The sequence below is a fragment of the Astyanax mexicanus genome, chromosome 3 (genome assembly GCF_023375975.1).
Source record: "Astyanax mexicanus isolate ESR-SI-001 chromosome 3, AstMex3_surface, whole genome shotgun sequence".
NCBI classification, from domain to species: domain Eukaryota; kingdom Metazoa; phylum Chordata; class Actinopteri; order Characiformes; family Acestrorhamphidae; genus Astyanax; species Astyanax mexicanus.
Genome location: NC_064410.1, coordinates 10,230,264 through 10,291,211, shown reverse-complemented (window position 1 = coordinate 10,291,211; position 60,948 = coordinate 10,230,264). Strand labels below are relative to the sequence as shown.

The 60,948-nt window shown below is 37.1% G+C and overlaps 2 protein-coding genes across 2 annotated transcripts; both read left to right on the top strand.

Annotated features, from left to right (window-relative positions):
- The first annotated feature begins 15,429 nt into the window (after positions 1-15,429).
- LOC111188494 (interferon-induced very large GTPase 1-like) lies at positions 15,430-25,975 on the top strand. Its single transcript, XM_049475690.1, has 3 exons — positions 15,430-15,444; positions 19,379-20,467; positions 22,334-25,975. Exons 1-3 carry the CDS (start codon positions 15,430-15,432, stop codon positions 25,958-25,960), a joined length of 4,731 nt encoding a protein of 1,576 aa, XP_049331647.1. The 3' UTR covers positions 25,961-25,975.
- Positions 25,976-40,228: 14,253 nt separating this feature from the next.
- LOC111191918 (interferon-induced very large GTPase 1-like) lies at positions 40,229-57,655 on the top strand. The gene is made up of 3 exons (XM_049475770.1): positions 40,229-40,411; positions 42,035-42,127; positions 52,227-57,655. The coding sequence occupies exons 1-3, from the start codon at positions 40,334-40,336 to the stop codon at positions 57,018-57,020; spliced, it is 4,965 nt and encodes a 1,654-aa protein (XP_049331727.1). The 5' UTR covers positions 40,229-40,333; the 3' UTR covers positions 57,021-57,655.
- Positions 57,656-60,948: the final 3,293 nt, after the last annotated feature.

Below are 60,948 nucleotides of genomic sequence, written 5' to 3'. Positions count from 1 at the left end.
TTATCCTAACGTTACTAATGTTACCTCCATCACCTCAAAGTCCCTGTGTTATCCTAACGTTACTAACGTTACCCCATCACCTCAAAGTCCCTGTGTTATCCTAACGTTACTAACGTTACTACCTGCTTACATGCTACACTTTCCCGCTCAGTCTGTCCCTCGGTTTTGTAGCGGGCTCAGTGGTCTAATACCTGGTGCTAATTGAGATGTTGAAATATTTTTAATTGGGCGCCAGTTATTAATTAATTAATTAATTAATTAATTAATTAATACATCTCAGGGTGTGGCTTCTACAGGTGACAGGAATTCTCATAACCAAGTTATCCAGAAAACACACTGAAATTACAGGTTTAGTAATATAAAAGTATTTTATTAAATCACACAGATAAGAGTAAATATTTCATTAAAATGTCATAAATGTAGCCATTAGATATCAAATCAAAGTGTATAATAATAAATGAGAAATAAAAGAACAAACACGTTATAATACTTGTATGAAAGGAATAAAGATTAATAGAACTACCAAGTGAGGATTTCTAAATAAGGGTCTAAATGTAATGAGATCAAAACGATCAAATGAGAACACTAAAATATGTAGATAATTAAGATATTTTAGGACCTACAAAGATCATCCTTTTCGCCAAATAACTAAAAATGAATCTATACTAAGAAAAGAGTTAAGGACAATAACCAAACTAGACTTGACCAACCAAAACACCAATTACTGAGAGAAATACCCAAACTGCCTTACTCTGAGATGTCCACAAAGGGGGTCCCCATCGGTTCCGTCCGCTGTTTAAACCTCTTGTCCGGCTGACATCCTGCACCCCTAGAAGGTCCAATGTGGACCCATCCGCAGGGTAAAGATGGTGCTCTGTGGGCCAGCGGTGCACCTGGTCGACACCCACTTCTAGTCTCTGCACAGGGAAAGCCTTCCCTGGAGTACCCTTTTGGTGATCTGTCGGTTGGTCTAGTTGGTTTACTGTAGGGCTGGGGCGACGCGTCGACATAATTGACGTCATCGATTACAAAAATACATCGATTTGCATAACGTGCGTCGGCGCGTCGTAAACATGGCGGCGCCTGTGGAGAGCATTAGAGGTTAGATCGGGCCCAAAAATTCCAACTGGCTGTTTTCGGGCTGTTTTAATGAGCGAAATATGATCAGAATTATGTTAATTAACACGGTAACATAGAAGCATAGAACTATTATTTAATTAAAATGATTTTTAAGAACAGCTAAACACAGTTCTGCAAGTCAAACGCGGAGGAGTTCACGTGCGAGAGACACAGAGAGAGAGAGAGAGAGAGAGAGAGAGAGAGACACAGAGAGAGAGAGAGAGAGAGATTTGCTTGTTCTACTCACAGGTGAAGGTTCTCTTTGATCTCCTCGTGCTCATATTCTAGTCCCATTCATAATTCTGCAGCTCCCTCAGTGTTTTCTGCCGTATTTTGCGGCTAGCGCGAGCGCTTACAACTGACACCGCGGACCGCGAGGTGCCGCCGCGTTTGTGCCGAATCCGACTCTCTGCTGAATCTGACTCCCGCTTCGCGGACAGAATCGGCACAACACCCCCGCTGTAGAACTGCGGTAGTGAAAACAGCGCTTATAAATAAATTAGTTTAGTTTCACTTTCAGTTTTCGTTATTTTTTTTTTTTATAAAAATATAATTAAAAAACAGACGCCCACATCTCGGACTATTTTCTGGAGCCCGGGTCGGATTTCCGGTCGGGCCTCGGGTCATGTCGGGTTCGGGCAGAGAATCTAAGCTCTAAAGAGCTTGGACTCCGGAGAGCAATCTCCAGCTACAAAAAAACGCCAGCGGGCATCTAAAGTTTGGGAGCATTTCACGCAAAAGGGCAACAATGTGGTCCTCTGCCATACGTGCAAAAGGAGCACTTGAAGCGCAAACATCCAGGAGCACTATGTCAACAGGGTCACACAGTAAGTTACCGTTTACATCAGGGTCTCCGCGGGTGTCCTTAAAAAGACTTAAGACTGTCTACCAAAGGTTTTAAACCTGCCACAGGCAGAAATTATACATTTTTGGTTTATATTTGTGCATGGCATTTCGCAGTTTCCAGAAACAGTAGCATTATTCATAAGTTCAGGTGTTTAGCTAAGCTAGCTGCCTTAAGTTATTTTAGCTAGCGCCGTCGGCGCTGCGGTGTCACACCGTTTTCTGTCACCGTCGGAATTTTGTGACCAGTGCTCACGGTTATGAGCGTTCATTGGCAAAACGGAAGCTTTCTATACCTACACCTTACCCTCAGCCCTAAACTGAACCGTTTTGGCCAGTCGGGGTAAACATTAGAAACGAACAGGTTTCGAATCGGCCAGTGCACCGGTCTGCTGAGAACTACTTGCCAGTGGTCACAAAATCTAGCGGTCACAGAAAACAGTGCAACACACGGTTGTGGTGTATGGGAGCTTATCCATTTTTAGCGTTATAGATCTAAACAACGTGCTGTACATGTAAGTGATTATAAGTGTGGGGTTTGGTTTAGTAGGCTTGTGTTGTTGTTGTTGTTGTTGTTGTTATTATATATAAATATAGTAATTTATCGTTTGCTTTAAAACGTAAAATAATTATTTAAATATGTTTCTCAATGAATAGATTAGTCGACTAATCGAAAAAAATAATCGTTAGAATAATCGTTTAAAAAATAATCGTTAGGGACAGCCCTAGTTTACTGAATTAACAATCTTGGCGAGTAGAAGAACTCTGTAGATCATAATATAGCTTAGTTTTTAGACTAGAATAACTAATACCATTATGCTTGAAGAAGGTTAAATGAGTTATACTAAGAATGCTAAACTAAGCTGACTAAACTAAACTAGCCTAAAGAAGCTAGACTCCAAACTCCTCTCTGTCTGTCCTTCCTCCATCTCTGGGCTCCCTCAAACTGAACTGTCTTCCCCGAGCTCCTGACTGCAACTCCCACTCCTCTCTACCTCCTCTCAACTGAACTGCACAGAATGTCTCTTTGGCTTTTTTTTGGCTCTTGAGCTACGATTGGCTCTGTGTCCCAAGTGTCTGTGTTTTGATTGGCCTGGGAGTAATTTCAAACTTTGGCGGGAAGGATAGTGTGTTAACAAAGGGCCATAAAAACACCCCACATTCACCATGCTTCGGCTTGTGAGAGATTCCTTATTTTTCTAATAGACCAAACCAAAAGAAAACTCAATTAAACAGTGGATCAAAATACATTCTTCAGCATACCAGTTTGTGAGGATAAATTCAGGAAACAACAATCTTACAATTAAATCACAATAAATGTAATATATATATTTTGCCCACAAACGGTTTTGTAATATTCAAGATAATCTTAGAAATACAACAATGGATGGTACCTTGTCAAAAAGAGATCAAAAGTCATGTTATTATTTAAACCCAATTAAATCACTTAAAAGATAATACATGGTTAAACCACTGATAACCAAATAAAGCTAAATTATCAAATGCTAGTTAAACCTTGTTGATTCAGCCTTGACTGTGTAGGAAAATTTAACCAGGACACATCCAAACACACATACCAGAAGTGGCACGTTATTTAGTAAATATTCTGTAAAACACCTTTTTTTATATAGTCAATATATATAGTTTAAGTAATACTTCTTAGTGAGAAATCCTATTCCTTCTGCTGAGTGTTTATAGAAGGCTGCTGGTCCTTGCCTGTCGGAATTTACGACGGTGGGGGAAGAGAGTTCCTCCAGAATTCGAGCCTGCAATGTTGAAAATGGAATCCCAAGCTTAGAACATTTCTTTTAACTTCATGAATCTTATTTCTTAGTGCTTTGCAGAAATAACTAAGCATAAACCTTTAACTTGGTGGATTTACAATTTTTGTGTGGAATTAAGTTTTAAAAGCCATATTCGTAGTCCCGTCTTTGTCCTGGTGATGGTGCTGTTGGCAAAACCACAATTGTGCACAGTTCCAGATGTTTAAACATTAACGGTCCTAAATCCAGGTTTACGACTGACAGCGTCTGAAGGAATGTCAAATAGTCAGGAAATGTCATTTTGAAATATATGGTTGCTTGGCTAGAGATTAGAGCATCCTGGAGGTGATTGTGAAGTTAGAAAATTCCTTTTAGACCATAAGATGGGGCTAGTGTGTGTGTCCAAGCGATGAAGAAAACCTGCTCTCCCTGTCTGCAATTTCTTCACGCGTAGGTTTTCTGCACCTCCTTTCTGCCTCTACTTTAACATACACGCTCAACACTGAACGTAGCGGAAATTACAGTGGACCACACAGAGAGAGGGTGGGGCCGCTTTCGTCCTGTATCCTGATTGGTTCAGTCCACTGTCTATATTGAAGATGGGCCAATTGACCCCCCCTCTCTAAATTGTGGGCCGGCCTCTTCGAAAAAAAGTGTAGAAATAATAATCCAACAGCATCGGCCCTTAAGGACTGTCGGCGTACCGGGCGTACCAGTCCAGCCCCTGCTGTCACACTGTTCATATGTCACATAAATATCAATATTATGCATCAAATATATTTTTGTCAGGTGACAGACAGTGGTGTTGGTGAAGGAGGTACAGGAGGAGATGCTGGAGGAGGTAGAGCAGGAGTGACTGAAGGAGATGGAGGAGCAGAGACAGGAGGAGGTAGAGCAGGAGAGACTGAAGGAGATGGAGGAGCAGAGACAGGAGGAGGCAGACCAGGAGAGGCTGGAGGCTCACAGGTGAGAAAGAATAAAGATATGTTAGACATGAGATTGAGCATTGTGAAAAATGTCAGGGTTATGAAAATCTGTATAACAATCATATTTAACAAAAATCCAGCCACAAGACGGCAAAACCAACAGTACGTTCTACAAACATGTATGGCTTACATATAACAAGCCTTATTTTTTTTTATTAGTCCATTTATATTTATATTTATACAACTGTATTAGTCAAACCAATCCATTAAACTCGTTTATCAATGAATCTACTTTGTCATGTACAGATATATAATCCTTGCATATTACAAGGCTTATTTTTTCATTGGTCGGTTCATTTATTTTATATATATTTTTATAGTTAATTAAATGCATTAAAGTCAATGACCATTAGAAGTAATCATTTAAAAAAAAATTTGTCAAGTACAGATATACACTGCTCAAAACAATAAAGGGAACACTCAAATAACACATCCTAGATCTGAATGAATGAAATATTCTCATTGAATACTTTGTTCTGTACAAAGTTGAATGTGCTGACAACAAAATCACACAAAAATCATCAATGGAAATCAAATTTATTAACCAATGGAGGCCTGGATTTGGAGCCACACACAAAATTAAAGTGAAAAAACACACTACAGGCTGATCCAACTTTAATGTAATGTCCTTAAAACAAGTCAAAATGAGGCTCAGTATTGTGTGTGGCCTACACGTGCCTGTATGACCTCCCTACAACGCCTGGGCATGCTCCTGATGAGGTGGCGGATGGTCTCCTGAGGGATCTCCTCCCAGACCTGGACTAAAGCATCCGCCAACTCCTGGACAGTCTGTGGTGCAACGTGACGTTGGTGGATGGAGCGAGACATGATGTCCCAGATGTGCTCAATCGGATTCAGGTCTGGGGAACGGGCGGGCCAGTCCATAGCTTCAATGCCTTCATCTTACAGGAACTGCTGACACACTCCAGCCACATGAGGTCTAGCATTGTCCTGCATTAGGAGGAACCCAGGGCCAACCGCACCAGCATATGGTCTCACAAGGGGTCTGAGGATCTCATCTCGGTACCTAATGGCAGTCAGGCTACCTCTGGTGAGCACATGGAGGGCTGTGCGGCCCTCCAAAGAAATGCCACCCCACACCATTACTGACCCACTGCCAAACCGGTCATGCTGAAGGATGTTGCAGGCAGCAGACCGCTCTCCACGGTATCTCCAGACTCTGTCACGTCTGTCATGTGCTCAGTGTGAACCTGCTTTCATCTGTGAAGAGCACAAGGCGCCAGTGGCGAATTTGCCAATCGTGGTGTTCTCTGGCAAATGCCAAGCGTCCTGCACGGTGTTGGGCTGTGAGCACAACCCCCATCTGTGGACGCCCAGCAGTGCTCCTCCTGTTCCTTCTTGCACAAAGGCGGAGGTAGCGGTCCTGCTGCTGGGTTGTTGCCCTCCTACGGCCTCCTCCACGTCTCCTGGTGTACTGGCCTGTCCCCTGGTAGCGCCTCCAGCCTCTGGACACTACGCTGACAGACACAGCAAACCTTCTTGCCACAGCTCGCATTGATGTGCCATCCTGGATGAGCTGCACTACCTGAGCCACTTGTGTGGGTTGTAGAGTCCGTCTCATGCTACCACGAGTGTGAAAGCACCACCAACATTCAAAACTGACCAAAACATCAGCCAAACAGCATAGGTTCTGAGAAGTGGTCTGTGGTCCCCACCTGCAGAACCACTCCTTTATTGAGTGTGTCTTGCTAATTGCCAATAATTTCCACCTGTTGTATATTCCATTTGCACAACAGCAGGTGAAATTGATTGTCAATCAGTGTTGCTTCCTAAGTGGACAGTTTAATTTCACAGAAGTTTGATTTACTTGGAGTTATATTGTGTTATTTGAGTGTTCCCTTTATTTTTTTGAGCAGTGTATATTCCTTACCTATTACAAGGTATATTTTTAATTAATCAGTTTATTTATTTTATAATAAGTTTTATAGTTAAATAAATGCATTAAACTACAAAATGTTCATTAGATGTAATATTTTGAAACCAAATTTATTATAGTCAGTTTCGTTATTTATTAATACATTGTATAGTCAAATAATAAAAAAACTAAAATTTTAGTTTTTTTGTGTTTTCTATTTATTTAGTTTTATTTATTTATTTATTTGGAGAGAGTGCTCAGTGTGAAGCTCGCTTGACCATATAAGAATCATCTTGGTGCCAGGAATCTTTTAGGAAATCCACTCCTGACTAGTGTTTTAATATAATCTCATCAGCACCTTTTAATTTTCAAATGTACCCCTTTATTTTTGTATTGTAAACTGTATGTAATAGTAAAAGTCAAAAAAGTTTTTTTTGTTATTGTTGCCAACTTTAACATTTAAATAAAGGTTTTTTAAATAACACTTTGCATTCTGGGAAGTTTTTGTCATATTTTAATACAATTAATTGATTTAGTAGTGTTTTTCTTTTAAACCAAGAGATGTTTAACTCTTTAAATACATGCCTACATTTTATGTAAGTAATTAGGGTGAAATTATTGTATTTGTTTACTATATGTATTATTGAATGTTTCAAAAGACACATTTAGTGCGTCAAACTGAACATTGTTTTATACTGACAAAATTGTTCCCAAATTTCAAACGCAAATATTGTCATTTAGAGCATTTAAATGCAGAAACTGAGAAATGGTCAAATAATTAAAAAAGATGCAGATCTATCAAACCTCAAATAATGCAAAAACAATAGTTTTTTCAAGTTTTAAGAGTTTAGAAATCAATATTTGGTGCAATAACCCTGATTTATTTTGAAATGTACTCATGAGGAAGCTGGAGGGAGTCAACCCATCAAACAAAGCTGAATTGCTTGAATGTTCACACTAGGGTTGCAGCGGTAACCGGTTTCACGGTATACCATGGTATTAAAATGCACGGTTACCATACCGTGTGTGTTTGCTTATTACCGGTAAAACGCAAGCCAGCGGAGAAACTCACCCGCGCATGCGCAACTCTGCTCCGCTTCAGCTGCTCAGCACACAGCGGTGAGAACAGCAGAAAGTGCATCAGACTAAACAAATCTCCGTCCGCCTACAAAAAGGCTAAACTAAAATCAGCAGTGTGGGACTATTTCAGAGACCCGCCGAACGCACCCGAGGATGGTTATCCGATTTATAATCAATGTGGCCGTAAAGTCACAGCTAAAGGTGGACATACGTCAAACCTGTTCTCCCATCTCCAAGAACACCACCCCGCCGTGCAGCGCAAAGTATGTGTTCAGTTTATAATTTTAATCTGAACATAAATAAAACCTCTTTGTAGTCGTGCACAACCCATGCGGTAAGCGCCCGCAAAAGCGCTGAGTTATCCGAAATTTGGGCACGCAGGTACAGGCGTGAAGTGCGTGCTTGGACGGATTCACGTGTCCGTGTAAAGGTCCTGGCCGGACTGGATGTGAAAGATGCCATTCATTTACATGCGTTAATTTTCAAATTCTGACGTGCCTGTTTTTCATATGTTAAAACCAGACTCGGTGTGAAAGCCTTAAAATAGAAATCTCTATTTTAGAGATTTGAGGATCATGTCAGAAATAAATCCCCTCTTTCTGCAGTATCTGGTTATATACCAACTTGGCAGTAAAACGGACGTTTACAACAGTTGTTGATCAGACACTGACCCAGGCTCAGTTTATCAGATATTAAATAATTTAAACTTAAATAATTGTACTGAATATTTTAAACACAGGATCTTTACTTCTTAGAGGACATGTAATGTGTGACATGTGTGTGTGTGTGTATATATATATATATATATATATTTTTTTTTTATATACACCCTTAATGCCCTTAAGAGTAGTGGAAAAACCTGGTTTCCTTCACCTAATGGTGTATAGTTTATTTTTTTTAAGGAGACATTATCTATATAGTTGTTCCAGGTTTCTACAATAAATAGTTAATTGAACAAAAACCTTTGTTGTAATTTCTTTAAGGGTCAGTTTAATAATATATGTAACAAACTGTGATACCGTGATAACCGTGATACCGCGGTATTTTCTGAGACGGTTATCATACCGTGAAAATCTCATACCGTTGCAACCCTAGTTCACACCAGGGGTGGCATAAGGTCACCTGAAAGCAGTGTGAAAGACTAGTGGAGGAGAGCATGCCAAGAAAATACTATTCCATGCCATTTCAAGCCATGAAAGCTGTGATTAAAAATCAGGATGGTTCCATTATATATTGATTTCTGAACTCTTAAAACTTTATTTTGACCATTTCTCATTTTCTGCATTTAAATGCTCTAATTAAGCAATAGAACACGAGAGGGAGTGTGTTATCGATGTGATGTTATCGTGATAACACACGACCTCGAGTGTTCTATTGCTTTTATACAACAGTTTATTTTTTACAAAATGAATAAAGAAAATAAATCAAAGAACTTTAAGAAATTCAGTTTGAATATGCTTTAATATGGACTGTGCCTTCCGCCAAAAAGTAGTTCCACCACAACTTAACTACATACAGTGTATGGTTCAGGCAGACTAACACCACGAAAGTTAGCTTGAAAGCAAACTTTGGAATAAGCGAAGATGGTAACGTTAGGAGCGTGAAATAACACTAATACTCTCCTCTCCTGCTCTGTGGAGTCGTCTTCAGGTGAACGCTGCACATTTTTTGAGCATTTCTGTTTGTTTTGCTGGGTGGTGTTGGTTAGCTTGCCGGTGTGGCTGTACTGTGGGTAGGTGACCAGAGTCAAGCTATCCGCGCTTCAGAAATTCCCAGTCAGCGTAGCTTGCTTTAGCTCAGCATTAATTTAGTTTAGCCTAGCCTGGCTGGTTAAGTTATCGTTCTGGCTGCTTTTTCCACGAGTCAGCGCTGCGGGCAAGTGTGCCGTGGCTGAGCGCTAGCCTGTGCTAAGCTAACGCTGCTGTTGTGCCGGTGGAGGCGATGATTCAAAACTGTACTGTGTATATACACCGTTACTCGGCAACGCGTCGGCGGAGTGATACACGTTTAGTGTGAGAAGGCCGTGATGTTATCACGAAATATCATCACGGCTAGAACACTTCTCAACCAATCAGATTGTGAGGTCGGAACTAATTGTTGTATAAATGAAAATATTTTTATTTGGATATTTGGAAAAATTTTGTCGTTCATAAACAATGTTCATTTTACTCAAACATAAACTTATAACTAGTAAAACCAGAGAAACTGATCATTTTGAAGTGGTTTCTTAATCTATATTTTTAACTAAAGCTATATCTCTGAAAACATTTTGTCCTTTGAGTTTTAGAGCTGTAAAATTGACTGGGGGGGCTCACATAACATTCATTCATATTAGAGACCCCGAATATGCATTTTAAAATGAATGAAAAAATGATGGAATGAGACCTTTTTAAATTAAATATTTTGAAAGGTCAGTTCGACAGAACATATTAGTAAATGGGGAAGAAGCTGCTGGTCTGTGATTGGTGGAAAAGGATGGTATGAGAGGCCCAAATCTATGTATAAATGCTTTTACAGACCACCAGTGAATAACCTGGGCAGTAGACCTGCAAGCTGGTACTTGGTACTGAAATTCACCTTTTGATCAAACAAAGTTGTTTACTATTTCTGAAGTATTATAGGTGTCTTTTGATACATACAATAATATAATAATTTCACCCTAATTACATAAAATGTAGGTATATATTTAAAGAGTTAAACAGCTCATGGCCAAAAATAAAAACACTACTAAATCAATGAATTGTAATAAAATATGACAAAAAAAATCCCAGAATGCAAAGTGTTATTTAAAACCTTTATTTAAATGTGAATGTTGGCAACAATAACAGAGGAAATCTTTTTTTGACTTTTACTATTACATACAATTCACAATACAAAAATAAAAGGGTACATTCGAAAATAAAAAGGTGCTGATGAGATTAAAATACTAGCCAGGAGTGGATTTCCTAAGAAATCCTAAGATTCCTGGCACCAAAATGATTCTTATATGGTCAAGTGAGCTTCACGCTGAGCACTCTCTCCAAATAAATAAATGAATAAAACTAAATAAATAGAAAATACATCAATTAAAAAATAGTTTTTTATTATTTGACTATAAAATGTATTATCAAATACAGAAACTGACTAACATAAATTTGGTTTCAAAATAATCTAATGACAATTTAGTAATTTAATGCATTTATTTACCTATAAAACTTATTATAAATACTAATTAAAAAATAAACCTTGTCATATGTAAGGATTATATATCTGTACATCACAAAGTTGATTTGAGACTATTACAAATTACTCTGTAGATTTTTTAAATTAATATTTTATTGCACAAAATGCTACTGTAATACACTGACATGAAATATAGATAAAAATCACTTTGGTCTTTAGAGACACATCTGATGAACAAACCAACTTTTTGTTTTGAAAAAATCATAAAAATCAGTCAATTTTTTCAAAACGAAAAGTTGTATGTCCATTAGGTGTATCTCTAAAGACTACAAGTGATTTTTATATTTATATTTCATATGATCTTGTTCAGCAATTTCTTACAGTTAAAAATTAATAAAAAATCAACCGAGACAAATCTTTCACTACGAAAAGTAAAGTTGTAGCATGTTAATCAGATGTGTCTCTAAAGACTACAAGTGATTTTATATCTATTTCATGTCAGCGTGTTACAGTAGCAATTTTTACAGTTAAAAATGGGTGAGAGCGGTCTTGTTGTGGCTGGATTTTTGTTAAATATAGGTTGTAGTTTGTTGTGTTCCCTCATTATAGCAAGAAAATTTTCATGTAGTGTATTTTTGTAACCAATAATTTGTTCCAGCATCACAATCAAAAGACATACAGATATAAAATAATTTAAATAGAGACAGTATACAGAGACACACCAGGGGCCTTCTAAAAGACTTGCTTGGACGTCCTTCTAAAATGTAAATAATAACATGCTAGAGTATAATATGCAAGTCAAGAAAGAAAAGTGTCGCAAGATGCGTAGCGCAATAACTAATAATTACAATTGTTTAAATGTGTTATTCTAAGATGGATAATAAATGCTTTCATTTAAATGCTTTAAATGAGTTGCTTACCAAGAAGCCACCAGTCATTAGCAATATTTTTCAATGATGCCAACACTGCCATCTCCAACAACTCCAGCGCAAACTTTCATGCATTTTTTATATAATCTAGGCTAAGTGGAAACACGTTAAACGATTATTTCAGTTAGCCAATGAAATTGTCTGATTAATTTACTTTATTTTACCCAATAATGGCTTACTACAATGTGTGCATAAAGAATATCTTAATAGTTGTAATTTCAATGTATCGTTGTAATTTCAAAGTGTCGGCAAATGACAAAAACACAATACATACATACAAAAAAACATGCGTATGCCCGAAACGAAAGTGCCGTGGGGGAACGCACTTTCTCACGCTCAAGTCAAATTTAGTACATCTGATCGTGAGCGTGAAATATGGCGTACGCAATGTTTTTGTGCGTATGCACCTTTAGTACATGAGGCCCCTGATGACCATCCTACAGCTTTTATTATATACTTTTTTATTATATATTATACATTTTAATTTTTTAATGCAATAAATTATTGTAACACGTATAAGACAAACAGATATAGAATCAATTGTAGTCTATAGAGACACATCTGACACTACTACCAATACAACTTATAATTTAGAAAAATATGCCTCAGTTTATTTTTAATTAACTTTTTAGGTATTAAATTGCTACTGCAACATAAACATACGACATAAAGATATGAACATTCTGTAGCGATACACCTTGTAATCATCACAGCTTTGTTACTTTGTTAAAATATTCATTGGGTGAATTATATATTTCTTTTTTAAGGTAATAAGTTGTTACTGCGACACATCAGTTCTGACACAGAGCACAAGCATGAGTTATTTTCAGAAGACAATAAATGTGTACTGCTACTCAAGCTGTACACTGACTACTATGAATTATATCCAAGTTTTATTTCTATAGTGTTGTCCAATAAAAGGATCAAATAAAATATTTGCAGAAATGTAAGAAAAGTACTCACTTCTGCAATATATTGAGTTGTCCTTAAATACAGTAAATCGTCAACTATGACCACATATACTTTTTTTTTAAAGTCATCATGAAACATGAATAATGTGTCCACACAGGCCCCCTCTAATACATTTGCAAGAAAAAGTATATGGACCCTTTGGGATTACTTGGATTTCTGCATAAATTGGTCATTAAATGTGTTCTGATCTTCATCACAACAATAGACAAACCCAGTCTGCTTAAACTAAAACCACACAAACATGTTAGGTTTGCATGGTTTTATTGAACACAACATGTTAACATTCACAGTGCAGGGTGGAAAAAGTATGTGAACCTTTGGATTTAATAACTTGTTGACCCTTCTTTGGCAGCAATAATCTCCTGTAGTTGCTGATCAGACCTGCAGAACATTCAGGAAGAATTTTGGATCATTCCTCTTCACAAAACTGTTTCAGTTCAGCAATATTCTTGAGATATCTGGTGTGAATCGCTCTCTTGAGGTCATGCCACAGCATCTCAACTGTGTTGAGGTCAGGACTCTCCAGAAGGTGTATTTTCTTCTGTTGAAGACAGTCGGTTGTTGATTTACTTCTATGTTTTGGGTCGCTGTCCTGTTGCATCATCCATCCTCTGTTGACCTTCAGTTGGTGAACAGATGGTCTTAAGTTTTCCTGCAAAATGTCTTGATTAACTTGCAAATTCATTTTTCCGTTGATGACGGCAATCTGTCCAGGCCCTGAGGCAGCAAAGCAGCCCAAACCATGATGCTCCCTCCACATTTCACAGTTGGGATGAGGTTTTGATGGGGTGCTGTGCCTTTTTTTCTCCACACATAGCATTGTGTGTTTCTTCCAAACAACTTGATCTTCCTCTGTGGTGTCATCCTATGAACTCCATTCTTGTTTAATGGTTTTCATATTGTAGATTTGTCAACAAAAATGTTAGAAAGCGCCAGAGATTTCTGTAAGTCTTTAGCTGATACTCTAGGATTCTTCCTCACCTCATTGATCATTCTGCGCTGTGCTCTTGCATCATCTTTACAGGATGACCACACATGAAAAACTGTGGTAAACTAAATACCATCTATTACATTTTAGGACGTTTATAACCTCAGCCAATTAGTTTACTAATTTCTTCTACTCATTTCTTCTCTTCACTGGATGTCAAGTCTTTATATCTTAATAGAAAGGCTCCTTAGTGTTGTGGATGTTAATCAGGGTCTGTACTTATCAGTAAATACGGTCTCTTATAATTTTTGGGGCCTTCTGCAGCAATTCCTGAAAAAAGGGTCTGGAGAAAATCTAATGTTTGTAGTTTGTTTTCTTTTTCTCTGAATATCAAATATCAAACCAACCTTACCAAGCTGCTTATATAGAATTTTTGTTAATTTTGAATAGAATTACATGGATGTTTGAAGGGCTATGGTAAGCAAAGAGAGACAGAAATCAAATTGAAAATGAAATAGCTAAAATAAATTGCAATAACCTTTAATTCATGACAGAATTAAAATAAAATTAAATCACTTAATTTGCAATTCAGTTATTCATTCAAGCACAATTAGTTTGTGACCATAATCATGTTAATAAGGTTAATTATTGAGTTATGATCTGAGCCTGATCTGTCCGAAAATCATAACCAGTGCACTGACTCGGAGCCATCAACCTCATTAAAGCATCACATAATGAGCCACATACGATTTAAACTAACTGAGGTCAAGCCAGCCTCTACTTCTAAACGAATAAATAAAAAAATAAATGTACAAACAAATTTATTAAAAATACAGTTATTAAAAACAATGCATTTGGTCAATTTCTTCCTATTTTTTTTTATAAAAATAAGGTTTTAAAGATTTTTTCATTCAAAATAGAAGTCTACTAAAAAAAAGTAATTTTCCTATGAAAATTTGATTAACTGGAGCCATCATTAATTCCACAGATCAATTATGTGCAATTAAGAATACAGCGCTATAGTGTATTATACAGTTAATATAAATAGGGCATTCTGGTGTATAAATGTAAAATACAAGCTCTTTAAAGTATCATATCTATTATTTTCACTCTATATTTGGACTTCACTTAAAGTGTAACTAAAGCCCCTGATTTTAGCTGACTCCACCCTCAGCTTAAAAAAAAAAAAAAAAGATTAAAAAAAAGTTGTTTAGGAGGGGCACTGGAGATGGGTTTGGGGGCAGGCAGGAGGGAAATCTGATTGGGCTGAGCAGTGTGCCTCTGATAGCAGTAAGCAGGAGTGGGCCCCTTTTTCAGTCCGGGAGTTTCACGCCCGAATCTGGCCCACTTTTTCCATGGAGGAGGAATTTGAATAAATGAAACAGCAGCTAGCTCTTACAATGCCTTTTTATTGCATATAAGTTCAAGTATATGTTGATATGTTGATAACAGAACACCCTTCACTTAAACATGTTTCATTCAAATTTAAATCAGATAAAGATTTAAAAGGTAAAAAAAAATATTTTATGAATTAATATTACTTAGATGCCTTTACAAAATTAATTGAAAACACTTAAAATGATTTAATTGAACATGTAATGGTCAAAATATGGTAAAAAAAAAAAAAAAAAAAAAAAAAAAAAAGAACAGGACATTTTTAGGTGCTTTTCAGATTTTCATTGTTTTATTTTCAGATCCATAAAATTAAATATTTATATGGATGAAGTGTTTTTGCAGCTCTATATTTTGCTTTGAAATGTTTAGAATCACCATGTACAATTATATGGTAAGATATTATAGAGATTTAAACTTGTAAAGGTACTTTCTTTCTCCAAAGGACTGGAAACTTTACAAGAATAAAAACTACTTATTTTATAACTTGAGTAATGAGGATTACTGGAGATTGGTTTATTGGATCTGCTGGTTTGTTGAGCGGTGTTTAAGACAGGAGTGTGAGGTGTCTTGAAGAGTGTGAGCTGATCAAAGAGCCTGTTTTTAAAGCTGCAGTAAAAAAGTATAAGCACTCTTTTGGCTCTAATTCAGGAACTATACCCTATAGTATCAAGGTTTACATCCTATAGTAAAAAGGTTCACTGTTCTGTAATCCGGAGGTTTAGGCGGTTCGAGTGATGTAAAACATGTCCGCATTGGATCAAATATAATTCGTACAAAAAACGCAAATATGGAAATTATGAATCATAATTCTAATAAACAAGGCATATTTTGCCCTAAATGTTTATTTTCTAAAAGGATATACAGCTAAATAGGCTAGATAACTGAAAAGCAGAGATTCTAAGCTTTAAAATGGCATTTAGCCTGCCGGCAGGCCAGGGCGTGTTAAGAGGTTAAGGATGTGTATTGGGCTCTACAAAATAAACTATGCTAAGTCGACATTGCAAATGTTGCTCAATAGCTGACAATTCAAGATTATTTCCATATCTCTGTTTACCGGCTGCAGCTGAAGTCTGTCCTCTGAAAAAAAAGTTTGTTAATTTTGCACATTTGGCAGCTTCTTCTTCCATCTTCTTTCCTTTTTTTAATCTGGCCTTTTCGGCTCCACCTGGCCTCTTTTTACCCTCCATCACAGCCGACTGATGCTTCGTGCTATTCTGTTGCTGTATTTAATTTTATCGCTCCAGAAAAGACCACTCGTGGGCGCAACCAACTCAGAGAATTCCCTCAGATGGTTGAACCCATCTAATCTACTGCGAAGTAGGGGTTGTGCTGCCAGATGAATAGAGAATGCATACGTAGTTGAATGGAAATGAATGCAAGAATAAGATTAGATAAGTTACAGATAAGTGTCAAAATTATTTTTTTCCGTCCAACCGGACCAAACTCGAGACTGACATGAGCCGGCCCATCGGGAATCCTCCCGAATCTCCTGATTAGCCACTCAGGGCCTGGCAGACACAGATGGTTGGGCGTCACCAGAGGGGGTTTTTTATTAATTGACTGATTTGCATATTGTGTTTAGTGCCACTTTAACACTTACATGTGTCACTCACTTAATTTCAATTCAATTAAATTTTATTTATATAGCGCTTTTTACAACAAAAGTTGCCACAAAGCAGCACAAAGCACAAAAAAACAGGTCCACGCCTCTTATGGTGACACAGTGGCAAGGAAAAACTCCTTTTAAGAGGAAGAAAGCTTAAGAGAAACCAAGACTCGTCGGGTCGACCCGCTCAGTACAAACAAATAACAAACAAATAACAACATATATATCAACAATTCAGAGAGATAATGTGAGCTATGTAACAGGTACTAATTAATGAATATAAAAATGTGGTAAGCACATAAAGATATAGATAATGTAGAAATAGGTTCTAATCCATCAGTGTGAAAAGGTGATGAGCACATGATTGATAATATAGAGATATGGCTAATTATAGAAACAGATTCTGAGTTTCTCAGCATCTTTCAGAGAGAGTATACTGTGGATTTTAGCTATATTTCGTAAATGGAAGAATGCTTTTATTAGAAGAATGTTTTGACTATGCTACATATGTGAGCATCAAACGAGAGAATTGGGTCAAAGATGACCCCAAGGTTTCTCACAGTTTTACCAGGTATAATTAAGTGACTGTCTATGTCTACAGTATTAACATTTATGTTTTTATCAATATTAGGACATAATAGAAGGACCTCAGTCTTATCAGAATTAAGTAAGAGAAAGATGTGTGTCATCCAATTTTTAATCTCTTTAATACAGTCTGTTATTTGATTTAGACAGAGGTCCTTATTGGATTTAGCAGATATGTAAAGTTAAGTGTCTTAAGCACAGCACACTCTTTAATTCCTATAAGATTTTCTAACCTATTGACCAGAATAGTGTGATCTATGGTGTCAAAGGCAGCACTAAGATCTAGCAGTACAAGGATGGCAGTGCTGCCCCTATCAAGAGCTGAAAGTAAATCATTAGTTACTCTAAGTAAAGCTGTTTCAGTGCTATGGTTTTGTCTAAATCCAGATTGAAAAACCTCATGAATACTTTGTAGATACAAGCGCAGCTGCTTAAACACAATTTTTTCTAGAATTTGCTGAAATACTCTAGGTATGCCTCAGAGCTGAAGCAGCATTCATCAATATCTATAGCTGTGTATGTGTATTTTTGTCTAATGTTATTAATTTCATTATCGAAGAACTTCATGAAATCATTACTATTAATGTCGGCAGGGATAACGGAGCTAGTTTGTTTTTGACTGCCGGTGAGTTTAGCCACAGTAGTGAAAAGGAATCTAGGGTTGTCTCTGTTTTTCTCAATAAGCGCTGAGATATACTAAGATTTAGTTTTAATTAGGGCTTTTTGTAGACTCATTTAAAGCAATGTATTTATTAGGTTTAACCCAAGTTTCACACAGACATAGTGCAGTAAGGTGATAACTGATTTAGGTACTAGCGATCTTATATTTAATAGCCCAAGTTTAATATGGACGTTGCTGGTACTCTGAGAGATGGATGCATTCTTTTTAACTTTAATAAGATTATTAAAACTGATTTCCTGACCAATTAGGAGCTACACGGGGGACAGACACAGTCTCAATCCTAGACGGTATAGTTGCACTGTTATCAGAATACAGGACATTATGTTGTGTCATTTCAAAAGTCCTTTTAAATTATAACAATTGTTCTTTTTACTCTATATTTAGAAAGCTATTAAAAGAAATACTGTTATCACAGAACATGAAAACTTAATAATTAAAGCTTACTCCCTGTATTGAGAAGGCCAAACTACAGGAGTTGGCCTTTGGAGGGGCATGTGACCACAATGGAGGATAGTCCTCCATGCACAAATTAATATTTAGTGACTGTCATAACAAAGCTTTTCGAAGCACTGTTGAACCAATATCAGAAAGTGAATCTGTGAATCTAGTCCTATCCATTGTCCAGTTTAATGTCCTACAGGGAAAATTTATTCAGATTATTACGTTTTCATTAATGCTTTATGACAACGAAAATGTGTTGGATTAATATTTGAACACAAATAAACATTCCACTGACATGATTCTCCATTTTGTATTAACTATGGACAAAAAATAAAATGTTTTTATTTGGGGTCCTGTTTTAAAAAAAAACGTGAAATATGTCAAGTGAAAACAACAAAACATGTTTTTAGGTTCAACAAGAGTTTTTAAAAGAAAAGAAATTAGTAATTTTAGGGATGTTTAAAATGATTAAACATACAAAAGAAACTATAAAATAAAATAAGAAGTAACACAAAATCAGGTTTATTATAAGGTACATTTCTCTGAGAGATAGTGGAGATTTACATTTTAGAATTAATAAAATCTAGGTCACAGGAGTGAGCGAAGTTTCTAGCCAGTGAGGAGTAAGCTCTGTCGACACATCTGCAAGTGCAACTGCAAAGTCTGCTTCTATATCTTAGTCATCAACAAGTGGTATACCTGGCTTAGGCAATAATAATAAAAAAAACTGACATGCACCTCACCAAGTCAAGTGCTGATTGGCTCGGTTCCTGACAGTTTTCATAGGTTATCACCATTTAAACATTCCTGTACAGATTCCCCAAACAAAGATAAAAAACATACTGAAAGGAGAATTTTTATTCTCCACTGAAAAAAACAAAGATTCAATGAATACAATCCCATTAATATACCAAAAAAATCAATAGAATGATTACCATTTATCTAAATAAGATTTACATATAATGCATGATTTCTAAATATTTTATAAATTGCTATTTTGTTTTTTTTTAGAATGGAAGATCCAAGCAAATAGATGACCTCTTTAAAAGACTTGGCCTTGATGTAAACTTTCAGAACAAACTCACAAAAGGATGCTTCCTGGAAATATCCTCCTCATCAATACAGAATAAGGAGTCCAAAACTGAGAAGGATCTGGTTCACAGTTTCATGCAAAGGCTTCTCACACTAGATTACACAGCAAAACATCTTTCTGTTAAAACTGAAGGACCAGTACCAAAGTCTAAACACACAGCTGGAAAAGGTAGCTTTGTTGCATTTTTAAAGAAAAATGCTGGAAACAAAGAAAACAAACCTACTCATGTTCATCCAATGGATGTTCAGATGGCAGTGTTCTTCTGTGCAGATCCCTTTCTTCAGCAGATCATGGTAACTAAGCTCTCTCAGTGTCAGTATGCAGTTCCTCTGCTGGTTCCAAATCCTTTCACTGAAAATACTGAATTCCCTCTGTGGACGATGCGCCAGATCAGTAAGAGCTGGAAGACTATGGATACTTCTGGCAGAGTCACCAGTAAGACCCTGCCCATGTACAAAGCTCAAACTCCAGTGGTCACGTTCTTCAGGATTGGTTCGATTTCTTCATCAAAGTCTCAGCTGATGAACAGGCTGATCAATGAGAAGCACGACACGTTCTTCCACAGGGACTGTCCAGGCAGCAGCAGAGAGCGTCTACTGATGGATGGAGTGGTGGAGATCGCCTGGTACCTCCCATCTGGAAAAATCACTGATCATTTCTCAGACTGTGTAGCGTTCTGTAATCTACATGGAGATTCCAGCATCAACGAGACTCAGAGAAAGATTCTTACTGAAATGTCCTCTGTGAATGTTGTACTTTTACCTCAACTTGATGAGAATGATAATAATATGGTTATTGTACAAGAGCTTTTTGAGAGTTCAAAACCTCTCATTATTGTTCTGACTGATGAAGATGATGAGGGTGAAGATGATGTTTGTGAGATCGAAGAGGGAAAATTCAGAGTATCACTGAAGGGCAGAAACCAGTCTGATGTTTCTGTTTGTCTTAGAGGAGTTATCAAGAACTGCCTCTCAGAACAGGCTGTGACCTTCAGTCTTGAGAAGATAGCAGAACACTCAGAGAAGACAGAAGAAAACACAGAGAAGACAGAAGAAAACACAGAGAAGACAGAAGAAAACACAGAGGAGACAGAAGAAAACACAGAGGAGACAGAAGAAAACACAGAGGAGACCGAAGAAAACACAGAGGAGACTGAAGAAAACACAGAGGAGACAGAAGAAAACACAGAGAAGACAGAAGAAAACACAGAGGAGACAGAAGAACACACAGAGATGACAGAAGAACACACAGAGGAGACAGAAGAACACACAGAGGAGACAGAAGAAAACACAGAGGAGACAGAAGAAAACACAGAGGAGACAGAAGAACACACAGAGGAGACAGAAGAACACACAGAGGAGACAGAAGAACACACAGAGGAGACAGAAGAAAACACAGAGGAGACAGAAGAAAACACAGAGGAGACAGAAGAAAACACAGAGGAGACAGAAGAACACACAGAGAAGACAGAAGAAAACACAGAGAAGACAGAAGAACACACAGAGGAGACAGAAGAAAACACAGAGGAGACAGAAGAAAACACAGAGGAGACAGAAGAAAACACAGAGGAGACAGAAGAACACACAGAGAAGACAGAAGAAAACACAGAGAAGACAGAAGAACACACAGAGGAGACAGAAGAAAACACAGAGGAGACAGAAGAACACACAGAGAAGACAGAAGAAAACACAGAGGAGACAGAAGAAAACACAGAGAAGACAGAACACACAGGAAAGACAGAAGAAAACACAGAGGAGACAGAAGAAAACACAGAGAAGACAGAAGAACACACAGAGGAGACAGAAGAAAACACAGAGGAGACAGAAGAAAACACAGAGAAGACAGAACACACAGGAAAGACAGAAGAAAACACAGAGGAGACAGAAGAAAACACAGAGGAGACAGAAGAAAACACAGAGAAGACAGAAGAAAACACAGAGAACACAGAAGAAAACACAGAGAAGACAGAAGAAAACACAGAGGAGACAGAAGAAAACACAGAGAAGACAGAACACACAGGAAAGACAGAAGAAAACACAGAGAAGACAGAAGAAAACACAGAGGAGACAGAAGAAAACACAGAGAAGACAGAACACACAGGAAAGACAGAAGAAAACACAGAGAAGACAGAAGAAAACACAGAGGAGACAGAAGAAAACACAGAGAAGACAGAAGAAAACACAGAGAAGACAGAAGAAAATACAGAGAACACAGAAGAAAACACAGAGAAGACAGAAGAAAACACAGAGGAGACAGAAGAAAACACAGAGAAGACAGAACACACAGGAAAGACAGAAGAAAACACAGAGGAGACAGAAGAAAACACAGAGAAGACAGAACACACAGGAAAGACAGAAGAAAACACAGAGAAGACAGAAGAAAACACAGAGGAGACAGAAGAAAACACAGAGAAGACAGAAGAAAACACAGAGGAGACAGAAGAAAACACAGAGGAGACAGAAGAAAACACAGAGAAGACAGAAGAAAACACAGAGGAGACAGAAGAACACACAGAGGAGACAGAAGAAAACACAGAGAAGACAGAAGAAAACACAGAGGAGACAGAAGAAAACACAGAGGAGACAGAAGAACACACAGAGAAGACAGAAGAACACACAGAGGAGACAGAAGAACACACAGAGAAGACAGAAGAACACACAGAGGAGACAGAAGAAAACACAGAGGAGACAGAAGAACACACAGAGAAGACAGAAGAAAACACAGAAGAGACAGAAGAAAACACAGAGGAGACAGAAGAAAACACAGAGGAGACAGAAGAAAACAAAGAGGAGACAGAAGAAAACACAGAGGAGACAGAAGAAAACACAGAGAAGACAGAACACACAGGAAAGACAGAAGAAAACACAGATAAGACAGAAGAACACAGAGAGTTGAAGGTGGATGAGGAGAATGAAGACTGTCAGAGAGGAAAGGAAGCTGCACAGGAGATGATGAGATTCCTGGAGAGAAAAGATCCATCAACAGTTAAAGAAAAGTATCTGCCCTGTCACGGTAAACTGTGGCATGACTGGAGCCAGAATAACAAAGACTTGCGACGACTCAAAAGTGAGAACATAGAATCTGAGAAAAGTGAGAAAGAGAATAAGTTAACAGAAATAAGAAAGAAACAGCAGAATCATGGTTTCAGTGAACTCATGAAGTTGTTTGTAGGAAGTTTAAGGTCACTGTCAGACACGGAGAAAATGTATTTCCTCAAGTGGACGACAATCCTGCTGGATGATTTCACTTTACACATACTTTCAAACATCCTTCAGGAGTACGATCAAAAATGGTCAGACGTGCTGGCTTTGAAGAGAACACACAATAAAGAAAATGAAACTTTACAGAAAATGAAATCTGAACAACTAAATCTAGAAAAGATCTCCAACAAGCTTAATGCTGCCACATTCGGTTTGGAGCACATGCTGAGAGAGATGGGTCAGATTCATGAAGCTTCAGTCTCTGAGAGAAGAGAGGATAGAGTGAAGGATGGAGATCTTTCTTACCTTCCTGAACTTGCTGCTGAACTTATGATATCTGGCCACCCGATGGAGCTGATGGACGGTGATGCTGCTCATGTTCCTCTGGTCTGGGTTTCAGCAGTTCTGGATAAGGTCATCAGAAAACTGGGAGACCAGAGAGTCTTTGTGTTGTCAGTTCTGGGAATTCAGAGCTCAGGGAAATCCACCATGCTCAACGCCATGTTCGGACTCCAGTTTGCAGTCAGTGCTGGAAGATGCACCAGAGGAGCCTTCATGCAGCTGGTGAAAGTGTCTGAAGAGATGAAGGAGGAACTGAAGTTTGACTACATTCTGGTTGTTGATACTGAAGGTCTCAGAGCTTTAGAGCTGGCTGGAACAGATACTCTACATCATGATAATGAACTGGCAACATTTGTAGTGGGGCTTGGAAACATGACTTTGATCAACATCTTTGGAGAAAACCCATCAGAGATGCAGGACATTCTTCAGATTGTTGTTCAGGCCTTTATGAGGATGAAGAAGGTCAGACTGAATCCCAGCTGTGTGTTTGTTCATCAGAATGTTACTGATGTTGCAGCTGGAGAGAAAAATATGGATGGTAGAAGACGATTACAGGAGAAACTGGATGAAATGACCAGATTAGCTGCTAAAGATGAAGTGTGTGATGCAGAATGTTTCAGTGATATCATTGCATTTAATGTACAGAAGGATGTGAAGTACTTTTCTCAGCTCTGGGAGGGCAGCCCACCCATGGCTCCACCAAACCCACGCTACAGTGAAAATGTTCAGGACCTGAAGAGAGACATTGTTTCTCGTGCATCAAAAACAAACTGCATGAAATTATCACAGTTTCAGCAGCGAGTGAAAGATCTCTGGGAGGCTCTGCTGAATGAAAACTTTGTCTTCAGTTTCAGGAACACACTGGAGATATCAGTGTACAGGAAACTGGAGGTGGAGTATGAGAAATGGACCTGGAGTCTCAGGAGTGCCATGCTGAGTATAGAAGACAAGATACTGAACAGAATTTCCAGTGGAAAAGTGGAAGCAGTAGAAAAACAAGAGCTGATGAGAGAAATGTCAGAAACCCTGCAGGAAGTCCAAACAGCATTTAAAGAGTATTTTGAAGAAGACAGTGAAAAGGAAACTCTGATTCAGTGGAAAACCAGATTTGAGAAACAAATACAACACCTCCATGATGACCTTGTAGATGAGGCCAAAAGAAAACTGGATGAAAACATCAAACAGAAAAACATTCTGAAAAATCTAGATGACAAACTGATAAATCATGAGAATACTCTCTTTGAAAAGAGTAAAGAACTCGCTCTGGATCTTAAAGAAAATGAGAGTCAAAACAGAGACCCAAAAGCACAATTTGATTCAGTGTGGGGAAATTGGGTCACTGAATTAACTAATGATGTTCCAGAAATCAAAGATGTAAACATCCCAGAGGATGTCCTTAAAATTCTGGAGGAGTCTTATGAATATGGTCTTATTTTTAATCAAAAGAAGAGAGCAGGGTACATAAAGATTCACACTGTTGCTGATTACAGCAGTTATGTTTCTATGAAAAGGGTCAAGTTGGGACCTGTTCCTTTATGGGAAAAGTCTCTCAAACCAGAAGATCAGACATTGATACGACAGCTGATTTCTAAAGTCATCCAACAAACAACAGAAAAAGTGAATTCATTTCCAGTCTCAGTGCAGGGATACAGCTCAGGCTACATCCATGTGATTGTACGAGATGTCAAACAACGAGTGCAGGAGTTTAAACCAAGACACGACTCCTTTGAGTTTAAGAAAGAGTTCTTTGTAGATCTCTCTCTTTATGTGTGTGAACAAGCTGAGAAACGCTTTGTAGAACTTCACAGGAAATACAGAGAAGCAAATGATCCAATTCTTCACTTCAAAAAGAAAAAGGATGATTACTTCAAAGTCTTTATGAAATACTATCAAGGTGCAACATCTGCAGCAGTGCTTGGAGACCAAATCTGTGTTAAACTGAAAGAAGCAATCCTGCAGAGTGTGTACAACATGATCGCTAAATTCATCTGTGATCAGATGAGAGGAAAACCTCCATTTAATGGGAACAGAGGAGATCTGGAGAAGCACATTCTGAAGTCTCTGGCAGAGCAGGAGGGAGATAAGGAGGAGAAGTTTAATAACTTCTTAACATACATGAACCAGCCGAAGATTCACTTTGAAAATTTCATCAGAGACAGAGTTAGACAGTACATGGCAGCAGAAAATCCTCAGGCAGCTTCTGTAATAAAAGAACACATCAACCACAAACAGATAATTGTCATCAGTGGAGCAGAAGCAGCAAAAGATGAGGTCAAATCTATAAAAGGAGACGTGAACAAGTGGCTGGAGATTTTCTCCAACAGTCTTGTAGACGATTTAGGAGATACTAAAGTTCATCTGAGTGATAAAGTCACCAAGGATGTCACTGATTATGATGTTCTCGTAGATGTTATTAAAAAAGAGCTATTGGTCGTTGTTGAAGAGCTGAAAGGAAGCTTCTGTAAGCTTTCTGATCTGAGAAAGGAGATGTTCAGAGAAAAGCCTGAGGAGATTCTGATCAAACACTTCTGCAGGTGCTGCTGGAATCAGTGTCCCTTCTGTGGAGCCGTCTGTACCAACAGTCAAGAAGATCACACTGGAGATCATCAGGCTGAATACCATCGCTCAGGTGGAATGAAAGGGTGGCATTATAGAGGCACAAGAGAATTTTCCATAGACTTTTGCACAACAAAAGTAGCAAGTGACAGATCATTTTACCCTGATTTTTCTGAGTCTTCTGTCCCTTACAATAAGTACAGAACAGCAGGAGGAGATTATGCTAAATGGATGATCTCCACAGATTCTCAGCTGACCTACTGGAAATGGTTTGTTTGTGAATTCAAGGAAAACCTTGAAAATGACCACAAACTATATTTCAGTGGAAGAGGAAAGATTCTGCCTGAATGGAAAAACTTCAGTCAGTCTGACGCAGTTGCAAGTTTAGGAATAAGTAAATAAACTGCAACAGTTCTGGTAATTACAGAACATTGGTTGGGACACAAATGATAACACAAAATCTCATGGATCTCATCTGGCAAATTGAAACCTGGCTGTATTTGCCTTAAACCGTCTTACTGTACTGAGGCAAAACCACAAAAGAACTACAGAAGATTACATTAGATCACAGATTATAACTAAATCTACAAGCAGTTCAGGCCACAGCACTTCATTAAACAATCATTAAACATATAATATTATTGCATAATCTGTATTCCACTGCTATAACTGCATAATATTAACTTGTAGTTGTATTAAAATAAGGAGAGTAATACTTTGAATTTTTAAAATTACATATTGTAACCATATATTCATATATCATACATTGCAACTCAGGATGCTTTAGTTTATGTAATAAATACCATAATCAGAATAAATACAAATGAATCCTATTTACACCAGCATGAACTCAAGACAATACAAGACAAAGTACTCAGCTATCCTACAATGGATTTTTGTTATTTTTTCCATATAGTTTAATAGTTGTTTTATTCTTATAGCTTCTTGTACTGTTCATTTACACATGGAATGTGGTTGTATAATCTGCATCTTTACTTTATTACTTCATATTAGAGCTCTATAAGACTAATTAAGAATTTAAACTAGAATTTCTTTGTAATCAGTAGTAATTATTGAATGTTTATGATTAATGGTGGTGAATGCTTTAAAATAGAAATGATTGCTATTTACACCAATATATTCTTATAATAGACAAAGTACTTCTACATATTAAGGATTTTTGCCAAATCATTTATCATTATTGTACTTTTATGATATCTTGTAATCAGATAAATAAAGTGTGAAAAATAAATGCATTAAGTGTTTTCTTCTGCTCGACCTCTCGTATTGTGTGCGTGACCCACATGTTCTGTATGTAACATTAAATGCAGTACTGTACAGGGGTTTTAACACATTATTATAAATGATTTCTCTTAGCAGTAAGAGTGTTTAAATTATGGAATATATGAAATATATAGATGCAGTATAGAAAAGGAAAATTCATTAGTGAAACTCATTAGTGTTTAAAGCAAGATATTGTGAAACTCAAGTTATAAATAAATCTTAAATTGACAAATTACTTATTTGTAAAACATTAACATTAGTGTTTCTCTTTAGTGTTTTGTGGTAGAAATAAGAAATAAGTTAATTGGTAAATGTACAGACAAACAGACATACATAAAGTGTTTGGACATACAGAGAAAAGGCTAATACAGAGGATGGAAAGATGAGAGTGTGCTTTACTATGTTCTCCTAACAGGATCTTTATAGATCATGAAAAGGGCATGACAGCGCCTCTCCAGTACATGAAGTATTTATGCCCCTCTTTATCCACAGGTGCATGCAAAACATGACCAAATATAGGATAATACAAACTTCCCTCTCATGTTGTTGCCTGACATGGATTGGGGTTCAACATTTAAATGTATTAATGTTATAAAACAATGTTAAGCAGGATTCATTGTTTTAAAAAGGAATAATTGTTTCAATTTCCCATTTCCTTCACAGTTATTTATGATAATTTTAACAGACGTGTAGTTCAATTGATTTTTTTAACCTTTTTATTGAAGTCATGTCTAATATGATTTTTTTTATTTATCTGATATAACAGTTCAATTCTAATTCTTCAGGTTAAAGGTGCTTCCTCCTATAACATGTATTTGTATCAGGCTACAAACAGGGCTGCTTCATAAATTCATGCAACGCAACTATTTCTTAAAAGCATTTGACACTGTTTTACTCTTATCTCAGTCTGGGCATACCTTTTGCTAATATTACTTTTATATATATTTTTTTTACACTTACTTTAGTCATGCTTAAATTGCAAAGTTTTTACTTATCATTTATCAGTTATTACACTTGTTTGAGTGCTTTTTACGACATGGTGAACCACAGCATATAGAGGCTATAAATTCAAACTACTATGCAACCTTTCAACACAGCTTTAATCTAAATATCTAAAATGCTACGATGTAGCCAAAATGGATACTTGCTGCTCATCCAACACTTCTTAGTCTTGACAGTTTTTATCAGAATAAGGGGCGTGGATGCCAGATTTTCGGAAGTATGCAAAAACTAGGGGTGTAACAGTGCAGAAAGTTCATGGTTTGTTCACACCTCGTTATAGACCCCACGGTTGGGTACATTTTCTGTATGTTTTCAGTACGCTTGGTTGGAAAAATTAGGAGGCTGGGTATTTTGTATAGCCTCACCATTATCAACTTCATAATAAAAATTAAACTTTATTATAATCATGTTCTGTATTTTGGGATGGAATGTTGTAATGGGACTCGAGCTCTTTTATTAAATGCTTGAAACCAGGGTTCACTCCTGCTCTTATCATGAGAGGATCTCTTGATCTAGGTGGAACAAACACACAATGAGCCTGATTGTGGCACTTTATTAAAAACACAAGCAGCATTACTTTAACTACAAATATTTTTTCCTTATTACTGGATGCGTTTTAGTGTTAGAGTTCTTTTTAAGATATATCAGCTTTAGATAATATTAAATTATATTAGTGGTGTCAATCACTTACATCAGAGAGAGAGAGAGAGAGGGGAGCGAGAAAAAGAGAGAGACAGTCAGAGTGAGAGAAAGAGAGTGCTCAGAGCTTAACCACGCAGAGAGAGGGTAGGGCCGCTTACTTCCTATATCCTGATTGGTTCAGTCCACTGTCTATACTGAAGATGGGCCAATTTGCCGCCCCATCTATATTGCCCGGTACGCCACATTACCAGTCCAGCCCTGGTCGTACTCCAAAACTGGTGCGCGCACTTGTTTGGGTACACAGCAAAAACACCAGTGTTATATCAAATCTGTAAGTGTTACATTTAACTCTTTTGAAGTGTTTATATAATTCTCACTGGGTTAGAGTTAATTCAACACAATCAACAGTGTTAGAAATGTAACTCCATTTCAGTGTTGATCTATTAACTCTCTTAGCGTTAAATTAAAAACTCTACAGAGTGTAATTTTACACTCCCTCAGTGTTGATTCTATCTTCTCTAGAGTTAAATAAAAAACTCTACAGAGCGTAATTTTTACACTCCGTCAGTGTTGATTCTATCTTCTGTAGAGTTAAATTAAAAACTGTTATTTGTTAACTTTTACAGTGTTTATATACTTATCACTGGCTAGAGTTGGTTTAACTTAAATCTGGTAGTTTAACAAAACAAAAATGTTATCCAAAGTCAATGTATTGTCAATGTGTTACAAAATGACAGATTCACAGTTTTGCAAAAACAAACAAACAAACAAAAAACACAATACTTGAAAATGTTTTGTCTGTTTTATTAACTAGATTTTTTTCTAGTATAAACATATTTGTGTCAGGGAAAAATCCATACACACATATATATATATATATATATATATATATATATTAACTGTAAAATAAATACAATCAACCCTCTTGATGAGCTTCAAAGGATTATGTAGTAACTGTGTATCTGGCCTCAGCTTCGTCCCACAGCAAGAAGGTACAGCTCTCGTTCTTCTTTTTGTCAAAGATGTTCTTCAATGCTGTTACAAGTCTTAAAAGGGAAATGCATTCCAATTATATTAAAGCAAGGCCATAGCACATTAATTTATAATTTCCTCATCTCATCACATACCTGTCCTGAGCAACTGTAGCACTAAATTTCACAGCCCTCTTTCCTCCATGTGGAGGTGGAAGCAGGTGTATAAACAAAAACAAAGTGGCCAGGTCACAGTCCCAATCTAAAGACAAGGAAAAAGTAATCAATATCTACAGTCATATGAATTTTCAACGATTTTTAAAGTATATAAAACAAGTGGATAATATTTTACCAATATAGAAAAACAAAAGTAAAAACATTAATTAAAAACATTCACAAAAATGTAACTAATGAATTCGATAGGGTATTTAAAAAAATCAGCAGTCAGTCAGTTCACTCTCCACAAAAAAATCAAAAACCAATGTCAATATGTCCAGTTCAAGCAAGTTCAAGCAATCATGTTTGAAAGCTATGAGCTATATTCTAAAGAGAGTAAAATAGTCTGTTGGAATGCTGAGTAAGCATAGCTAGTTACTTTATGATCAGGGTCTACAACGGTAGGCTGTAGTAGGCAGTAGTCAGGCTGCACTCATATTTACCGCAATACAAATTACATTATTGACGTATCATGCAATATATGGACAAGACTTCAGTATTTTTGCTTATATCAGTACTAAGTTTCTAAATATAAAAATAAATAAATAAATAATACAAAATTTAGTTCAAAATGTAAAAACTCATATTATATAGATGTACTACACACAGAGTGATTATTTATTTTATTGTTGATTATTTTGGCTTACAACCAATGAAACCCCAAAAATCAGTGTCTAGAATATTATATAAGACCAATTGGTACTTTTGGAAGTGTGCCAACTCCTGCTGGAAAATGAAATCTGCATCTCCATAAAAGTTGTCAGCAGAGGGAAGCATTAAGTGCTGTAAGATTTTCCGGGAAAACACGGCACTGAGTTTGGACTTAATAAAACACAGTGGATCAACAGCAGCAGATGACATGTATCTCCAAACCATCACTGATTGTAGAAACTTCACACTAAACCTCAAGCAGCTTGGACTGTGTGTCTCTCCACTCTTCCTCCAGACTCTGCTCCCTTGATTTACAAATGAAATGTAAAATTTACTGATGATCAGTGATGGTTTAGAGAGGCATGTCATCTGCTGGTGTTGATCCACTGTGTTTAATTATCAAGTATAAAGTCAGTGCAGTTTTGTTTTCCCACAAAATCTTACAGCGCTTCATGCTTCCCTCTGCTGACAACTTTTATGAAGATGAAGATTTCATTTTTCAGCAGGGCACACTGCCCAAACTGCCAAAACAACCAATTGGTCTTAAATAATATCCAAATTTCTAAGACACTGATTTTTTTAGCCATAATCATCAACAATAAAATAAATAAAAAAGCTCAAAATAGATCACTCTGTGTGTAATACAGCTATATAATATGAGTTTCACATTTAGAACTGAATTACTGAAATAAAGTAACTTTTTAATCATATTAAATTTATTTATGATGCACAAGTATATATACACTCCAATTTTAATTTGTAAATAGTCTAAATTAGTTTGTAACTTTTAATAGGGTGTAATTGTATAATTATGCCTTTATATTATCATTATTATCATTATATTAGTGGCACAAAGTAATCTTCAAATGACAATAATCCAAAATAAACCAAACTTAAAATGAAGGTTGTAGAAAAAGGTAAACACAAATATGAACATTTTACTTACATAGCCTTTCTTTGAAAAGGGGTCACATAGTGATGAAAAATAATATCAAGAACATATTGCTCTTTCTGGTTAATTGTGGGAATTCTTCTGCAATAGCACAAACAAGCTATTACAGCTGCTAAATAGATGTTTATATATAAGATTGCATGCATATACATTTCAAACATACAAAGAGCCAAAACATTAAAATCACAACATATTAGGCTCCAAGGAATGACTTAGTGGTCAACTAATCTGTCGGACATTTGATGTTTCCTGTACCTATATAAACATAAAATCATTAAAATATATTATACTTTTATATTATACTTTTTTAATACCTGTTTTATATCTGCTCTGTGATGCATTATGTAGAACATGTGCTCCCCAGTATTACAGTATGGCCTATGAACTCAGTATGCACATTAACTTTTACACCCTTAAACACAGTGTTGGGAGTAACTTTTTTTCAGTAACGAATAATCTAACTAATTACTATGACTGTAACTATAACGCCGTTACCATTTCCGACACCCCGTTACTGCACGTTACTTTAGCCGCTCTATGAACTTTTTTTTTTAAACTTCGCTTTGCCCTGGTTAACACCTCCTCTTTCCGGTGAACTTGAGCTTCTGGTCGCTGTGCCTGTGGGTTGGCGTGGTGAAGTGAGGCACAATTGTGACGATTTGCTGCTCTAATCAATCAGTGATTGCCGTGGACAGCCCAAGTTCCAAATTAGGGACTTTAAACTCTTTTTAGCTGCTCCGGTTTTTGTGGTGCTGCTGCTTTCTCTTTTATAGCTTAGATTCTCTTCCCGAACCCGACCTGACCCGAGGACCGACCCGAAATCGTGCTCCTATTTTTATTTTATATAAAGCTCTGGTGTGATAAATACAATGTTGCTAAGTAACCAATTATTATTGTTCACTAAAGCGAACGAAATAGCGAAAACTGAAAGTGAAAAAACATTTATGTTAACTAAATCTAATAAAAACGGTAATTAAAAGGAAAAAACATAACTATCTCGAACTGTATTTTATATTTATAAAACTAACTAAAACGAACTGAAATTATTGATAGAATACCCTCATTTTCGTGTTTAATTTATTTATAAGCGCTGTTGTACAGCAGAGTTGTACAGCGGGCGGTGTTGTGCCGAGCGCGCGGCACCTCGTGGTCCGTGGCATTAGTTTTTGTGTAAAGCGCTCGCGCTAGCCGCAAAATACGACAGAAAACACTGAAACTGCAGAATTATGTATGGGATTACAATATGCGTGCGAGGCAGATGAAAGAGAAACAGGAGATACAGTGTGTGAGAACAATTACCTGTGAGTAGCTCATACACCAGAACAGGCAAATCTCTCTCTCTCTCTCTCTCTCTCTCTCTCTCTTTCTCTCTGTCTCTCTCTCTCTCTCTCTTTCTCTCTCACGTTTCTTAGATTGATCTGTCTGATGAGATGTGTGAAAACTAATAAAAACTAGCAAGCCCACCCTAAAAACTTACTGAACAGAAAATAAATAAATAAATAAATAAAATTAAACTATAATAAAAATGAAAAATGTAATCACGTAGCTCTGGGCGCACGTGAACGCCTCACCGTTTGACTTGCAGCATTGTGTGTAGCTGTTCTTAAAAATCATTTAAATTAAATAATAGTTCTATGCTTTTATGTTACAGTGTTAATTAACATAATTCTGATTATATTTCGCTCATTCAAACAGACCGAAAACAGTTTATGGGGCGGATCGGGTCGGGCTCGGGCTCCATGGTTCGGGCTCGGGCAGAACGTGCACGGGCTCCGGCTGGGTCGGGTCTGATCTAAGCTCTATCCTCTTTTGGTGAAGCTGTTATATTAATACCATTTTAACGGGCATTAAATTGTTGTTTTTGTCCATTATTTTGTGTTGTTTATATATACATATTTCCTTTGAGGGTGGCTTGGATTGTTTAATTTCATCCCCAGACGCGTTTTTTCATTTTTTTCCGTTTTTTTCAGTATTACAAGTTTTAGTAATTTTCTTTGGTTGTGTGGAGAATTTCGTTTTGTTTTTTTGAAATTCGTTAGATTATATTTTTGTCAACATCTTCATTTGTTATTTTTCCAATAATAATAGTAAATGCATAATTGATTTCCTTTTTTTTTTGACGGGCGCATAATAATAAGTAACGCGATAGTTACTTTTACTGGTAACTAATTACTTTTATAGTGGAGTAACTCAGTTAGTAACTCAGTTACTTTTTTGGAGAAGTGACGAGTAACTATAACTAATTACTTTTTCAAAGTAACGTGCCCAACACTGCTTAAACATGACTATTACTCAGTAAAGGTAAGATGAGTCCCCCTCACCCCAAGACAGAGACAAGACTCACACCACTCATTTATGGTCTTGAGACGAGACTTCAGTAATACATTACAGGTCAAATAGTCTTAATATTTAGTGGTATTAATGTTTTTATACATTTTTCAACACATATCACAAATTCTACATATATTTCAAATACGCAAAGCTAAAATGATCAACAAAATCAAAAATGATTAAAATCTTACCCATGCATCTCAACCATATGTCCAACCACTATGTTGACCAGAACTCGTCTAGTCTCACTTTACAATATATTATTTGAGCCATATTCAGTAAGCACAGCACCTCCTGAACTGTTGTAAATCAGCAAGGACCACCTTAAATCACAATAACAATTAAATTGAAGCAAATCAATTTTAATTTAGTCCTGCCTTGCTGTTTTAAAAAAAATGAGCTGGATTAATTTTATTATGGCAAATAATAATTCAAGCTGTGAATATGCATGCCATCAGATCTACAATAATTTGCCTCAAGTCCTGGAAGTGACAATTACTGCTTTAAAGGAAAACTTACCTTTATTGCTGTCTCTGACCATAAGGACCATTACAGGTTTTGGCTGAAGTAAATCCAGCAAAATGTCCTCATCAACCTTAGTTTCAGAATCATAATAAAGGTGCAAAGGTGGATAAGATAGTCCAAAATTAATTTGAACTAAACATAAAACATGGAAATTAAAACAAAATAATGACAAAATAAAAAGCATAAAGTAGAATCAAATGGAAACTCACCTTTAGACATTAAGTCAGCATAAGAATTTTTGGAGTTCTCAAATTGATCTTTCACCAGCATATTTTACATCTAAAAGAAAAGTTACATTTAAAATAAGTATTAAAAACATTGGCATCACCAAGTTTTACAATTATGGCTTATTAAATATGCACTAAAATAAGCACTATAAATATGCACAAAAAATTGAAATCAATTTAAATTTATCTACTTTATTTACTCAAGCATGGGTAATCTGTGACAAAAGTAAAATAAAATAAAAAAACAAAACATTCAGCTTAGCTTTTCCTTTTTAAGCGTCATGAGCTCTGTAAATTTAGAATGAAATTAATGTAAATTTAAAAATTGATTATTTTAACTAGCTAAGCTAAATAAATATTTATAAATAAATGTTTAATTTTACTCTTTAAAAAGCACCACACAGCCACTCCATGTTTCCACTTCAGACCGAATGCACAACAGCTCCTAGCATTTGTCCTTCACTCTAAAATGGCGCAGCCTGTTCCATCTGGCTGTAATTTAGCAGTCAGCACATTTTAAGGTGGAATGGCAAATTTGAGGAGCTCATTTCAGCATCTTGCTGCAAATATGAACATGAAATTACTAATTTATGTTTTTTTAGAGGGCAATTTATTAAACAAGGTGTTTAACTTAGCTTAGCTTGACTTTTTTCTCATTCCACCTTAAATAGCAGTTGTGTAAATGTTATATTTTAGTGGTGGCCATATTGAATAAAAAAAACCTTAATGTGAAGGTGAGTTAGATTAACTAGCTAGTTAACTAACTAACTAACTAACGTAGCTAGTTAGATAGCTAACTAGCTAACCTAGCTAATTAACATAACCCAGATAGCCAGCCAAGTTACAGTTAGAAAAACAATACTGCTAGTAAGCTAGCTAACTTAAAAGCCAGCTTCATGTGTTATAAGTTAATATAACGTTACCTGACACCTGACAGAAAAGCTAAGCTAACTAGCTAAATTAGCTAGCCAAATTAAATTTTTTGGTTGAGAAACCAATTTAGCCTCATAGCTACAATTTTTTGCTATTCAAAAAAAACTATTAAAAAACAATAATTGTTACAACCATTCTGTTAGTTAGGTTAATTAAAAAAGCCAGCTTAATGTATTTAAAATAGCGCCTGACTGAAAATCTGAGCTAGTCAATGCTAATTAGACAGAGAACAGGTAATATTTTAACAAAACAGGGTCTCGCACAATATATATACTGTGTCTAGTTATTGTCTTGCTACTGTACATTTGCTAAAATATATATTAACAACAGAATATTCTATAAAATTAGTATTTAAATTCATTTTATTACCTTATTGGGCTTATTGGGGCCGCACAAGAAAATGGCTTCCCGCTTCTTCTGTCAGGCTGTGGAGGAGATTGGGAGGAGCCTTAACTAATTAAACTCTGAGAGAGAGTTATTTACTTACAACACTTACCATCAACACCCACTTCAGTCTGATTTTAACACTACCAGTGCAGAGAACATGTAGAGCAACTCTGAAATCAACTCTGCACAACTCTGAAGTAGGTAACTCTTGAAATTCAACACTGGTCTTTTTGCTGTGTAGGAGGAATGAAGGAACATGTCTGCCTAGTTCCATTCTCCTTCCTTCACTGCACATTGTTGCATGGCCTACTTTCAGCCAACACCCTGACTGGCTGAAGGGCTTCATTACTGGACCAATCAGAAGACTCATGAAATGATGGGGTGATTCAGGACCTACAGAGTTTATCTCTGTTCATATTCAGCAAGACACATCCTAGATAGCAAAAGTACGTTGGCAGATGTCGCCTTTATGTCGCATGTCGGAATTCGAAGTCAGACCAGCGTTGGTCTGTGGTTGGCAGTATTTTTAGAACTTTGGATGAAGGTCGCTAAGGAGCGGAGGTCGGCGTCAAAATGCCAACGTTTTTCCAACGTCAGCTCAACGGTGGTCTTTAGCTTATTCCCAAACAGCTCGAGTCTCACACACGAATATTGAAACATGGCTGGAACATGGCAATTGTGCGCGTGTGTGCGTAGTCGCGCGCGCATTCACGTGAAACACAAAACCACAGACAAATAGGGAACAGAATACAAACACACTCACACACATTTTTATTAGAGCAGCGAACACACACACACACACACACACACACACACACGCAGCAGCAGCTTGCCGTGGTCCAGTCGTGCTCATGGTTCGCGCATTTGTTTGGGTAGGTGTGTGCGCGCTTACAGAACGCTACTATATGGAGCCAAATTAGGGACAAAAGTTTTGTAAATTTGAAAAAAAGTTTAAGTATTAAGCTTGAACTTTAAAAAACAAAACAAAAATCTATTAAAAATAAATGTTTTTTTCAGCTATATATAATTTTGATTCAATTTGGGAATTGCTTAAAACATTTTTTTTTACTTTCTTGTGTATTTTGATATTGAAGATCTTATATTTTTCAGTTGCATACTTTATTTATTTGGAATCAGGTTTTTTTTTCACAGTTTCGAAATTTATTTTTCATGGTTCAAATCTTTTTTTCACTTTCAGATCACAGCAGGTTTCAGACTTTTGGCCCTGATCTTGCGTAAAGTTAATTTTATCCCGCTAATAACTTTTGAACAGAGGATGGTATTCAGCAGATATACAAAAAAAAAGAGATTCTCTCTCTCTCCTGAATTCGTCTTTTTTCCGTGGGCATTTCGAATTTTCTGCATTAAAACAACGTGCATGTGAATAATAGAGATTTATGTCCGTCATTCATCTTGCTTGATAAAATGAAATGTTATCAGCTGCATGTAACTTAGTTTGGTTAGCCTCCCACATAACAACCTGAGCCATGTAATATTAGCTAGCTGTCTAGGTTTTTTTTTCCTACCTAAACGTGGCACAGTAGGTGGCTGTCAGATTATTTAGGATCTCTAAACTTCCTAAACTCGACGACATCGGATTTTAGAGAAGTTGATTGTGATCATGTCTTGTAATACTGTGAAGGCTACATTTCAAGCTCACCTTCAGGGCTCTACCCCCACGGCTAGTGTTGTGCGTCAACGAGTTCAAAAGAATGTCTACAAAGAACAGTTTCAAAGAACATATAGTGATTTCTAGCTTGTAGTGTGAAAAAAAGTATTTATTTGAATATCTCACAAAAAAAACTCAAATGAACTGAACTTTGAACTAGTTCAGAAAAGCTGTGAACTGGCACAACACTGCCCACGCATCTTCAAACTCCTCTTGCTAGTCGGCTGAAGCGCCGCCTGGTCGTGTGCTGCGTTTTTTTTTTTCCTAGTGAAGCGTGCTGCGTCCTCCGCTTCGCCCGCGCCCCTCCCATCTCTCAGGTGTCTGAATCTGAATGATTAACTCTGAAAACTTTGTTTTATGAAATATGAAATCATATTTGCCTATATTATTTTTCCCCTCCCTCAGAAGGGCAATATCAGCCATTGAAGGCAAAAGGGCAGTTGCCCCAGCACATTGGGCCATAGCGTCTGCACGTCACTGGCAGATACTTACATAATCAGAGTAGTAGACCACAGAGAATGACGCACACCCTTCCATTTAGTGTTTAGCGAAATTTACCCAACGCCCTTTTAGTGTTAATACCGAATAACTGAGAGCACTAAGAAAACTTTTCCAGTTAGAATAAAATACATCTAATTCTAGACCCCCTCTACATTAATACACACATTAATTCACCTCAAAATCACTCCAGTGCATAAAAATGCCTATTAATGTTCCCAGATAAGAATAGATGGCTTTACGGAAAAAACACCAATGGTTCCAAATCCTTGGGATTTATACACATCAGGATAACGGGGATGTTTACTTTGAGTCCTTGAGTTTAATATTATGCAAAATGCATGCAACTATATTTTATATACTCACAAATTCAATAGCATTTCAGTTAATGTGTATGATACAGCTAGGTGTCAGCAAACACACAACCTTTATATTTAAAATACAGTGCCGAGTCTATGGTATATTACATTTTACATATTTTAAAAATCAATAGAGGCTGTGCGTCATTCTCTGTGGTCTACTGTTCCGAATATGTAATAATCTGCTGAGTATCATCCTCCATTCATAAGTCATTAGCGCTAAAAAGTCGAATATCTGTCACGGAGGAGCGGACGCCATCGCGTGCGGGAGATGTACAGATATATTTTACTCAGGCACACTGACAAGGTGTATAGGTCCTCAACCGCATACCATGCCCTTCCTATGATACCATGCTCTTCCTATGATACCATGCCCTTCCTATGATACCATGCTCTTCCTATGATACCATGCCCTTCCTATGATACCATGCCCTTCCTATGATGCCACACCCCCACGCAAGATCAGGGTAGAGGTCTGCGCGGGACTGTTTTTTAAAACACGCTCCTGCCCGCTCCCGTGTTTTTGTCCCGTCACCGCCCGCTCCCGCTCTTGCTGGTGGAATAATTCAGGAGAGAAAGACCCAAACGGGCAGGTGCTCAAGCAATCCCCCCCTCTGCACTCCTCCAGTGCAGACCTATGGAAGCCCATTCCCGCCACCTATTCCCGCCACTATTTTGAGATACTATGTCAATATTTTGAGATACTAAATCAATATTTTGAGATACTATCTCAATATTTTGAGATACTATCTCAATATTTTGAGATACTATCTCAATATTTTGAGATGCTAAATCAATATTTTGAGACACTATCTCAATATTTTGAGTAGTACGCTGTACAGAGACAGAGGCAGATGAGACAAAATCGCTAAATGGATACTATTATTGAGGATTACTTCAGACGTGGATTCACAAATCATGAAATATTGGTGCTTTTAGAGGAATCACACAATATCAAAATAAGCCTTCGGACCTTGGACGAGGCTGAAGTTAGCTTCTTATTCTCCAGTGTTTTATTCAGATTTCCGTTCCGTCTTAAATGCTGGCTAAACATACATGCGCCCGCCTGTAGATGGCGCATTTTAACAGTAAAAAAACAACATGTTAGCAAAGCGCTGTGCAAACTTTTGTCACTGATTTGAGGTTTAGTAGACTGTATTTCTTAATGCAGCCCCAGAGACACAAATCTAATTAAAGAACTCCCCATCTACACAAGTAGTTATAATATATTAGTAGGTCTGTTGAAGATACTGTTAGTATTTTGGGAATAAAAAAGGCATGTTGTTCTGAGTTCTTTTTAAAATCAATTCTACAATACACCTGTCTTCTCGAAGGATCAGGGAGCTCTTTGGACCTGGCCATGGTGATACACTCAAGTAAACAGCTGATGTGTTGCACAATATTCTAATTTAAGACTTTTTAAGCAGGAATAAATTAGGTGTGTCCTAATTTATTTTTTTCTTTTCATAAGAGCATTAAATTTCTTTTATTTAAATTTCTATTCACTTTTTCTAAATGTGAGCAGAGCTATGGGCTAAATCAAGCAAATGATTTGTGCTTGTAAAACTTTCCACAAATGGAGTTCTGCTTTATCAAACACATTTTACAGATTCTTATCAAATTTATAGTCCAGAAAAAAAAAAACATATTTTACTTACTTTTACTTTCATTGCTCACAGTCTACAAACAAATCAGCCTTGTCAGTTTAAATCTATGAAAGCCCATCCTCCCCCCACTTAAAATAAAAACAAAAACACCACATATTGTATATATTTTTTGTTAAGTAACTTGATTTCTGTATTTTGAGATATTAAATGTTATTTTAAGAATATATTTTATTGTTCTTAGATACTACAAGGTTATTTGAAGATGTTTTGGCTTGAATGGGCTTCCATGAAAACCTGTTTGCATTTTTCTGAGAGCAGAAATTAAAACCAGGTCTAAAAAGCTGTACCTGGGTTTGCAGTTGTACATTACAGCATTATGATTATAGCCAACAGAAGGTCACTAACCGCAATCTATCTTAACTGCAGTTAGATAGGTTCACTGTTCTGCCCAGTACTGCTGCTACAGTCACACATTTAGATCAGGTGGTGGTAGGAGTGCAGATGTCTTTCTCTGCTCAGAGATGGGGAACCTTCTATGGGGAAAAAAAGAGGAAAAGATGGACTGGAGTGATTCTGAACATACGTCTGCCGGCCCTGGGGTAATGTACTGTATAACCTTTATATATTTTATTATAAACAGTAACACATACAGACGACCTGACTGAAGTGATCCAGGTTGAGCTGAATAAGATTAAGTAGATGATCAAGTAAATGATTGTTTGTGTTGTATTTTGTTTGTTATTTTGTCTGCAGAAAAGTCTTGTCTGAGAGCAGACTTTGCTGCAGAACTGAGCTGCAGTAAAGTTGGTTTCATTCTCACACACTGAAGCTTATTTAGTATTATTCCAAGAAGCTAATATCTGCAAAATTTCAGTTTCAACTTTATGCTGTTTATGCAGGCTATTTTTGCAGTTCTAAAAGAATACAGAATAGGTTGAATTAAATGGGCTTGCAGTGACTGGCTACAAATAAGTAAGAAAAGACAAGAAGGTTAATAATCTGTTGTGTTAGATCCCATTATTTATTTGAAGGCAGTTATAGTGACTTTCAAATAAAACAAATGAAAGTAAATTAAGCCACTAAATAATGAGAAGGAGAGCTGGCTGCAGCGAATTTGGACTCGTTTTGATTAGCGGGATTTACCACAAAGTCCACACCGTTGAAACTTTGGACATGCCAGTCCATTTATTGTTCTTATGTCAGCAGATAGTACATATTCCAGCAGTATTACCAGTGATCAAAGGCTTTAAAGTTCCCAATAAACACACTCCAATATGCTTATCCTCCTTCTCCTTTCCTACTGCTCCTCTCCTTCTCCACTTTACTACTCCTTACACCATTTACTCTTCACAGAAAAAATACTGAAACACCTGCCCTTTAATGGTTTCTTCTGAAATCAGTAGTAGTAAAAAAACGACAATCTGCATGTGTGCACTGTGCAACTGAAGCTGTTTGAATGAGTGTCCACAAACATTTGGGCATACAGTGTCACATTTTTGTGAATGTGAACTAAAATAATTGTAGAATATAATTATATATTTGTGAGAAATTATATTAAATAATATAAAAAATGGAATATGTTGGTGTAAAAAAAAAAATCTCGCGTATTGGTTTGTGGATCTGTATCGGCGCTTGCAAATCAAAATCGGACTGAACCTGAAAATATATGTATCGGCCCATCAGTACTCTAATATGTGCAAGTTATTCACTTATTTATTTACTTTTTGCTTATTTATTTACTTTTGCTTTTTACTTTTTACCTTAGCTAAAATTTAATTGAACTGTACAGTTTGATATGATTTATAGAATTATATGAGAATTATTCCTTTAGAACTAATCACAGAGCATGTAATTATATTAGACAAGTTTATTTATTACCTGACAGCAGCTGTGTCCAAGCATCACCAATGCAGGGCAGGCTAAGAGATACTTTAACAATTTAGTGTATGTTAGAGTATGGTCTGGTCCATAAAAGAAAATGTTTTAGAGGTCTCTCAGAGGCATCAGTATGGCAACATGGTTCCAGCCATAAAATGTGCTCATAATTTATTGCTGACCCACAAGAATAGTTACACGTACAACTTTATTTTAGAGCATCGCTATCCTACCATGTATTTTACACGTCTGTTCCTGTGAAGCCACAGAACCCTCTGTGCAGCATTACCAGCATCCAGCCTTCTGTACTGATGTTCTCAATATATCCTTATTTTCTCTCTTCACAGGATCTCGCTTCTCCTGAACCAGTTTGGACCGGTTTGGACCCAGAAAGGAACACAGTCACAATGGCTCCAACTACTGCAATAGGATTACAACAGGTAAGTACATATTTAGTGTTGCATGCCATATTTCATAGGTGTGTTTTTGTAACAGTCACTTAAGGTGAGGTGTATGACAGCCCCAAATCAGGATTTTTTTTTTAAAAGACGGGTCACTGAGTGAGTAGCAGCTCTAAAGAAATTGCATTCATTAAAATGCACTAAAAAAAAATTTTTTTTCAGATTTTTTTCTGAAAACACAACATAGCAGCTAGCATAGCTACATGCTATCAGCTTGGAAGTATAGCTGAACTCGATTTTCTTCCAAGAGGGAGAGCCATGTTGACACGCTGTGTGCCTCAGGGTGTTGCAAGGATAATATATATAGGTGAGGAAGCAGCCTGCTCTGTCATCACCTTGAAGGCAATCATAAATTTAATTAAATTTAATGTGAGCAGCAACTGGTAGCCAGCCAGTGTTGGTCAATTAGTAGTTGGGTGACATGCTCATTGTTTTGGCTGGTTGAAGACCAGGCATGCTGCTGCATTCTGGACCATCTGAAGTGGTTTTACTACACAGACCGGGAGGCCCGTTAGCATTGCATTGCAGTAGTCGAGGCATGAGATGAGCACTGCTTGGACCAGGACTTGGGTGGCCTGTTGCATTAAATCTGTCTGCTGTTGTAAAGCACAAAGTGACAAGACAGAGCAACTGAGGAATCATGGTGTGTAAAGGAGAGCTTCATTAACCATAACACATAACACATAAATCACACAAAAATGAAAGATTCAAGTGGAAAATCCTGACATGCTGGTAATGGATAACAAAATGACCTGACAACAGTCAGTGGAAACCAAAATCATCAACCCATGGAAGGCTGGACTCATTCATACTGAAAATCAAAGTAAACTTTTAATTCATTCGGTCATCCAAATTCTGTTTCCAAATTTCCTTACAGCAATTTGTAATGTTACTCAGTAGTGTATATGTATGACACCCCTGTGCCTGTATGCACTCCCAACCCAAAGGCACGCTTCTGAGTTCCTGGACAGCTGTGACATGATTTAGTGGAGTCAGTTTGACTGACACATACACACATGCATAAAATTGTTGGTACCTTTCCATTTAAGAAAGAAAAACCCACAATGGTCACTGAAATAACCTGAAACAAAAAATGTAGTAATAAAAAAAAAAAAAAAACTGTAAATAGGGGTGTGCCGTATCATATCGTACGTGATGATATCGACAAAATTTTTGAATATCATGAACGATATTAAACCATGAAATATTGTGCCATATCAGCCACCCCTAATAAACACATCAGGGTATGACAATTTTGCTGTTTTTAGCAAAAGAAAAATTCATACTGTTCTCATTTCCCATGATACTGTATATCTACTAGAAACAGATTATATCTGTCCAGTATCATTAATTTTACTGCAGTACTGGATATATGGAGATATATGGAGTGCATTATTAGTATTGTGCAGTAGTGTATTCTTGAAAAAAAATCAGTGTTTTGTCATATCGCCAAGAGTATTGTTATCGCAAAAATACCATTAAATATCGTGATATTATTTTAGGGCCATATCGCCCACCCCTAACTGTAAATCAACTGATTAAAATCAGACATTTCTTTTGAATTGTGGATCAAAAGAATCATTTTGAAAAACAAAGTAATATAACCTGACTGGACAATAATTATAGTACTCCTAACTTAGTATTTTGTTGTACAGCTTTTTGGAGCATTTAAGTGATATCACTCTCAGTGAGAATTCTACACCTGTCCACGGGTATTTTGTTCCATCCCTCATAAGCAAATTGCCCCAGTTGTCTCAGGTTTGAAAGCCTTCTCCAGACTGCATGTTTCAGGTCCTTCCTCAGATGTTCAGTAGGATTTAGATCAGAGCTTATAGAAAACAACTTCAGGATAGTCCAATGTTATTCTCTTGGGGGTTTTTAGCTGTGTGTTTTGGGCGATTATCCTGTTGGAGGACCCATGAACTGTGACAGAGACCAAGCTTTCTAACACTGGGCAGCACATTTTCCTCCAGAATGCTTTTATAATCTTGAGGATTTTATGAGAGAAGTTGAGGAGCTTTCAGAGGTTGCTGTTTAATGTGGTACACACCATGATACCATCCAGCATAGTGATTACCCTGTTTTTACCCTTACATATTCTAAATTTGCCCTGTGATTTTAATTACAGGACAAACCTTTGGCCGTATGGTCAAAAAATTTTTGTCCTTTCTTGGAGTAACATATTTTTTTTCAGGCCAGTTTCATTAGTTTGTTTTATAAATGATTCTTCTGGACCGCAATACAAAACCAAAGTCTGGAGTTTTGAGCAGTATTGTTTTTTTATTCCCTGCTTACTTGTTGCTTGACTGTAGATTGTGGATTGTGGATTTGCAATAAGTTACATCTGCTGCCTATTTCCTGACCTCTGCCTGTCCTGAATACGAGTTTGGTAAATGCTGTAATAAAATTCCTCTGCACATGCAGCCAGCCTCAACCTCTTTATCACAGAAGACTTTGCCATCACTGACCATCAGTAGATTTTACATTTCATTTGAAAATCAAGGGACCAGAGTCTGGAGGAAGAGTGGAGAGACACACAGTCCAAACTGCTGATCCACTGTGTTCTATCAAGTCCAAAATCAGTGCAGTGTTTTCCTGGAAAATCATACAGCACTTCATGCAATAGTGACTTACAATAGTGAAGTACAAAAAGTAATAGAAGTTAAAGGTAAAAATTATTTTTTTGACAGGGCCTAAAGGAGGCCAAATGGAAATAGTGGGATAGAGGAGGAAAGGAGGGGAAGAAGGAAATGAGGTTAGAAGTAGTTAGTTTGTTAGGGGTGTTAGGAGAGTAAGTGCTCTTTGAAGAGCTCTGTCTTCAGGAGTTTCTTAAAGATAGCGAGGGACGCTCCTGCTCTGCAATACATCTATACATCTAATACATCTATATGTCATGCATGGAGCTGAAAGCGCTCCTTTCTCTCCTACTCAGCTCTGCTAGCGGTCTCCAGTCTCTGGACTACAATGCCCAGAATGTGCCTCATTTCAACATCACTCCTTTACATGATCATTACCTGAAATTTTTTCACCTGTTCACCGCCCTATAAATACTTCATCTCATTCACTCACTCCTTGCTGAGTATTGTTTGGAATCTTCACTTTACAAAGTATTTATCTTTTTCTTTGTTTGCCCTTTGGATTTCAACCTTGTTTTGTTTACAGATTTATGATTTTTACCTGCCCCTCATTATTGCTCTCCTGAGTATGAACTCTGGACTGTCTCATGTTTATGATATGGTTATCCTCTGAGGCAGCTGTTATGCTGTTATGTTATTGACCTTGCTTATTCTGTCCTAACCCTTTATTTAATAAAGCAATGTTTTACATCTGTGCCTGTCTGAGTACTGCCTGAGTCATGACACTATAAAATATGAGTTTCACATTTTAAACTGAATTATTGAAATAAAGTAACTTTTCAATGATATTCAAATTGTATGAGATTTACTAGTGTATATAGAGCTGTTGACTGAGCAAATGAGAGTCAGGTGAGAGTGAAGGTGTAGTCTGCCTCAATAGTCCAGAGAGAAAGACCTCAGAATAGTGGAATCCATGACTTAGGTGTGACGCATATAGGCCTTCACCCTAAAATATATATTCTTCATCAGTAAGGTATAATATTATCCTTTTCAGTTGACCTTTTCATAACATTTATTTTGGGACTTGGGCTATGTCTCTGTGAAAAGATTTGTAAAAGATATCTAGTAAGATCTTTCTCAGTCTGCTTTCTAAATGTTTTCCTCGTATGTAACAATTCATGGCTTGTACCTCTGATTCATTTCTGAGGTGTGAATCAGACCTATTGCATCTCTCTGTACCACATCTTTAATAAGCGTAACAAATGTTATGTTCCAATCCTTGCAATTTCATTATTTTAAATCTTCCATAAAATTTGGGTTAATCCCACTCCCAGGGACATCACTAGAGCTGTATGAATAAGGGGGCTAAGCTTTGACTAGGGGGAGTCAAGGAGTAAACCTCCCAGGACAATAAAAAAGTCCACATTGTGGATAGTTTTAAATAAAAAAACACAACAATTTGAAGACAATGCATAACATGTTTATAAATATCAAGCATCAAGATGCTTACTGTATGCTAAATGACAAATCCTAACAGAAACAAAAAATATTTAATCAAAAACAAACGAAAAGAAAATTAATTTCTACACAAAATAAACCCCAAAGAAAACTTACCAATTAGGACCAAATACTAAAACCCAAAATAATTAACAAACAAAAACTGGCCCAGTATATATGCTTAAAGAAACCGACCTCAAATAAATAAACACCACAAATTAAGCAAATACAAAGAAGAGCAATGCTTGCTCTTTAAAATAAATGATAAATTTACAACAGAAAATAAATATAAAATTGGTAAAATAACAAACTAAACTAAACCCACAATACTAACAAAAATAAAATCTAACGGATTTTGAAAGATAGAAATAAAAACAATAATAAAATAAATAAAAATAAATAAACTAATATTACCAAAAAACCCGGAAACATTCCAGTAAATAAACTGTGTCTGTGCGACAAAACCAGATATAAAAAAATAACCAAAGACAAAGAAATGAATGAAAACAACAATTTAACAGCTACTAAAGTGGTACTAATATAAAAGCAGCATCTAAACAGCCGGAATATGCAGCTTCACAAAGAACTGGAGAAAAACAGTAGCGCCACAGGAGGAGGAGCACCTAAAGGGACTTTAACTTCCAGAATTTGATCTTTCCAGGTCCAGAAAACACAATATAGTTACTTACCACTTTATTCTCCAAGGAGCATCTAACAATTAAAACCTTCAAAAAGACATACCAGCGCTATGAGGCGCACCCACAGGTATAAACGAAAACGAGCGGCGGGCAGCATGACGGTTCTAATCAAATAATTAAAATGTAAATACAAACACGGCCTTGAAACAATCTTAATAAAGAGAGCTGTGGAACAGTGGAATAGTGCAGGTGCGAAGCAGAAGAGCAAATAAGCTGTGCAGCAGAGACTGAATGATTGCCTCGGACCACAGCACACTAACAAATAAAAACAAAATCGCCCCGTTAGATCACACATTATGAACCCATACACTAATAAAAATGTACCAACACTTATGGTCATACCTGAACTGATTAAAGCGCGCAGATTGTCGCAGTTGTGCCTCACTCCACCACCACCACACACAGACGCTAAAAAGCTGTACAAAAAAGCATTTTGGGCAAGCACTTAATGTGAGCTAAATTTTCTTTTGTATTCCTATATATTTATTTGGGAGACCTTCCCACGAGCTTTAGATTTCTATTGGTTAATTTGAAGTGTCAATCATACTTTCATTCAGTCATGTTTTCTACAGCTTGCTAGTGATTTTTTTAATGCTGAAACCGTGTGTCTGCAGGTCAGGCGGATGGTATCTCTCTACGAAAAAAGTGAGCACTATTTTAATTTGAACGTTTGTGTTGCTTATGCATAGTGTTTAGTGCTGAAATTAATATCTATGAGAGGTAGAAATACATATTGTTATTAATAAATAAAGTTGGAATAAGAAAAACAGCAGGCTCCATTTTGTGAACCTGAAGAAAGAGAAACCGCTGCTTGGTGAATTCTGAGTCTGAGGTGGCAACTGAAGTAGGGTAAAAATAGCCATCTAGCTAGTTAGCTTAGCTAGGTTAGCAGTATAAGGCTAAGACCAGATAAGGCTAAAGACTGATAAACTGCCACTTTGTGCAAATGAGAAGAAAAATTAATTGCCTGAGTTTTATGGTGCAAATGTAGCTAACTGTATTTTATTATTTATTAAGAAACTAGGTTAAATAGAGCCCATAGACTGTATATAAACTGCGTGTCGCAGTTCCCATTCATTCAATGAAAATGAAGCCAAAGTCTTCCGCCATTTTGGCGATTCAGAAACCAGAATCTGCGCAGTAGAGACCAGAGGAGGGAGAAAGACTGTGGAGAGACAGCCTACTCATTTAAATAAACCTGCCCCTGAGGGCTGCCTCCACAGTGCTCACACAGTCTGCCGAGCCGAGCGGAGAATTTATCTGCAGCACGATAAGATTAATATTTTCATAGTAACAGTGCAGTTTGTGCACGTTATGGATATTAACTGTGTACCCAGCCACATGATAGTTCTGTATGTAGCAAGTGGAAGTGAATAAAATACAGCGAAAAAAAACATCACCAAACGGCAGTGAATGCCAGTACTAGTTATTGCTTTAAACAACGAGACGAATCCGGTACTGAAGCTCAGTTAATTTTGCCGCTGAGACGAACTGAGCACATTCGGCTAAATTCTGCATGGATTATGCAGAGTCTAAGCCAGTGCTGCCGTACATCAGCGGATCTCGGGCAGAGCCTTCATGCTATCTGGGTCAGCTTGCCGCACGCACCGGTGACGGGCGAAGCCACTGACCAAGTAAAAATATTAATTCTACAGAGTCTAGCGAATATAGTTAGTAAGATAACTACACTAATGTTAGCTAACAAATTAAGCTAGCTATAAAATCCAACCGAGATTAAATGGTTCGCCTAAGATCTTGATAATTAATAAAATAAAATGCACACAGACACAGGAGTGGAGGGAAAAACAGCCAGCAAACTTACCGAAAAAACTGCAAAGAACTTTGTCCAGAATGTCTGTTAGAGCAATTAACAGCAGAACACGACATTATTAATACAACAATCTAAATTCAGTTTAGCTAATAAAAAATAATAACGGTAATACAGTTAGCTAGCTAAACGTTTGACTAACTACTAGTACTAGTGTACTGCTTGACCTAAGGGTAAAAAAAAACAAGATGCAGGTTCTCCTGACGGTCTGTTATTGGTCCCGCCCATACAGTCATTGGTCCCACCCCGGCTAGGTGTAACCCAGCCCTTTTACAATAACCACACCTTTTTAAATAGAGCTGAATAACGCTTTAAAAAATGAATTCTGTGGGAATATAAAAATTTGACAATATAAGCAGAGGTTACACTAGCTGTTGCATTTAAATAAAGGAGGTAGAATTACAGTATATTAGAAAAAAACGTGATTGAAAGGTGTCTGTTTTGCCATTGAAACCTACGGGGGTGGGTGGGGTTATACAGCTTTCTGCAGCCGAACAGCAGGGGGCGCCCGACCTGTGGTGGCTTCACTTTTAAGAAACTATGCTCTGTCCAGCTATATACAGTCTATGATAGAGCCCGTGAGCCTGAGGTAACTGCACTAGGTTAACGCTAGCTTTGTTAGCTTAACGAGGCTAAGGCCAAGTAAGGCAAAGTCACTCTGTGCTGCAGTAAGGGGAAAACATTTAATTGGATTTTATTGTGTAACTTTCTATTTTTAAAATTTTAAAATATTTTATTATTACTAAACCAGGTTAAACAGGACCTGTGATGGAGTTTGAGCCTGAGATAACTAGCCTTACCCTATTAGCCAGGTTAGCTAAGTTAAGTTAAAAAGTACCAGTACCCCTTGTTTGGCCAACCATGAGGAATGATTCAGGTAAAAAGTATATAGTTAGCCTTTTTTGTTTTGTCTTTTAGATGCAAATGTATGGTGTTTAATTTATGAAGCGTCTGTAAATCATATTGAAATGTGGTGACATGTTAAAGCTATTTTAGCTGTTGCTGGTTTAACACTAGCTAACTTAGCTAGATAGCATGGAAGTTCTTTCATCATTATTAATATGATTTATGTGAGAAAGCCCAATTGTGGAATGCCATCTACTGGTGAAACAGCGGTACTGCAGTCAAGACATGCAGTCAGGACATGTCCAGGGCATGCCCAGTCACACTGATGAGCAATAGAGCAGCCAGTGAACTGACTGAAGCTGCTGGGACTTTCTTTGCGTGTTTCTCATATCGTGTGTGCGTTCTTGAGGAAATGTGAGTAATTTCCACCTTCTTAGTTATGGATATTTTGATTAATATTGCAGTTTGTGTTAGTTTTAATTAAAACATATGTTGTTGTTGAGTTAGCTAAGAAGCCTGCAGCTAAGTAGTTTAGCCCTGTCTCTTGTTAGCATTGCAGCTAAGTTTGAATGCCTGATGGCTTAATAATGACGAATGTACCGTGTGTAGTGTTAATATTGTTACACAGTTTATTGTTATGAGTGTGACTAGCTTACTTTGAACTGTTTGAATTTGTAATTATTCGTTGTTTATACCTCATAACATTATGCTGTTAAGTATGTTTGCCTCTGCTAATATTACATTGGCAATTGTATAATTACTAACATTACACCTCTGTCACTGTATTATGCTACCTTACAGTTTATTTACTAATATGTAAATGTTATTGTTGAACAATATTATAATATCAGTAGTCTAATACATTGTATTACCTTTCCTTTATGTTTCAGACCACACACGTCACACACATCACACACACACACACACACGCCATACATACATCACACCCACGTCACCACACACACACTCATATACATACACAAACTCTTTGTAAAGTGACCAACAACCTTCAATAAAGAAGAAAGAAGGGATCTCTCTGTCTAGCACCTTGATCTTTTAACGGGGATCATTGTCCATGGTCTACCGCCTCAACCAGCAATCCTTATTTCTGAGTCTCGCCCCCTCAAACAATTTAATTAAGGTAAAAACGTTCTTAGTAACATGTGAAAATGTTCGTGTGCTGGCTGTTGTGACCTGGACAGCGTGGATGTTTTAAAATTTAAAGGTTAACATCTAAGGTTAAAAAGTATTTCTTCATTAACCATTTGAAATTGTTGTATAAACTAACTTTTATACAAAAGTGCCATTAAATGAAAATGTAAAGATTATTAAATATGATATAAACATTTTTTTTTACCTGGAATAACCATAATGTGTGTCTATGTTATTATTTCAACTTAAATTAGACATTGTAAATACATCTTCAAACCAACATCTTTTTAACCACTGAAAAAATAGTTTTTCACTATTCACTTTCAACCTAAATTAGACATTGTAAATAAGTCTTTAAACTAACGTCTTTTTTTAACCACTAGAAATTATACAATAGTAATATAACACAAATATGAGACACTATTTGCAGATATTTGAAGGATGTAGTCACTTTTGTTGGAGACTGTATTTGTCATTTTGTGTGTGCCATTCTCTCTTGCTCTATTTTGCTCTCATGCACTTTCTAATATCAGGTTCACACTACATGACTTTAGCCCAGGTTTTTCAGTTGCCGACATTTTTTCGTAGATCAGCGACAAAACTTGTGCTTGGAGGCAAATTGGGGATCTCTCGGCACTCACTCATTTGTGTAGTGTGAACTGCTGAAAGAAATTGAGAGTCTGAGCACTTGATGTTCAACCTGGTGTTCAAGAAATTACTGTTAAACTCTAGAAGGAGCTCGCAAGTAAGTTCTCTATGAAGGGGCATGAATGAAGCTAAAAGCTAAAAACATTTTATAAGTATTCCTTTTATTTCATAGAATAATGTATTGTACAAAAAAAGCAAAGAAAACTGATTATTTCTATTTTTCTCCACTGTTCTGTGTTAAAGATAATTCTAAACTCATTTACTCAGTAGTTCCATATGTTTCATTCAAGTGCCAGTTCTACTTTCCAGAGATTCTCTGACATGGCATCACTAGTTCCAGCGTATGTTTATTTCTGTCGTGTTCTCATGATAAAACAGCAGCCAGATGAGTCTGTGATTTCCCACAGTGGAAAATTGTGTGATTTGTGAAACCTGTGTCACTGATCGGTCATGTCATTTGAAAGCCACATATGTCAGCACAACTAGTCCTGTGGTTCATACAGCCCAACTACCTAACGACTCAAAAAAATGTGTACTGTGAAAGAGGCATAACTCACTCGCTCTAAGAAATTATTTCCAGGATATTATATACGATTTGCAAGCATTAATAGGGAGCCCCTATTAAAATGGAGTACAGTCCAGAACATTACAAAAAAAGCTGGACAATACCAGTCTAAAAACCCACCATGACTAGAGCATTATACCAAGCAAAATATTCCACATAATCTTTTCCCATTTATGAGGCTTGCTTTTTACTGTGTAAACATGCTTAGTTAATTTATTAATTTTTATTTTTAAACACACTTTGCCTTGCTTTGTTTTGCTTTTCTTAGGAAGGAGAATCAAGAGCCAGACTAAAAGAAGACCTGCTTAAGAGACTTGACCTTGATCTGAAATATAACAACAAGCTAACCAAAGGATGCTTCCTTGAAATAACCCCATCATTACAGAACAATGAGTGCAGAACTGAGAAGGATCTTGTTCACACTTTTATTCAAAGGCTTCTGACCATAGATTATAGAGCAAGATACCTCTCTGTTAAAAATGACCCAACAATACCAAAGTCTCATCCAGCTGGAAAAGGTGCATTTGGTGCCCTTTCAAACAGAAATGCTGGAAACAAAGAAAAGAAACAAGCTCATGTTCACCCAATGGATGTTGAAATGGCAGTGTTTCATTGTTCAGATAATTTCCTTCAGCAGATCATGGTAACTAAGCTGTCTCAGTGTCAGTATGCAGTTCCTCTGCTGCTTCCAAATCCTTTTACTGGACAGATTGAATTCCCTCTGTGGACGATGCGTCAGATCAGTAAGAGTTGGAAGACTATGGATACTTCTGGCAGAGTCACCAGTAAGACCCTGCCCATGTACAAAGCTCAAACTCCAGTGGTCACGTTCTTCAGGATTGGTTCGATTTCTTCATCAAAGTCTCAGCTGATGAACAGGCTGATCAATGAGAAGCACGACACGTTCTTCCACCGGGACTGTCCAGGCAGCAGCAGAGAGCGTCTACTGATGGATGAAGTGGTGGAGATTGGATGGTACCTCCCATCTGGGAACAGCACTGATTATTTCTCAGACTGTGTAGCATTCTGTAATCTACATGGAGATTCCAGCATCAACGAGACTCAGAGAAAGATTCTTACAGAAATGTCCTCTGTGAATGTTGTACTTTTACCTCAACTTGATGAGAATGACAACAATATGGTTATTGTGAAGGAACTTTGTGAAGGTTTAACTCCTCTCATAGTTATTTTGACTGATGAAGAGGATGATTCTGAAGATGCTGTATCTGAGATTGGCGAAGGAAAATACAGAGTATCACTGAAGGGCAGAAATCAGTCTGATGTTTCTGTTGCTCTCAGAGAAGTTATCAAGAACTGCCTCTCAGAACAGCTTGTGACCTTCAGTGTGGAGAAGATAGCAGAACATTCAGAAATAAAGTTAGATGAGGATAATGAAGACTGTCATAGAGGAAAGGAAGCTGCACAACAGATAATGAGATTACTGAAAAGAGAAGATCCATCAACAGTCAAAGAAAAGTATCTGCCCTGCCAGGGGAAACTATGGCATGACTGGTGCAAAAAAAACAAGGACCTGCGACGTCTTAAAGGTGACAACTTAGAATTAGAGAAAAGCAGAAAGGAAGCAGAAATGAAGGAAATAAGAATCAAACAGCAGAATCATGGTTTCAGTGAACTCATGCGGTTAGTTGTAGAAAGTTTAGACTTGCTGTCAGGAAGTGGGAAAATGTATTTCCTCAAGTGGCTGGCAATCCTACTGGATGATTTCACTTCAGACACACTATCTGCCCTACTGAAAGAGTACCACCAAAAATGGTCAGAGGTGTTGGCTTTAAAAAAAAAGCATGACAAATTCGAGGATGAAAAAACAAAAACTAGACTTAAACATAAATTAGACAAACAAACTTATGATTTCTCCAAAAAAATGCATCCGGAACATTACAAAACAGATCAACTGAAAACTGAACAACTAAATCTAGAAAAGATCTCCAACAAGCTTAATTCTGCCACATTTGGTTTGGAGCACATGCTGAGAGAGATGGGTCAGATTTATGAAGCTTTAGTCTCTCAGAAAAGAGGAACGAAAAGAAAAAGAAATGTAGACTATACTGGCCTTCCTAAACTTGCTGCTGAACTTATGATATCTGGCCACCCGATGGAGCTGATGGACGGTGATGCTGCTCATGTTCCTCTGGTCTGGGTTTCAGCAGTTCTGGATAAGGTCATCAGAAAACTGGGAGACCAGAGAGTCTTTGTGTTGTCAGTTCTGGGAATTCAGAGCTCAGGGAAATCCACCATGCTCAACGCCATGTTCGGACTCCAGTTTGCAGTCAGTGCTGGAAGATGCACCAGAGGAGCCTTCATGCAGCTGGTGAAAGTGTCTGAAGAGATGAAGGGGGAACTGAAGTTTGACTACATTCTGGTTGTTGATACTGAAGGTCTCAGAGCTTTAGAGCTGGCGGGAAAAGACACCCTACATCATGATAATGAGCTGGCAACATTTGTTGCAGGTCTTGGAAACATGACTTTGATCAACATCTTTGGAGAAAACCCATCAGAAATGCAGGACATCCTTCAGATTGTTGTTCAGGCCTTCATGAGGATGAAGCAGGTCAGATTGAATCCCAGCTGTGTGTTTGTTCATCAGAATGTTACTGATGTTGCAGCTGGAGAGAAAATGATGGAGGGAAGAAGACGATTGCAAGACAGACTGGATGAAATGACCAAGTTAGCTGCAGAAGATGAAGTGTGTGATGCAGAATGTTTCAGTGATATCATTGCATTTGATGTACAGAAGGATGTGAAGTACTTTTCTCAGCTCTGGGAGGGCAGCCCACCCATGGCTCCACCAAACCCACGCTACAGTGAAAATGTTCAGGACCTGAAGAGAGACATTGTTTCTCGTGCATCAAAAACAAACTGCATGAAATTATCACAGTTTCAGCAGCGAGTGAAAGATCTCTGGGAGGCTCTGCTGAATGAAAACTTTGTCTTCAGTTTCAGGAACACACTGGAGATATCAGTGTACAGGAAACTGGAGGAGGAGTATGAGAAATGGACCTGGAGTCTCAGGAGTGCCATGCTGAGTATTGAAGACAAGATGCTGAACAGAATAGCCAGTGGAAAAGTGGAAACAGTGGGAGAACTAGAGCTGATGAAAGAAATTTCAGAGACCCTGCAGAAAGTCCAAACAGCATTTAAAAAGTATTTTGAAGACGACAGTGAAAAGGAAACTCTGATTCAGTGGAAAAGCAGATTTGAGAAACAAATACAACACGTCCATGATGACCTTGTAGATGAGGCCAAAAGAAAACTGAATGAGAACATCAAACAAAAAAACATTCGGAAACATCTGGATGAGCAGCTGAAAAATCATGATAATACTCTCTTTGAAAAGAGTAAAGAACTCGCTCTGAAGCTTAAAAAAGATGAGAGTAAAAACAGAGATCCAAAATCAGAATTTGATTCAGTTTGGAAAAAGTGGGTCACTAAATTAACTGAAGATGTTCCAGAAATCAAAGATATTAACATATCAAATGATGTTGTTAACATTCTAGGGGGGGAGTTTTCTGAATACGGTCTTGTTTTTAGTCAAAAGGAGAGTGCTGCTTATGGAAAGATTCACACTGTTGCTGATTACAGCAGTTATGTTTCAATGAAAAGGGCCAAGTTGGGACCTGTTCCTTTATGGGAAAAGTCTCTTAAACCAGAGGATCAAAAGTCAATACGAGAGCTGATTGCTAAAGTCATCCAAAAAGCAACAGAAAAAGTGAATTCATTTCCAGTCTCAGTGCAGGGATACAGCTCAGGCTACATCCAGCAGATTGTACGAGATGTCAAACAACTAGTGCAGGAGTTTAAACAAAAACACAACTCTTTTGAGTTTAAGAAAGAGTTTTATGTAGATCTCTCGCTTTTTGTGTGTGAACAAGCCGAGAAATGCTTTGTAGAACTTCACAGGAAATACAGAGAAGCAAATGATCCAATTCTTCACTTTAAAAAGAAAAAAACTGAGTACTTTAAAGTTTTCATGAACTACTATCAGGGAGCAATTGCAGCAGTGCTTGGAGACCAAATCTGTGTTAAACTGAAAGAAACAATCCTGCAGAGTGTGTACAACATGGCCGCTAAATTCATCTGTGATCAGATGACACGAAAACCTCCATTTAATAGGAACAGAGGAGATCTGGAGAAGCACATTCTGAAGTCTCTGGCAGAGCAGCAGGGAGATAATGAGCAAAAGTTTAATAACTTTCTAACATACATGAACCAGCCGAAGCTCCACTTTGAAAATTTTATCCGAGACAGAGTTAGACAGTACATGGCAGCAGAAAACCCAGTTTCTGAAATAGAAAAACACATCGACCACAAAAAGAAATGTATTACTGAAGCAGCAGAAAAAGCCAGGGATGAGGTTAAGTCTGTCAAAGGAGACGTGAACAAGTGGCTGGAGATTTTCTCCAACAGTCTTGTAGATGAGTTAGGAGATACCAGAGTTCACCTGAGTGAAGATGTTATTAAGGATGTCAATGATTACGATGTTCTTGTAGATGTTATTAAAAAAGAGCTCTCTCCTGTTGTTGAGGAGCTAAAAAAATGCCTCTGTAAGTTTTCAGATCTGAGAAAGGAGATGTTCAGAAAAACGCCTGAGGAGATTCTGATTAAACACTTCTGCAGGTGCTGCTGGGAGAAGTGTCCCTTCTGTGGAGCCGTCTGTACCAACAGTCAAGAAAATCATACTGGAGATCACAACACTGATGTCCATCGCTCAGAGGGAATGAACGGGTGGCATTATAGAGGCACAACAGAATTTGCTTTGGACTTTTGTACAACAAATGTAGCAAGTGGCGGATCATTTTACCCACATTCTTTTTCAGGGTCTTCTGTCCCTTACAAGCAGTACAGAAGAGCAGGAGGAGATTATGATAAATGGAGCATCTATCCTGGTAGTTCTGAGCTGGTGTACTGGAAATGGTTTGTTTGTGAATTCCAGAAAAACCTTGAAAAATACCACAACAAAACCTTCACTGGTAAAGGAAAAATTCCATCCAATTGGAAGTTCACTCAGTCTGATGCAGTTGCAAGTTTAGGAATAAGTAAATAAACTGCAACAAATCTGATAGTTACAGAACATTGTTTTTTACACAAATGAAAACACAAAAAAATCATGGATCTTACCTGGCAAAATGAAACCTGTCTGTATTTGAACTACACAGAACATTACATTACTCCATCAACTATAGCCCTGAATCCTTTTACTGTACTGAGGACAAACCCACAGAAGAACAGACACTTAAAGATCATTTAAAATATAAGGTTGCATAATCTGTAACTCACTGCATAGTACAGGCATATTAGATTAATTAATAAAGTATTTAGAATGTTGGATATTATATATTGTAAGCATAATCAATACAAATGTACTCAGATATCCTACAATGGATTATTGTTTTTTTTTCATATAATTTAACAGTTGTTTTATTCTTATAGGTTCTTGTACTGTTAATTGCACTGTTGTTGGAATGTGGTTGTATAATCTGCATCTTTACTTTATTACTTCATATTAGAGCTCTATAAGATTAATTAGTCAGATTTAGAATTGCTTTGTAATCAGTAGTAATTATTGAATGTTTATGATTAATGGTGGTGAATGCTTTAGAATAGAAATAATTGCTGTTTACACCAACAGGTTCTTATAACAGACAAAGTACTCCTACATGTTATGGATTAACCTTTTTTGCCAAATTATTTATCATTATGTACTCTTATGGCATCTTGTAATCAGATAAAGTGTGAAAAATAAATGCATTTCTGCTCTACCTCTTGTATTGTGTTCATGTTCCATGAAATGCAGTACTGTACACATTATTATAAATGATTTCTCTTAGCAGGAAGAGTGTTTCAATGCTCGAATATATGCAATACAGTGGTATGAAAATAATATATATTATAATATATATAATATAGATAATTTTCCTGATTTTTCTTTATAAAACATTTGGTTGTTCGGATCAGTAGCATGAACATCACACCACAGATAATTACAATAATATTCAGGTGAGATGATCATTCCAGAATGTTGTACTTGTTCCTCTGCATGAATACTTTAGTAGATTTTGAGCAGTGTTTATGTTCAGGGTCTCCAGCCCAAGTATCCAGCCCCAGTGCAACTTCAACTTTGTCACTGATTCTTAAACATTGTTCAAAAGAATCTGCTGATATTGACTGGAATCCATGCAACCCTCAAATTTAACAACATTCCCAGAACCTGCACTGATCACACAGCCCCACAGCTTTTTTAATTTAGACAATTGTTTTTTCCCAGGATTTTAGTTTTTTACTCAGTAACGGGAAGTAAATTACTTGTGTCAAAATGTTCGTGAGTAAAAGTATAAAAAATCAAATTACTCATAAAATCTACTCAATTACAATAACGTGAGTAAATGTAATTCGTTACTTTCCACCAATCAGCTTAAGAAACAATTTCAGTTCCAGTGATTAGTGCTAAATGTATTAAAATCAATAAACAACAAGGGTGCCCAAATTTATGCACCTGCTTAATTTTGTTCAAAGAATTATTGCACACTTTCTTTAAATCAATAAACTTAATTTCACCTCTCAAATATCAGTGTTTGTGTGATGTATGATATATTTAACTGAAAATATTGATACGAACAACCAATGATTTATAAAGGAAAATCATAAAAAATGGTCAGGGGTGCCCAAACTTTTTCATACCACTGTACATAAATTCAGTATCATAATGGAAAAATCATTAGTGAACCTCATTATTTGATTTTATCAGACTTAAACTCATAACTCATAAGTTATAAATAAATCTTTAACTTACAAATTACTTGTGTGTAAAAAGTTATTCATAGCCACTTCTACTGTTTGTTTGTGAGTGGAGCCGGCATTTCACCACAGACCTGTACAGAAGACTGACTGCAAGTTACTGCAAAAGCATGATTGCAGTAGTTGCTGCTAAGGGTGACCCAAACATTTATTTTCCCTTAATAATACTTAATAAAACAGTAATTTAAAAACTGCATTTTGTGTTTGTATTTGTTGTTTTTGACAAATATTTAAATTTGTCATATGATCTGAAGCATTTAAGAGTGACAAACATGTAAAGAAGCAAGAAATCATGATTGGGGCAAACACTTTCACACCATGGCGGGGTACCCTCGGGTAGAATACATTGAGCAGATGCGACAGAGGAAGGAAGAATACGGTCAGGACTGGATTCTTCTGGGAAAAAATGAGACAAGGCATCAGTTTTAGTGTTGTGATGACCTGGACAGAATGTGATAGAAAAGTCAAAATAAGAAAAGAACAGGGTCCAATGAGCCTGACGGGAATTTAGATGTTTAGCAGATTACAGATAATCCAAATTCTTGTGATCAGTTAGGACTACAAAAGGATGCGAAGAACCCTCTAACCAGTGATGCCATTTTTTAAGGGCTGCTAACAACTTAGTTACATGCATAGTTGCATTCAGCAATGAACAGTTTATGGGAGAAGAAAGACACGGTGTGTAACTTAGTGGGAGAGTTAATGTATTGGGACAGAACCACACCTACACCTGTTTCTGAAGCATCCACTTCCACTATAAAGAACGTTTCCACTATACCGTAGTAAACGCATGTTTGAGTGCATCAAAAAGCACTCAGAGCAGTTTCGGAACAAACCAACCCTCTAGGTAAGCTTTTTAACAGAGCCAAAAGAGGGGGCGCAATGCAGCTGAAACTATGAATGAACATAGTTTGCAAAACCTGGGAATAAAACAATTATTAAACAAAATCCAGAAGATAAGGGGGTTAGGCAAAAGTGTAGTCGAAAATACAAAAATGGGTTGGCAATGGAACCAAACAGTAAAGTGGGCATGGCAAGAATTGGTAGTAGTAAACAAAACAGGTCAGTAACAAAGGCAAAAACTAAAAGAAGTGCTGTAGAAGAGTGAGAGAGAAAACAGGAGGAAGAAAGATTAACGAAGAAAAAGTATGTGAACCCTTTGGGATTACTTGGATTTCTGCATAAATTGATCATTAAATGTGTTCTGATCTTCATCTAAGTCACAACAATAGACAAACACAGTCTGTTTAATCTAATACCACACAAAAATTATATGTTTTCCTGGTTTTATTAAACACATGTTAACTTTCACAGTGAGGGGGGAAAAGTATGTGAGCCCCTAGGTTAATGAGCTAATTGAAGCCAGGATGTGATAAGATTGGATGTGAATCATGCTTTGCACAAAAGAGCTCTCAGAAGACCTACGTTTAAGAGTTGTTGACTTGCATGAAGCTAGAAAGGGTTACAAAAATTATCTCTAAAAACCTTGATGTTCATGTGTCCATGGTAAGACAGACGATTTACAAATAGAGAAAGTTCAGCACTGGTGCTACTCTCCCTAGGCGTGGTCGTCCTGTAAAGATGACTGCAAGAGCACAGTGCAGAATGATCAATGAGGTGAGGAAGAATCCAAGAGTGTCAGCTGAACACTTGCAGAAAACTCTGGGACATGCTAACATTTTTGTTAAAACATCTACAATAAGGAGTTCATGGGAGGACACCATGGAGGAAGCCACTGTTGTCCAAAAAAATGCACGTTTGAAGTTTGTAAAAGAGCACCTACTGTGGAAAGATGAAAGCAAAATTGAGTTGTTTGGAAGGAACACACAACACTATGTGTGGAAAAAAAGGCACAGCAAACCATCATCAAAACCTCATCCCAACTGTGAAATATGGTGGAGGGGCCGTTTGGTTTGGGGCTGTTTTGCTGCATCAGGGCCTGGACAGATTGCTGTCATCAATGGAAAAATGAATTCCCAAGTTTACTAAGACTTTTTACAGGAAAACGTAAGACCATCTGTCCACCAACTAAAATACAACAGAGGATGGATGATGCAACAGTAAATCTAGGAGAGTCCTCTGTTAAGCTTCAGTTGGCGCATAGATGGTCTTAAGTTTTCCTGCAAAATGTCTTGGTAAACTTGGAAATTTGTTTTTCAAATTGCTAAGCAGCCCCA

Coding starts and splice junctions, on each gene's coding strand:
- LOC111191918 (XM_049475770.1), top strand. CDS start 40,334: ATGGGGAACCTTCTATGGGGAAAAAAAGAGGAAAAGATGGACTGGAGT. Junction 40,412..42,034: donor ATACGTCTGCCGGCCCTGGG/GTAATGTACTGT, acceptor CTCTCTTCACAG/GATCTCGCTTCTCCTGAACC. Junction 42,128..52,226: donor CTGCAATAGGATTACAACAG/GTAAGTACATAT, acceptor TGCTTTTCTTAG/GAAGGAGAATCAAGAGCCAG.
- LOC111188494 (XM_049475690.1), top strand. Junction 20,468..22,333: donor CCTTCAGTCTTGAGAAGATA/GCAGAACACTCA, acceptor AACACAGATAAG/ACAGAAGAACACAGAGAGTT.